The 58,961-nt window shown below is 49.4% G+C and overlaps 1 protein-coding gene and 1 non-coding gene across 2 annotated transcripts; both read right to left on the bottom strand.

The window, feature by feature from the left end:
* Nucleotides 1-5,071: 5,071 nt before the first annotated feature.
* KIF3B (kinesin family member 3B) lies at nucleotides 5,072-46,770 on the bottom strand. The gene is made up of 9 exons (XM_055138538.1): nucleotides 46,635-46,770; nucleotides 20,614-22,082; nucleotides 17,141-17,242; nucleotides 16,795-16,917; nucleotides 16,594-16,712; nucleotides 12,048-12,161; nucleotides 11,090-11,195; nucleotides 9,600-9,778; nucleotides 5,072-8,359 (listed from the first exon to the last, which is right to left on the bottom strand). The coding sequence occupies exons 2-9, from the start codon at nucleotides 22,015-22,017 to the stop codon at nucleotides 8,266-8,268; spliced, it is 2,241 nt and encodes a 746-aa protein (XP_054994513.1). The 5' UTR covers nucleotides 22,018-22,082; nucleotides 46,635-46,770; the 3' UTR covers nucleotides 5,072-8,265.
* Nucleotides 46,771-56,749: 9,979 nt separating this feature from the next.
* On the bottom strand, nucleotides 56,750-56,912 carry LOC129405358 (U1 spliceosomal RNA). The gene has a single exon (XR_008630516.1). It is a non-coding gene; the product is annotated as a U1 spliceosomal RNA (small nuclear RNA).
* Nucleotides 56,913-58,961: the final 2,049 nt, after the last annotated feature.

The following is a 58,961-nucleotide window of genomic DNA, read 5'->3' as shown; positions in this document are numbered from 1 at the left end:
CCGCGTGCAAGGTCGCATGCAAGGCCCTACCCGCTGTGCTATTGCTCCAGCCCAGAGGGGATTTCTTTCCGGCACATCCCAGTGATGCTCAGAGGTTACTCCTGGGGTCACACTCAGAAATTCTCCTGGGGGTGCTCAGGGGACTCTGAGTTCAATCCCTGTCACCCACGCATCGCCAAGCCCAGTATCAAATTGTTGGGCTTGCACCACCTGGAGTGGCCGCAGGGCCCTAGCACAGCTGCGTGTGACCCCTATTAAAAAACAACAGCATAAAACACACACACACACACACAACACAAGGAAACATGCATGACAAGGGCCTAGGTATGCTGAGAGTGGCGTGCGGATTGCAGACGGTCCCAATCCCTGGGAGTCACGTCACTGCGTGCTTCTCCCTCCCCTGACCTCCACCCGAAGGAACTTCCACTCCTCTAGGCTCTCGGGGCAGAGCAAGACGTCTGGTGCCCTTGAGGCTCCCAGAACGGTGGGAGCCTCTCTGTCCCCAGAACGGTGAGCGGCCTCTCCCTCTGCTCACTCCCCGACCCCAGAAGTGAGTCCCCTGCTCAGCTGCCCTAACGGCAGGCCCAGCCGCTTAACCACAAGACTGCAGAGAGAACAGAAGCAGCCGGAGCAGCTGCCCCGGAAAGTAACAGTCATGTTCTCGACAATAGCCACTGGCAACCCCCGGCTGCAGATGTGACCACCACATGATCCTTGGAGACCAGATTCTCAGCATAAGCACCGTCCAATGTCACCTCTAGAACCGGTGCCTGCCAAAACTCACGTGCCCCCCAGACTGAAAGGATCAGTGTGAAGTACAAAATGCAGGTCCCAAGATCAGCAGTGTTTTTTTGTGTGTTCACAAGACTTTTGACAGTGAAATGTCTGGGCGTTCCCCGCTACCCACTCACCAACTCTCCAGACCCTGGCGAGGTGTCTTACAACTCTGTTTTGACATGAAGCAGAATTAATGCCAGTCAGAGGCCTCAGGCCTGCAAGATCAGCCCCCACTTTGCAATGCCAGTTGGTCAGTCCCAAGTCCCACTCTGTGTGTGTGTGTGTGTGTGTGTGTGTGTGTGTGTGTGTGCTCTTGCGCGCGCGTGCACACGCCTGTGTTTTAGATTTGGGGCCACCCTCCTGGCAGAACTCAGGGCTTACTACTGGCTCTGGGATCACTTCTGCCAATTGCTTGGGGCACACCGGACGGTGCTGAGACTAGAACTGAGTCTTCTGCACACAAAGCAGGTGCTTAGCGCTATAAACATCCCTCCAGCCCAGCCCCTTGTACTCTGACCCACCAGCTAGGAACAGAGGGTGTTTGGAGCCCTCTTGTGAGGTTTGAGTTCTGCCAGAAAACTGGCTCACGGACCTCAGGAAAGCACATCGCTTTCTATTGCTGTTGACGATAAAGGATCTAACTCAGGGACAGCCAAATGGAAATGATGCAAGGGGCGAGGCTTAGGGGAGGGCCATGGAGCCACTGTGCCCCTCTCCGCATGGATTATCCCATGCCATCAGCCCTTCAAAGATGACATTCCCAGCCATCAGCGGCTAGCTCACTCTCCAGTCTCCCTCCCCTGCCTGACATTCACTCAGCCACAAGAACTCTTTTCTTGAGTCCCTTCAGCACCGACCCAGGCAGAGTACGAAGGGGGCTTCTTAGGATACGACAAAACATCCCTGCCACCTGTTACGGGGAGTCTCTGAGGGCTGAAGAAGCTCCTCAGGGGGAAAGCCCAAACACATGTGACCCGTCGTAGATCACACAAGGTTCACGTACGCTTTTTTCCCCTTCTTTCTAGCAATCCAGAAAAGTAGAGCTTGGTGAGTTCTTCTGCCCTGATGATGTAGCTCCTGGTCTACTTGGAATTCAGTCACTTTCAAGAATTCACTCATGACTCTTCAAATGACTTTATTCATTTATTTTGGTGGGGAGCCACACTCAGCAGTGCTCAGGGCTTACTCCTGGCTCTGTGCTCAGGGTGGTGCTCGAGGGACCCTATGTGGAGCCTTGAGGCAGGGATCAGACCCAAGTAGACTGAGTACAAGGCAAGCAGCCTTTCTCCCGAGCCATCTCTTTAGCCCGCTCAGGTCACATTCTCGCTTTCTGACGGGTGGGTTTTGAACTTTTCTAACCAATTTAAGCTTTGCCAAGCTCTGTGATTTCAAACACTTTTTCCTGTTTGTTTGTTTTGGAGACACATCCAGGGGTGCTCAGGCGGTAATATGTAGTGCAGGGGATTGATCTGGGGTTGGCAAGATGCAAGACAAGTGCCTTAACATCTGCACTCTCTCTCCAAACCCTGGTATTTAAACTTTGGGGGGGGGGGGTTAGGTGGCAGATATAGATATACATAGATTGAGGATGTTATGAAGAAGCACAATTAAGAAATCCTTTGTCTTATGTGCATGAGAAACCATTACTAATGGTATTATTAACAGTATTAGTATTATTAATAGTATTATAGGGACAGAACAATAGTACAGAGTGCACAGAGCTTGCCTTGTATGCGGTCCACTGGAGTTGGATCCCTGGCGCCCCATATGGTCCCATGAGCCCTGTCAGGAGTAAGCCCTGAGCACCTCTGAGGGAGTATTACAAACCACAGTATCTCAATAACTAAATTAAAAAAAATCTTATGCAGGCTACACAGAGAATTAGTATGTACGAGACCCCAATTTAGATACTCGACTCAGTCCCCCCAGACTACCACCACGGTGGTCCTGGGGGACTCCCTCACCCCAGGACTAAAGGAGACCATCAGACCTGGGCACGCCTCTTGGGGGTGGTCCCCGTAGGGAACCCCTGCGCCTGCACGGCTAGAGGCATTGTTCCAAGGCTGGGCTACAGTAGTTCTCCAGGCTTCCCTCTAGTGAGGGTGGGAGGGGACTGCAGACAGCCTGTGAAGCTGCCTCAGCTCAGCCAGCCGGTCCCCTCGCCCTGTGCTCTTCTCTCTCCCTCCCCTCTGGCCAGCTGCACCTTGTCCTCTAGTTTTCACTGCAGAGGCCACTTCCCGAGAGGTCCCTCCCCTACCTGCCCGCCTCATCTGACATGAGGTTCCTCATGGCACCTCTTGGCATTTCTCAAGTTTTGCAGTTACTTACAAGTATGCCCTGAATTCACGCTTACCCTCCCTCCCTCCCCATGCGAGGGCAAGCCCCAGGCAGGCAGGGATGGCGGCCGATACCAGTGCCACAAAGGCGGCGGGCACAGAGTTGTCCAGGGTGAGCCGCTTTCTTCAGAGGCCCAGGGTAGGTTGCAAGCGTCTTGGGATACAAACTGTTTCCATGTCATCTAAACACAGGCTCTCTCACAGGGAGACCGCCTTTCATCTGCTCTAGTCCACAAACCTGGGTTCTTGTTGCTTTAAATAATAATCCTCACTTGTAAGGTATGTGTGTGTGTGTGTGTGTGTGTGTGTGTGTGTGTGTGTTGGGCCACATCTGGTGGTGCTCGGGGCTTACCTCTGGCTCTGTGCTCAGGAGTCACTCCTGGGGGAGCTCGGGGGACCATTTGCAATGCCAAGAACTGAACTGGGGTTGGTGTGCAAGTGTTTTAAGCCCTGTGCTATTTTTGCAGCCCTTTCAGTCAGCATTGGGGGTGGTGGTATGGGACAGACAGGGTTTATTTCTTGCTCTGGACTCAGGGATCACTTTTGGTGGTGTTCAGGGGACCATACGCGGCGCCGGGGATTGAACAGGAGTCAAGTCAAGCAAGGCAAATGCCTTACTTCTCTGGCACCTTCTCACTCTGTTTTACACACAAGAGCCCAAGGTTCAGGTAAGTAAGTTAAATGAGCCAAAGTCACACAGCTAGTAAGCAAAGGTGCAACCAGAATAAAATCCAGCTCAGAGCCAAGGTTTTGCTGGATTTTACACAGTCCACATTTCCCAATACCAAGGATCCCCATATCCACAGCAGTCTGTGCCCAGGAAGCCATCACAGTGTGTGGCCTGTGTTTTGTAACTTTGAGCCACACCCAGCAGTATTCAAGGGCTACTTATTTCTGGCTCAATGTTAGGGGGGACCACGTGGTGCCAGGGATTAAACATCCTGCATGCAAAAGGATGTATTCCAGCCTGATAAGCCATTTCTCTGATCCTATGTGTTAAATTTTTTTTTTTTTTTTGCTTTTTTGGTCACACCCAGCGGTGCACAGGGGTTACTCCTAGCTTTGCACTCAGGAATTACTCCTGGCAGTGCTCGTGGGGGCCATATGGGATGCTGGGAATCAAACCCAGGTCAACCGCATGCAAGGCAAATGCCCTACCCGCTGTGCTATCGCTCCAGGCCCTTGTGTTAAAATTTTTAAATACAAGTTAAACAAATACAAGTTTGTTTGTTTGGGAGCCACATCCAGCGGTGCTCAGGGCTCTGTGCTCAGAGATCACTCCTGGCATGCTTAGGGAACCATATGTGGTGCCAGGGATCAAACCCGGGTTTGTGCAAGGCCAACACACTATCCACTGTATTACTGCGCCAACCCCGCAAGTCAACTTTCATGCCTGTGGCACCAGCTTGGCTCAGGTCCCTCTGTGGGAAATGTGGGAAACATTTCTTTGCTGCTTTCTCTGGGTCCCTGAGCCACTGGGCAATCACGAGAAATTGCAGCCTGTCCATCGATTCAATCACACTATCACACCTGACCTTCCTGCTGTATCTTTTTTTTTTTTTACATTTTGGGTCACACCCAGTGATGCTCAGGGGTTACTTTTGGCTCTGCACTCAGGAATCACTCCTGGAAGTGCTCAGGGGATCATATGGGATGCCAGGGATCGAACCATGGTTGGCTGCATGCAAGACAAATACTCTTTCTGCTATCCCATAGCGCCAGCCCTTTGCTGCTGTATCTTTAAACCTGCAACCATCCCCGCCTGACTTTATACAGAGAGCGCCAATGACAGAGATAATATAGAGGTTAAGGTGCTTGTCTTCCACGTGGGTGATCCGGGTTCAATCCCTGGCACTGCCTTAAGTGATCAACTGAGTGTGACCCAAAAACACAAACGAATTTGAGAGTGCCAGCTGCAGACATGCCATCTTTCAAAGCTTCCAAAGAATGAGAACGCCTTTTCGCAGGTACCATAAATCTGATTGACTTTTATTACACATCTTAGTTTAGAATCACTTTTACATTCCTAGACAAAGAGATGATACAAATAAATATCAACTGTAAAACTCAGAGCCCCAAGTATTGGCAGATTCTTTGTCTCAAGGTAGCCAAAGAGAAGGTCAAGATCAGCAACAACTCTAAGGAGCCATCAAGCCCACCCTCGTGCCTGCCCGGGGATCCCTTCTTCCATAAATAACCTTAAGAGCATTTCATTCAAGACACAAGGTGGGGAGAAAAGGTGGCAGATTTCTGAACAGTCCAAGACAAAAACCTTGCGCGATGGACAATAGCCAGGCCCACTCGTCTTGCCCAGTTCCCTCAGAGCATTTTGATTATGGCTTTGAGAGTAGATAGTAGCCCCGTCTTCACTCACTCCCGGTGTTGGGATGGCCCGAGGTAACGCTCCCGGGGAGCCTGGTCCTTCTGGGAGGCGGAGCTGATGTCTCCCGTGTCCACAGGGAATGGACGCTTCTCAGGAACTTGGCAACGATTCTACATTCAGAGAGGGACGACTTCCAGGAGTCACACGGGACTCTGGGGCATCTGGGCCACGGAGGTGAGCGGAGCCAGTCAAGCAGCATGCGGGCATTCAAGTGGGGACAGGCCGGGATGGGTCCGAGTCTGCAGAAAGTGCTTCCGGCCTAGGGTGCGTGCCTTGGGCTCTGAACCTGCGGCCAACTCGTGAGACCGGACATGCGCCCACTGGCGGAGGCCTCGGTCACACCCCTCCTCCTGGACTGCCAGCTTAGATGTTAGACTTGCTTCCAGACGTCACAAGCTGTCGCTGGCCCAAAGGTTCTCAGGTGGCTTGGGAGATTCTAGCATCGCTCTAGACACAAACGCCCGGTTCCCTCGTGGGCTCTGTACATCCTCCACACGCTCAGAGCCCACGGCAGCAGCTTGCCGGTGGCAGCAGCACCGTCTACTATCTTCACCAAGCATCGATCGGATCCGTTTTTAAAGAGAAGGAAAGCACCAGAGACTGGGGGGAGTCGGGGAGAGACAGCTCTCCCCACCCCCGGATTCCTTGTCACGGTTCTCAGATCACCACACAGTCCCACTGGGTTGTGTTTTCAAAATCCTTCCTGACAACCTGGCTTCCTTCTTTTGCCTCCTTAGGAAAGTTCTCTGGTGACTTACCCACTCTTGGTGAGAACTGCCCCCCCCACACATCAGTGTCGACCGCTCCCAGCGCACAGAGCGGCTGGATGATTACTGTCAGCCTGCAGAACTCAGACTCGCTTCGGAGTACGAGAGAGAGAGAGACAGAGAGAGAGGGGGGAGGGAGGAAGGGAGGGAGAGAGGGAGGGAGAGAGAAAGAGAGAGAGGTGTGACAGGTTGAGAGCTGTCTGAGGCTGCCTCTCCCCCATCGTCTGGTCCCTATGCAAATAGGTCAGTTCTCTGCAAAAACCCTGGGAGAGACGGGATGAGCTTCGTGATGCTCTGAGAGTCACTGCAAGGGGCCCCAGGCTGAGAGGACGACGACAAAGCATCCAGATGACAGAGCTCGGGAACAGATTGCTAAGACATCGCACTTGTGACCGCCACCTTCCCACGGGTTCTGAGCCCCACACGTGTGCCCTGGGAAAGGAGCAGCGGAGCTGCTGTAACTGTAACTCAAGGCCGACCCAGCTACTGCCTCCTGGGGCACCGTGCCAGCAAGGTGCATGAGGGGAGGCAGACCTGGGGAGGCATCTTGTCCCCTCAAGCTTGGCTCCGGGACCCAGACGGCACACACGGGAGCATTTCCTGCCTGGATTAGTCATTCAATGGGCCCTTCACACAGACCAAGTGACAACTGCATGTGAGTGTCACCATAAAAGTGGGCAAGTTCTTGGTCTCTCTTTCACAGACACACAAGGACACACTCAGGGAACACAGGTACCCTGTGGTGACACGTCCAGAGAGGGAGGACTGAGGAGCTTCTTGTGGGGGGAGTAACGTTGTCCACCTAATGAGCAACACGGTACGAAGCTCCGATTTCAGTAATACAAAGAACTAAAACTTACAACCAAACTAGTAAATGTAAACGGGAATTCCTAACTCCCTGCTGGGCCTGTCCAGTCACAGGCTGCTCCCTGGGGCGGGTGCGCAGGTCGGGGTGGGGTGACTTTCCTGTGAGGGCAGGCAGGGTGCCTCTGCTCCCACCTGGCTGCCCTCCCGTCCCACTGCCCCGCGCCTCTCGTCCCTGGCTGCCCCTGCCTCCCAGCACCCTCACACTCGGCCAGTACGAAACAAGCGCCACCTTCCCCGGGGCACCTGGACCTCTGTGGCCCTGACTCCTGTCCCCTCAGAGAAGGCAGAGCCCCCCAACAGGGGACACTCTGTGGCAGAGGATGGGCGAGGCAGGGATGCTCGGGTGAGTGTGGGACAGGATGGTGGCAAATGAAGTCTCGAGGACTTGGTGCGTGGACATGGCACCAGCTTAGAGACTTGCGTCCTTAACAAGAGGGTGGCCATGGTTGAGGACTGAAAGAAGCTAGTTCCCGGAACGTTCCAAGGAGGTGAAGGGAATGTTATTCTATTGCTTCTGACACTGCCTCCTTGGGGAGCAACGCGGGCGTCTTCTTTGGAGAGACTGCCTCGCAGAGCTCCCAGAGGCAGAGCCGCTGCTCCCTGAGGCACCCAGGTGACTGATCGTGCCCTCTGCGGCCTGGGATCTGAGCAAGGACTCTCCCTTCGACCTCCAAGAGCAGACACCCATTCAAATGCTAGGACGTTTGCCTTCCACCTCAATGTCATTTTATTTGAGGCTCTGAAGACTTGGTTCTGCTAAAGTGACTCCTGATTCTGCCCTTTCGTTCAACAAGGAGGGAGCCTAGTGTCCAGAGAAGGAGAGGGGGTGGGGGGGTGTGAGGATGAGGGCAGCAAGGTCAGGGGCGTTCTCTTGCTTTCCGAGCGGGCTGTCGCGGCTAGCACTCCCGTGCACATCTGAGACGCTAAGTAAAGAGCATTTCCCCGAGGAGCCAGTGCCAGGTGCCAGGTGAGGGCCAGCACCCTTCAGCCAGATTCAGTGGGTCAGTCTGCGGAGGCCGCACCACCTCTCCAGGGGAACGGTGCTGAGTTGGGGCTCGGTCCTCTCGGCAGGTCTTCGCTCCTCGACTCTCTCGAAGGCAAATGCTGTTTACACCTGGGAGAGGAGGAGCCGGCTTTACTTTGGAACCAGCCCCCGAGATTGTGGATAAAGCTGAGATGCAGGGGTTCCTGAGGAAGAGGATGTTCCCGACTTCCTTCCACTCTTAGGCCTGCAGAAGTCAAGCAGAGGTTCCGGTTACACGTCCATCTCTGGCGCTGACGCTTTCCCACTAAGTGTGCCTGGCATTTCTTTTTATTGGAGGGGGTGGTGAGTGGGGAGGCTACACCCAGCAGTGCTCAGGCTGACTCCTGGCTCTGCACTCAGGAATTACTCCTGGCAGTGCACAGGGGACCATATGGGATGCGGGGATTGAACCTAGGTTGGCTGCATGCAAGGCAAGCTTTACCTACTGTACTATCTCTCCAGCCCTGTCCCTGACATTTCAATCTGGCCTTTTACTAGTTGTCTAAAAGTCAGTCATTTTTTTCACCTGGAAAACTAAACTGGCCCAGCCGGACCCTCTGCAAAGCCTGCTATGACCTGCCAACTTTAAGGCCTCAGCTTTGGGGATGAGCTTCTGACTTGTAGGAAGTTTCTACATAAAAGAACTAAAATAACCTTTTGATCATCTTCCCCAAATTGGTAACAAGTATTACGTATGCAGGCAAAATTTCTCTCATCTTTGTTGTTGTTTGGTTTTACTTTCGGTTTTTGGGACACTCCCCCAGAGTGTCTGAGTGCTACTCTCAGCACGGTGCTCAGGAGCCCAGGCCTTGCTGGAGCTTTGAGCTTAATCCCTGGCTCCGGAAAGACAGTACTTCTAATTCAGTCCCAAATAAACTCCCGGCCACTTCCCCCAATTCTCTAAGCCTTTCTTTTCTCATCTATAAAACGAGACTTGGGTAATACTAGTTTTACAAGTATCTGCAAGAAATCATATAGAAAAAAAAAATTTGGGGGCTGGAGCAATAGCACAGCGGGTAGGGCATTTGCCTTGCACGTGGCCGACCCAGGTTTGAATCCCAGCATCCCATATGGTCCCCTGAGCACCGCCGGGGTGGTTCCTGAGTGCACAGCCAGGAGTAACCCCTGTGCATTGCCAGGTGTGACCCAAAAAAAAAAAAAAAACCAAAAAAAAATTTTTTTTAAGTACTTAGAACTGAGCTATTACCCGCTGAGCACCAAAGAAGTGTTCCCTAGCCTGCTCCTCGAGGGAAAATGGGTCAGTATGTTTTCAGGCCTAATGCCTGGACCACTGACATTTGTGGAGTGGAAGAACAGACCTAGAAGCAATATGGCAGTATTCTCTGGTGTGCTCCATGATGAACAAGTTCCCGTGTTGCCCTTTACCTTGGTTTGACTTCGCTCAAACATGCTATGTCAAACACAGGTCATCAGAGTCCACGCACCTGGCCTTCGGCTTCTTATTTGTGGTGCTTTCAAAGGACGAGGCGTCCACCTGTATCTCATCTTCATCTTGTAGGGCTGCATCCAAAGCCGCCTGGACCTTGGGGGCAATGGCAGGGCCCTCATAATCTCTGGTGGTCCGGCTGGGCATGTCCAACTCTAGCAACACAATGTTTTCGGCCTGCAAAAGTACACCCATAAGCAGTCCGGCTGGCTCCGGTCAGGAGAGGGCACCTGCAGTCCCGACCTCCTTAAGAACAGAAGGGCCACGTGCATGGTCTGTGACTCAGTGCCTGGAGCCAGTGCCGGGGCACTCGACCAGACTTTTGTTGTCCCAGTCCCTGCCTTTTATCACTTCTGTCCTGGCAGTATCACAGATGATTTTTGTTTTCGTCTCTAAGTCATGCTCCTTTTGGAAAAACAATGAACAGAGAGGCCTTAATGGGGTCGGGGGTGGGGGGTGATGGGAGGGAACCTGGGGACACTGGTGCTGGGAAATGCACACTAGTGGAGGGATGGGTGCTGGAATAACATATGACTAAAATCCAATCATGAACAGCTTGGTAAGGGTCTAGCTCACAGTGATTCAATAAAGTTAAAAAGTACCCTTTTATGAATACCCTGCCACAGAGGCAGGGTGGGGTCGGGTGGAGATTGGATTGGGGGGTGGGAGGGATACTGGGTTTATTGGTGGTGGAGAATGGGCACTGGTGGAGGGATGGGTTTTCGAACATTGTATCAGGGAAAAACAAGCTCGAAAATGTGTAAATCTGTATCTGTACCCTAATGGTGACTCACTAATTAAAGAATTAAAAAAAAAAGTACCCTTTTATTTTATTGCAGTGTGGGGTTCTTCTAAGCAACATTCAGGGGGCTCTGGGACTTGTCAGTTAGGTCAAACAGATCAATGCTTGGGCTACCCCGGCGATGCCCAGGGCCTCCAGAGCTACCGACATGGCGGAGGGTGGCTCTGCAGTGCTGAGACTGAATCGGGGTGTTCAGAATCTATGCTATGTCTCCACTTCTAAAGTATTTTTCATGAATATCAGAGAATTAGCTCAAATAGGCTGCATGTGGGAGGCCCATGTTTGATCCCTAGTACCACACTGTTCCCAGAGCACTGCCTGGAGCTTCCCCCGACCACCATGCCAGGAGTGGCACCTGCACACCACTAAGTGTGGCGCAAAGGCAGAAAAAAGAAAAACACATTTTAATGAAAATCTTCTATTATGAGCATAATACAGGAGCTAGGTGATAGCACAGTGGACAGGGCACTTGCCTGCATGCTGCCAACTGACCACAGGTATTACGTCTCCGGCCCCCTGAACTCTGAGAGGAGCGGCTGGGAGAGATCTCAAGGTGCTGAGTCTGGCTCATGCCGGAATCCCAGGCTCACGCAACCCCAGCACTGCACTGGGGGTGACGCCAACACAAAACAACAACATAAAATGAAAACGTAAAGAGGCGATAACTGCAAGACTCAGCATCTCACCCTGTAGCGGGCTTCCGGGCGGATCATCATGGACATCCTGGCGTGCTGGCTCAGGGGCCGCTTGTATCCCACGGCCGAGACCGGCCGCTTCATCATCTGCTGGTTCCTGGAAGGAGATCGCACGGTTAAGGCTCTGGCCAGCGTGGGCTGGGGCAGCGGCCCCTGAGGCACAGGCTGAGCCTGCCTGCGACAGAAGCTACTGGGGACTCAGAGTGAGGGTGACACGTCAGTGGGGCAGCAGCTGCTCAGCTGCTTCTCACTCACCTGTGAACCTGTGAAGCTTCCAGGGTGGGCCCGTCTGAGTCTCCCACCTGTCCCTAGGCTGCAGGCAAGGGGCCTGTTGCTGCACTCCGCAGCCTGCAGCCTCGGGGGACGGCTCCCACTCCCCAGCAGGACTGAAGTTTCCCACCCCAGAGTGAAAATCCTGTTGAGGCGGGGTCAGCCTGACACCCATGAGATCTCCCATTCTGCTCGGCACGTGTCATTTCCCAGCTGGGGAAGCTGACACACAGGAAGCTGGGAGAGGTCTCCAGTCCACCAAGGCTAAACTCTGCCCCTCCTAGGACCACACTCATCACCAAACATTTACTCTTACTCGTGGGCCTAGGGCCAAGTGAGAAATGCAGTTGCTTTTATTTATTTATTTATTATTTATTTATTTATTTTGCTTTTTTGGGTCACACCCGGTGGTGCACAGGGGTTACTCCTGGCTCTGCACTCAGAAATTACCACCTGGCAGTGCTCAGGGGACCATATGGGATGCTGAGAATCGAACCCGGGTCGGCCGCATGCAAGGCAAACGCCCTACCCGCTGTGCTATTTCTCCAGCCCCAAAGCAGTTGATTTTAAGTTTATACGAAACAGGGCTCTCGCACTTCCCGTCCGGCCTCGTGCGGCTAAGCAACGTCCCTTGCCTTCTCCCCACCTTAGGATCTAACTGAAGTTAACAGTGACTTACTCCAGTCTGGTGATAGGATGTAATTTCCAATGATCTTCCTCTTCATCAAAAAAGGATCGATTCATAATCTTACTTTTTTCTTCAAGAGGAATAAAGTTCTCTATAATAAGATGCCTATAAGAGCACACAGACACGGGTGAGTATGGATGGAGTTTCTAGTTTCACACGTACACAGTGACCCCATTAAGAGTCAAGTCTCAGGGCTGGTGAGACAGCACAGCTGATAGGGCACTGGCCCTGCATGCCGCTGACCCGGCTTCCATTCCCAGCACCACCTATGGTCCCCTGACCGCAGAGCCCAGAGTAAGCCCTGAGCACCACTGTGGGTGGACCAAAAACCAAACAAAAAAGAGTCAAGTCTCTCCACAAATAAATGACAGATTTAAGTGCTATGGGGCCGCCATAAGCAGAGAATCACAAATGACATCTGGTCCCTGCCTGAGATGATACAGCAATCCTTGGTTTGACAGGGGCGGGCGGGGGTCAGTCCTAAGAATGTGGAGCAGTGACGGGTGAGGAGGGCGGCAGCTGACATGCGCTGACCAAAGTATCTACTGGAGGCCTCAGTGCGGCTACTCTGGCCTGTCACTTCCAGAAGCAGAGTCCTGATGACACCAGGACTGCTGCAGAACCTGGACACTCACAGTCGACCGAGTGGGGACCGTCTCCTGCCACCTCACTGCTTCCAACTGTCCAAACCTCTGACCCAGACAACACCCAAGGGGACGGGGCACAGCAAACACCACAGGGGCAGTGACGGAGAATACGAGTAAGAGACATGGCAGAAAATGGCTTCCCTGGGCGGGTGGGGGGAGAAAAAAACGTAAGGGGATGAAATTTTCTCTTTATCTGATCTTTAAGAAATCTATTTATTTCTCACAACTTAACACATGTCACATATACATTTCTCATTAGAAAGGTCCTATTTACACATTAGAAGATGTAAGATACATAAATTACATACAATTTCAATATCCAGAGATTATTATTGGTAATTATTTAGTTTCATTTTTTTTCTAAGTATACAAATCTCTAAAGAGAACTGACACATAGATTTAATTTTAAGAACTCCTTTTCAAAGGTAAAACTTGGCCACTAGGACATCCGGTAGGGCGTTTGCCTTGCACGTGGCTGACCAGGATTTGATCCCAGTATTCCATATGGTCCCCATAGCACTGCCAGGAGTAATTCCTGCATGCAGAGCCAAGATTAAACCCCGAGCATTGCCGAGTGTGGCCCTCCCAGGCCCCCCCGCCCCCCGCCACTGCCTCACCAAATAAAAAGTGTTAAATAGGGCCAGGGAAACTATATGTGGGGCAGGGGATGGAAATGGGACCAGCCACATGGAAGGGAAATACCTTGCTCCCTATACGATCTCTTCGGCCCAGGGATGCTGATTTTCGATAATTTGAAAAGGAAATGCAAGACGTTTTTGTCTGTTTGTTTTGGGGCCACAACTGGCAGTGCTCAAGGCTGACTCCTGGTTCTGCACTCAAGGATCACTTCCAGCAGGCGCAGGGATCTCGCAGGGTACTGGGGGTTGAGCTGGGGTCAGCCACCTGCACTGCAAGTGCTCTGTCAGCTATACCATCTCGCCAGCCCCACAATGAAAGGCTTTTATTTATTTATTTTGCTTTTTGGGTCACACCTGGCACTGCACAAGGGTTATTCCTGGCTCTGTACCCAGGAATTACTCCTGGCAGTGCTCAGGGTGACCATATGGGATGCTGGGAATCGAACCCGGGCCGGCCACGTGCAAGGCAAACGCCCTACCCTCTGTGCTATCACTCCAGCCCCCACAATGAAAGGCTTTTTGACAAATGGTGCTGGGACAACTGGACAACTACCTGCAAAAGAAAGCATTAGGACACTATCTCATACCACACAGCCTGAACTCAGAATGAATCACAGACCTAAGTATAAGACCTGAAACTGTAAGACCTTAGCTGTAAGATAAAGTACAAAGATCTAAAAACAGGACCTGAGAGATAGTACAGGGGGTAGGCGCTTGCCTTGCACGCAGCCTACCTGAGTTTAATCCCCAGCACAATTAGGACTGATCCCCAAGCACAGAGGCAGGAGTCAGGCCAACACCGCACGGTGTGGTCCTCTCAAAATAAAAGGAAAAAGAAAACTAAAAACATGTCTATAATAAAACTTATGTACAAGTTGTTCAAAGCAACATTTTCATAACAGCTGAGAAATAGAAATAACTCAGATGCCCATCGATGGATGAAAAGATAAATGTGTTACATCATTTAAGGAATAATATTTGGCCATAAAAAGGAATGATGTGTTGATGCCATCACAATGTGCATGACCCTTGAAAACACTAAGTGAAAGAGGACAATCAGAAAAGTCTACATTACTCAATTTATAAATCTATGTGCACCATGCAGAGCAGAGAAATTTTAGATACAACAGCCTAAGTTTAAGCAATAAAAGAAAAGAGACATTGGGCTACATCAAAATTAAAATTCTTTGGGGCCAGAGCAATAGCACAGCAGGGAGGGCACCTGCCGTGCATGCAGATAACCTGAGTTTAATCCCCAGCATCCCATATGGTCCCCTGGGCACTGCCAGGAGTGATTCCTGAGTGCAGAGCCAGGAGTAACCCCTGAGCATCACTGGGTGTGAACCCCAAAAATAAAAAAAAGTTAAATCTTTTGTGCTGTCAACAAAAGATCATCAAGAAAATGAAAGCCAACCTGCATAGTGAAAAAATATTTGCAAGGTACATATTTGATAGAGGGCTTGTTTCCAGAATATATGAAAACTTTTCAGAATTCAAAAATAAAATAAGTCCCCAATTAACCCAATTTATTTTATTTTATTGCTTTTTGGGTCACACCCGGCAATGCTCAGGAGTTACTCCTGGCTCTGCACTCAGGAATTACCCCTGGCAATGCTCAGGGGATCATATGGGATGCTAGGAATCGAACCTGGGTCAGCCGCATGCAAGGCAAACGCACTACCCACCATGCTATGGCTCCAGCCCCAAATAACCCAATTTTATAATGGACAAAGGACTACTTCCCAAAGATGGCACACAGTAAATAGCAGCACATAAAAGATCTCAACATGATTAGACATTAGAGAAATACGAATCAAGACCACCATACTACTTTTACCTATTAGGACTCTATAGCATAAGTGTCGACAAGGAAATAAAGAAATTGATAGAGATGTAAAATGATGCACCATTTTGAAAACAATTTGACAGTTCCTCAGCAAGTTAAACACAGTTACCCAATGACCTGGCCACGCCACTCCTAGGTATATAGCCTAGAGATATAAACACGTGTTCACACAAAAACTTGTCTGTTAGGGGCTGGAGTGATAGTAGAGACACTTGCCTTACATGTGGGTTACATGGGTTCAATCCCCAGCAACCCATATGGTCCTCTGAGGAACCAGGAATGATTCCTGAGTGCAGAGCCAGTGGGACCCCCTGAGCACTGCAGAGTATAGCCCTTAAACCAAAACAAAATAATAATAAAAAAAAGACAACAGAAACACATGTGTTTTTTATGAAAGTATCATTCATTCTACTCTGGAGCTGGTGATGCAGCACAGCAGGCAGGGATCCTGCTAGCGGCTGAGCCGGGTTTGATCCCTAGTTCTCCATACTGTTCCCCAAGCCCTGCCAGGAGTGCTCCCTGCGCACAGAAGTAAGCCCTAAGTACCACAGGGTGTGGCCTCAAAATTAAAAAAATATATTCATAACAGCCAGAGTGGACACAGCCCAAATGTCCATCAACTGACAAATGGATAAGTCAATTAACTGCATACATAAAATACCATAATATTTGATCAGTGAAAACAATGACGAAGTCAAGGAGATGACTCAAAACCCTGGTCTGAAGCCAGACAGCACAGGCGTTAAGATATTTGCCCGGTAAACAGCCTTCCCAGGCTCAGTTGCCAGTACCACGTAAGTCCTGAGTCCTGCCAGGAGTGATCCCTGAGCGCAGAGTCAGGAGTCAGCCCTGAGCATCACTAGGTGTGGCTCCAAAACAAAAAGCCCTAGGATTTGATCCCTAGCACCACACAGTTCTCTGAGCACTGCTGGGTATGGAAAAAAAAAAAAAAGAAAATTTTTTGTAAAAGATAGATGACAAAAAGTTATTTATCACTGAATCTGGTTGATGGGTAGCTGAGTGTTCATTATACCTTTCAGAAAATTCTAAAAGATAGAAAATTCTAAAACTTAGAAAAGTTAATAAAAGGTTCCCTCTTTCATCAAGAGATTAAAGACGAGGCCAGAACTTTAAAAGCTTTCAGGGGCTGGAGGGATGAGTACAGCAGTGAGAGCGTGAACCACTAGGCATGGCCCCAAACCACACACACACACACACACACACACACACACACATATGCACACACGCTTAATAAAACAGCATGGCGGGAGACTGAGGAGCCTCTGGGGACGTCATCCAGCAGGCTGATGGGGCCCAGAGAAAGAGATTTTCTGAGGCGACAGGCTAGGAAAGAAGAGCCGGGCCTGCACTCCTGCTGTGCTCCTTAACCGGGTGCCTGCACTTACTTGAGTTTCAACTCCCGAGTGAGCTCATTCTGCGTCTGCTCAAGCTCCTGCCGCTCCTTAATGTGCTCTTCTTGGAGGTCGTGGATCTCCGCCTTCACGGCCTGAAGCTTGGAGAAGAGCTGGAGGCCCGCGGAGAGGCGGGTGAGCAGGGCTCCGTCCCCCAGGTCCCACACGCCTCTGCCCAGCCCTCTCCCTGTGTACCTTTTTGAGCTTTTTGGTCTTGATGTCCACCTCTTGCTGCAATGAGCTGTATGTCTCTTTAAGCTCTAAGGTCTCCTCATCTCGGCTTTCCATTTGTTGCTGGATTTCTCTTTCTCGACGTTTCTGAAATTTAAAAACAACGGGAAGAAAAAAAAAATGCACCTTTTGGCCTAGAGCTCTCCTGTCTGCAGGAGAGCAAGGGGCTGGGTGCTCCAGACCAGTGTCCTTGCCAGGACGAGGTGACGCTTGTTCCACCCCCTTGTTAGAATCTAACACATCAGATTTGCTTTGTTAATGAATGCACCTTACTCCACCCTATTCTCCCCGCAAAGGCATGCCAACTTACCTGCTCCGCAATCTCTTGTCGTTTCTGTTCCAGGATTTTCTGCTGCTCGTTTGTGTGATCTACTATATTTTTTCCTCCAACAAGCAGCTTACTTTCCATAGCCTGAGTGAGAAAGAGGCAGAATCCACTTGGTGAATGGTCTCTGAGAACCCATCTCCTCAAAAGGAGGCCTCACAAAGGCGCCAGACCGGACAGGAAGCTGTTTCAAAGGCCCTGGCCGGGACCGTGCTGGAGAGAAAGTGACGGGGGACCCACAGATCCTGCTGAGGTAAGAGGCAGAGGTGTGGGAACTGGCGGGGCCCTGAGGGAGAGGGAGCACAGTCTGACGTTGGAGAAAAGGTGGCTACGGGCATCTCTGCAGAAATGTCCAGGAGACTGTGGATGTCGGAAGACTGCCCCAGGTTTGGCTATTCAGAGACTGAGAGACTGCACTATTTCGACAGTAGCAAAAGTTATGGGAGCGCCTTGACCTGAAAAACACAGAATCTCAACAGTCCGCAACCTTCGCTTCTGAACCTCAGGAACGTTCAAAGCAGCCCTGCACTGTTCTTTGCTGTGCACTTGGAGGCTGCTTCCTCGGGACTGGAGTACTGACCTTTCACACACGCCCCACGTGCCCTTTCTCGCTCTCAAACGGTTTGCTTTACTGTTTGACAGCAGCCAGGAGCTGGCAAAGGGAAGTCCTGTCAACCTGCTGCCCACAAATGGCCTGAGAGTCCACGACTTGAGGCAATGCGGAGTCTCGCCTTACGGTGGCCCCTGACTGTTTAGAGGCTACGTACTCCTGGGCTCGGAGAACGAAAGTGATTCCAAACCCCAGTAGACAAATAAAACGGGGGAACTGGGAACGTGCAAGTGTGGGAGGGGGTAGGAAGTGGCATCTGTCACCACGGAACCCCACAGTGAGGCCCTCCCCAGAAGGCACCAGCCCCTAACTGTGCTGTATGAGGCGACTCCATTCCACATCTGGTCTTCAAAGTCCCGGGCTTGCGAGGCTTACGGTTGCTGCCTCAGAAGCACGCCAGGACCTGGGTCTGAAGGGGGACGATAGAGCTGAAAAACAAATACGGCCTCATAGTGGGAAAAGCAGAAGGTGAGAAAGAGATCACTGGTCATTTTTATTTTTATTTTATTTTATTTTACTTTCTGGGTCACACCCGGCAATGCTCAGGGGGTTTACTCCTGGCTCTGCACTCAGGAATCACTCCTGGCAGTGCTCAGGGGACCATGTGGGATGCTGGGGATTGAACCCGGGTCGGCCGCATGCAAGACAAATGCTCTACCCACTGTGCTATCGCTCCAGCCCCATCACTGGTCATTTTTAAATTCAGAAACCTGGGTACAATTTAGAGCAGAGATTCAAGTCTGCATAATTCCAATGAGAAGGAATTCTGGCTTGTGGCCAAGCAGTGTCACCCTCTTGTGCCCTGTCCATGGCTGGCTAGGCACTCTCCCGGGAGCCCTGTGTCAGGGCAGGAAGGGGCACTGATGGAACAGTACATCCTGCCACCAGGAACAAGACAGTGCCTCGCTCTAGGACACGCCTCAGCCACTGGCCTCACTCGGGTTGGCAGCTGGATTCCCAGTGAGCGCCTAGGGCTGGAGCAATAGCACAGAGGGTAGGGCGTTTGCCTTGCACGAAGCCAACAGGGTTCGATTCCCAGCATCCCATATGGTCCCCTGAGCACCGCCAGGGGTGATTCCTGAGTGCAGAGCCAGGAGCGACCCCTGTGCATCGCTGGGTGTGACCCAAAAAGCAAAAAAGAAAAGAAAAGAAAACCAGTGAGCGCCTAGTGTGATGAGACTGCTCTGCAGGGCGAGAGAGACAGTACAGCGGAACTTCCCTTGTACAAGGCCAACTGTGCTCTACCCGCCATAACACACATAGCCCCCCAAGCCCCACCAGGAGTGCTCCCTAAGCACAGCGCTGGAGTAAGCCCTGAGCACTGCCGAGTGTGGCCCCAAACAAAAAGATCAACCCAAAACTGTCCTGGCAATTGTAGAATCAGGTACTGCAAGTTAAAGCCATAGGAGAGCACTTTATAGCTACCAGCTGGGCGAAAGCTAGTCTGATGATCCCAAGTGTTGGGAAGACTGAGGTGCAACCAGGACTCATATGCTACGGGTCTAGAAGCTTTAAGTTATAGCTGTTTATAAAACAACTTATTATTACTAACAATGACTATTACTATTGTTTGGGGTCACACCTACCTGTGTTTAGCGGCTATTTCTGGCACAGGGGCTGGACACTTAGAAAAAGCTCACGGCACCATGTGGAGCTTGGGAGCTAACCCGTGTCTCTGGCTACAGAGCTCGCGCTCTAGGCCTTCCAGCTCTCCCTGGCTCCAACGGCTTGTCATTTAGTAAAGCCAATGCACGAACCCTAGGGTCCAGCTGTGCCAGACCAGAAAATCTTTCTTTATCTTTGGCTTTGGGGCCACACCCAGCAGTATGCAGAGGCGATTCCAGCTGGGCTCAGGAGTGACACCTGGAGGTGCTTGGGGGATCATATGTGGTACAGGGGATCAACTAGGGTCAGCTGCTTCAAGACGAGTGCCTTCCCTCCTGTACTGTTTCTTCAACCCTCACACCAGAAATTCTTGTACATACGTGTTCTCCTGAGGCCAAGTGCAAAAACATTCACTCACAGCAAGAAAAGGAGACAATACCCATTTGTCAGATAAATGAGATGCCGCAGAGTTCTCAGCACAGTGAAAATGAGTTGCAGCGACAAGCATCCATACGGGTCGATTTTATGAACACAACATTGTGCAAACAGCAGCAGATTATTAACAGTGGGAATCATTTACATAAAAGATAGAAGTATATGAAGGCAGAATCGTCTTTTACTCAGAGGTACACACATACATGGCAAAATGCTAAAATCAAGCAAGACAATGAGAAGCATCTGATTCGAGACAAGGGCTAGCCTGGCACAGACGGCTGCCTCCTGGCCTTGAGGGGCTAGCTTTCCTGCTGTCCTTTAGACCTTGTGCTCTGTCATCATCATGTTTTTTTAAACTTAGAAGCCAGTGATTAATTATTAAATCAGACAAAGGTTTTTTCCATTCTTTTTTTTGGGTTCCTGGGCCACTCTCAACTTTGCCCAGGGATCACTCCTGGCAGGGATCAGGGCATCATTATGTGATTCCAGGGACAGAATGTTCTGAATTGGCTGCATGCAAGCAGGTATGCTATCCATTGGACTATCTCTCTGGCCCCACTTTCATTCAATGAATGTATTATTGCACCCTGAGGATCATGGAGCTGTTGGGAGAGCAAATTTCAAAGAAAAATCATCGCTCTATGTCTCTATCTCCCTCCCTCCCTTCTCTCTCTCTCTCTCTCTCTCTCTCTCTCTCTCTCTCTCTCTCTCTCTGTCTCCCTGTCTCTGTCTCTCTCTTTCTGTCTCTCTCCAAATCACAAAGCACAAAAAAGAAAAAGAAAAAGGGCCAAGGAAGAGATGCCGGTACCTTGATCTTGGCGCCGAGCATCTCAGCAGCATCCTTCTCCCGCCGCAGGTCCTCCATCTTCTTCTCCTTCTCCTTCAGCAACCGCATCTTCTCTTCTGCAGCCAACTTGTGGTCCTCCACAATGGCCCGCTTCTCAATCTCCAGTTTTTCTTGCTGTTCCCTCCAGTAATCATCCTTATCATCCCCATCCTCCTCACCCTCTTCACCCTCTTCCTCCTCCTCCTCCCCACCCCCACCACTGCCACTGCCATCCCTTCGCTTCTCTCGTTTCTTCCTCCTGCCAATGGACCGTTTTTCCAGCTGGGCCTTGAGCCGAGCAATCTCTTCCTGGAATTCCCGCAGGAGGGCATCCTTCGGGTCCTCATTGACCCGGGGCTTGTTCTTAATGTTCTTGGCACGGTTGGCGTATCTCAAAGTGGTCAGAGTCTCCTCGACGTTGTAAGAGGCAGGCCCCACATTGGCCACCATCACAGTTTTGGCATTGCCCCCGAGAGAATCCTGGAGGAGCCGGGTGAGCTTTGAGTCCCGGTAGGGAATGTGAGTGCTTTTGCCATCCACCAGGGCCGAGATGACATTGCCCAGAGCTGAAAGGGACAGGTTGATTTTGGTGGCTTCCTTTAATCTCTCCCCTTGCGCGCCCGTCTTGGCTTGCCGTTCACTGCCAGCGAGATCTACGAGGTTCAACTTCCCTACGCGGATATGATTTTCCCCGTCGAGGCCGACCTCACTGCACTCGATGGTGATAACAAAAATGGCGTGAGACCGTGAGCTGTGCTCATTCATGTTGGTGGCGCCAACGGAGCGATTCTGGTTCCCCACATTCATCACGTGCTCGATTTCCTTCACACTCTTGGTGACAAAGGAAGACAAGTCTTTGACATAGACTCCAGTGTCGGGCCTCTCTTTGAGCTCGAGCCGTTTGGTCTGGTCCTTGGAGAGCAGGTCGCGGATCTCCTCCTGGTAGATCTCTAAGTAGGAAGCCCGAACCAGGTACTGCTGATTCTGGGAGCGTGAGATATGGGTGAAGATGTGGTCAAACGAATTGGGGATGACTCCTCTTTTCTCAGGGTCACCCCGGACTCCTTCCATTGTGTAGGTCTTCCCCGTCCCAGTTTGTCCGTAGGCGAAAATCGTCCCATTGAAACCCTGCAAGACAGAGTCCACGAGTGGCCGAAATGTCTCGTCGTAGAGTTCAAACTGCTTGGCATTCCAATCATAGACTGCGTCAAAGGTGAAGGTCTTGGGCATTTCATGAGCCACCCCTCGGGGGTTCTTCACAGACACCTGTCCCAGCTTCACGTCCACATCCACCACCTTGTCATAGGAAGCAGCTTTTTCTTTGCCGTTCATGGGCCGACAGCGAACCACCACCCTGACTGACTCTGAGCTCTTTAGTTTTGACATGATGAACCCCCAACTGGATCAGTCTGCGGGGTCCTGAGTCCAAACTGCGCCTGGACGCTACGGTCCTGGGAAGAAAGCAGAAGTGAGTGAGAACAGGCAGCTGTCTTGGGGGTTACTGAGTGGCTGCTGACACAATCAAGTCAAAGGCTAGGGCACATGCTCAGCAGGGGAGCCCTGCCCCCCCAGACACCACTGGGACCAGACCCCAAGCACTGCCCATGAGTAGCCCTAGACCAATCATCCCGCAAAATAAAACCACCAGTGAAAACTGGCGTGTACAAAATATATCCGGGGCCAGGGATGGAATAGATATTAAGGTGCTTGCCTTGCACATAGCTGACCCTGGTTCAGACCCCAGCACCAAAATAGCTCCCTGAGCACCACCAGGAGGAATCCCTGGCACAAATGCAGGAGCAGCCCCTGAGTACCTGGTGTGGTCTAACCACCCCCTCCACACACAAAGACAAAATATTAAAATGTTTAACGGAATAATATGGTTTATTTTGGTTTTGGGGCCACACCCAGCAGTTATTGGGGCTTACTTCTGCCTCTGCACTCAGGGATCACTCCTGGTGGGACTGGGGGACTGTACGTGTGCCAGGGATCAAACCTAAGTCAGGTGCATGTAAGGCAAGGATCCTCCCCACCATACTATTGCTCCAGCCCAGTATTCAATTTCAATCTTTCTGAGCTGTTCGTGCATATTACACACACATGCTTACCTCTCCCTTCTCACAGACCAACTATGCTATATTCAGCCCTCAGTATACGCAGCAAATATGTTATGTACTCGGTATATACAGTATATACTCAGTACATGCAGCATTTACAGTGTATACTCAGTATATGCAGCATTAATCCTGTATGTGACTTTTCTAAGCAATCTTGGAGTTTATTCCCTAAGGCAATGTAAATCTGCCCTGCTCCTTCTGCTTTTGTTATTGGTGTGGGGGCCACTTCTAGTGGCATTTGGGGGCTATGAGAGTCACCTGGTGTTCATTCAGGGAGAGGGACCAAACCCAGGGCCCCCTGAGCCACATGCCTATCTCCAGAACTGCAGAATCACTTGACAGCAGCCAAGCATCCAATACACGGGCGCACCATCATTTACAGGGCCGAGTGACTAGCACTTAGGTCGTCTCTGTGAAACCCTTGGACCACATCCTTTCACAGGCGAGCAGGTAGAGTGGTTAAGAATAAATTCCTAGAACTGAAATTGCTAGGCCACAGGACATACACGCAATTCTGATACTGAGAGCAATGTGACGGGCCGACAACGGACGGATGGGACGGAGAAAGCAGGGCCCGGGCTTGAGGCCTGTCCTGCAGATATTTGCTTAGAGCTGACCAGAGGGTCAGTGTGGTCCCGCACCAAACTGTTCCCAACTGTTTCTTTGCCAGGCACATCAAAATGCAAAAAGTTATGTTTCATACTTCTAATCATTACATGTAAAAATATCTACATAAAAAAAAAAACAGAAGACCTCTTATTCTCTCTGAACCCTTTTTCTATAAATTCTACAAAAGGGAAATAATTCTTCTTCCTCTTGACCCACTGTGAGACAGAGGCACTTCCGAATCTGGAGGGACTCGGGGAACTGACATAAAGCTGGATTAAAATGATCAATCCGGGGGCCTGAGCGAGTCAAAGGACTCAAGCACACATTTTGCGTGCAGCACTTCAAGGAATGGCCCCTGAGCAATAAGCTTGAGGACTACCAGGTGTGGCCCAAAGAAAGAAAATAAAATTTAAAACAATAAACCATATGAAATCCATTCAAGACCACTGGAAATTACAGTGAGTAAGGACTCGCTGTAAGTGAGTAAAGAAATTACAGTGAGGGCTGGAGAGAGGGTACAGCAGATAGGGTGCTTGCCTTGCACGTGGCTGATCCAGATTCAATTTCCAACACCCCCGAGCTTAGCCAGGAGTGATTCCTAAGTGCAGAGGCAGGAATAAGCCCTGAGTATTGCCAAGTGTGACCCCAAACAAACAAAAACATCACTAGGCTAACAATTTTTTATTCAGTGTATAGCAATTCTACCAAAAGTAAATTACAGTGAGCTCCAAATACCAAATTAATATTCAATTAGAATAAATCTCAAGCCGTTCAAAGAAAACTATGTGAAAGACAGTCCTTCCATTCATTCGTCACCTTCTAGATGGTATTACAATCTTGTCAGATGGGAAGAACCAGATGCTGGTATGAGCAATCTATATTTGTCTCTGTTTTCCATTTCCAGGGCAGTGGCCCCCAAGTCATGCTTAGTGGTGAAGCCATTGCTAGGTTCTTCCTCCATTTCACTAGAGGCCTGCAAAACTGGTCCAGATGCAGCGCTCACACTCCAGCCCCTGACCCTCCGAGCACTGCAGTGCGAGACAGTGACACAAGTCCTTATCGAGGCTCAGGAGTAAGAGAAACGTGGACAGTGCAAAGAATTGAGTTTTCTGCATTTACACACTCTCCCCAATCCCCAAGGAAACAAAGCTGCCTGCTTTTCCCATCACACAATGTAGCACCAGGCCTGTTTATATACATGTACACACACACACACACACACACACACACACACACACCCTGTAGAAAGCTGACCTGGATGTCTGACTGCTTGTTATAGCCCATATATTTTCTGAGCTCTCCAAACAGATTAAAAAAAAAAAAGAATATGATAATGACCTACAATAATCCCCCAAATCTTTTAAAAAGGAATTCCCAAAGCATGCGTCCCCTTAATTAAATCTCCTCGACTGTGAGCACAGAATACCATTTCTTCCCTGAACTCACCAAGTTCAAGTTGAACTAGTTATATATTATTGATGCATTATATCAGGAAGATGGACTAATTTAATTTCCTGCCACCAGGGCTTACAGTCTTATTCTCGGTCCTCCTCAAAGAAAAGGGTTTTCTTGGAAGGTTGCCCTGATACTTTATTTTATTACCTTCCTTATTCTTCTGGCCAGACTAATTACAGTGATAAATCTTTAGAGGAATTCACAGCACTACCAGGAAGGAAGGAACCACAAGTCAGCAACTCACCACCTTCATCCCAAATACCTTTTCTGCTAGAACTCGTCATTCTGATGCTAAGACCCCTGCTGAAATGGCCACTAGACTTCAAAACCCAGGATCTGCCCCTGCCTCAGCTCCTCTGTCGCCTGAGAAATCAGATGCACAGTTTTCATGGCAGCCCAGCCTCCAAAGAGCTCATGTTTTGACTCAGGCAAGTTGTCATGGAGCCTTTCTTCAAATTCTAGAATTAGCTGCGGAATGAATTTGCAATAATTACTGGCCCATCCAGTTCTAAGTTAGAATTACAGACTGGTCACATGCCACCTACGGCACTTTATATGCCTCCCATTATTGAAAACAAAACTCAGCGATTTTGTTTTACACACGCACGAAGAAACATGAACAAGGATGCTTTCTGGAATGTTCCTAAAATAGCCCAACAAACGTGGAAAAAAACCTACACGTCCATATAGATGGGGATTAAAAAATAAAATAAGGGGGTCGGAGAGATTCTTTAGCAGACAGGATGCTGCCTCGCAGTCAGCCCAGCTTCGATCCCTGGCTTCCGATAGGGTCCTCGAGCCCCTCTAGGAGTGATCCCTGAGTGTGGAGCTCGGAGTGAGCCCTGAGCACTAATGGGTGTGGCCCCCAAAACAAAATAAAAATAGGCCTATTCAAATTACAGATAGTAAGAAACTTGCCAGTTAACAGAAGTAAGAGTGGAGGGCAACTTACTACAGTACTACAGCCCACGGGCAACATCTGGCCTGCAGTTTGTTTGTGTAAATATAGTTTTACTGAGACACAGCCATGACCCTTTGTTTACATATTATCTTTGGTTATTGTTAGCTATGAAGTAGCAGAACTGAATAGTTGTAGTAATCTTTATTCAGCTTTTGTTTGGGGACCACATCCACCAGTGCTCAGGAAAACTTGAGGGGACCTCATGAGGTGACAATCATTGAGCTGGGGCCGGCCATGTGCAATTCCAAAGCCTTATCCCTTGAACACTGGATGCGCCAGTCCTAATCCCTGTCTTCTACAGGAAAAGTTGCCAGGGCTGGAGAGACGGTGCAGTGGATAAGGCTGCCTTAAATGCTGTCAACCCGGGCTCCATCCCAGCACCCCCAGAAATTATCCCTGACAGAAATGCCAGGAAGAAACTCTGAGCACTGGCAGTGGCCCCAACTCCTCCCCCACTTCAGAAAAAGGTTGCCAGCCCTTAGTTCCGCATATACAAATTTACACAAATAAACAGACTGAATGAAAAAAGCAAACTGTAGCATGACAATTATGACAATAAATAGAAAACAATATGGTATATACAGCTTTGAATTTAAGTCTGAATAAACTGGGACTGAATATACATCTGTGATACTGACGATCATCCAAAGCAGGCAGGGGAGTGCAGCAAATGAGACTAAATATGAGAATGCTATTTCAATTTTTCCTGTTCGTTCTGGGTGACAACTGGTTGTTTTTAGGGGACAATATGCAGTGCTGGGGATCAAACCTGGGAAGGCCACCTGCATGGCAACTGCCCTAACCCCTGGACTATCTCTCTGGCCCCAGGATATTTCATTTTTATTTAAAATATAATTTCTTGGGGCTGGAGTGATAGAACAGCAGGTAGGGCATTTGCCTCACACGCAGCCGACCCGGGTTCAATTCCCAGCATCCTATATGGTCCCCCAGCACTGCCAGGGGTAATTCCATAGTGTATAGCCAGGAGTAATCCCTGTGCATTGCCGGGTGTGACCCAAAAAGCAATATATATATATATATATATATATATATATATATATATATATACACACACATACATATATATAATTTCTTGTATAATTTATTTTGAAATATAATTTCTCCTTAAAACAAAAAGCTTGAAGCAAATAAGAAATTTTGACAACAACATCAATTCTGACTGTTTCTTACATCAGTTTCTGAAGGTTACATTTCCTAAGGGGCTGGGGAGACTGGTCAAGTGCGAGAGCACACACCCAGCATGTGCAAAGGCCCTGGGTTTGACCCCTGCCAGGCCAAGTGGAGCCCCGGTGGCCTCTGAGCACCACTGGGTATGGCCTCTACAAAATATAAAATGGGGTGGGGGACGGTGGTGGAGAGACAGTACAGGGGGCAGGGCCCCTGGAGGGGGCATAGCTGGCACTGTGCTGCTCAGGAGTCACTCCCAATAGTGCAGGGGTGTACGTGAATCTGGGGGTCTAGCCTGGAGTTTCTGCATGCAAAGCAGGTGCTGCAGCACTCGGAGCCATCTCCCTAGCCATAACTATGTTTTCATTGTTCATTTTTCTTAACTTGGGGGCCATACCCAGAAGTTCTCAGGACATACTCCCAGCCCAGTGCTTGTGGACTTTCCTGGCAGTGCTGGGCGGTTACACGTGTTGCCAGGGATGAACCTGGGACTCCTGCATACAAAGCATGCTTACCATGTGCAAAGTTTCTACATTTGATCCCCGGCACTGCCATGTGGCACCCTCTCCCTTGAGCCATCTCCCCACCCTCTAACATGCTCTTTTTAATTTTGGCGTTTGGGGCCACTGCAGGCTGCGCTCCGGGCTTACTTCTGGCTCTGTACTCAGAGATTGCTCCTGGAAGACTCAGGGGACCAGGGACTGAACCCAGATCAGTGTGTAGAAGGCAAGTGCCCTACCCCCTGTATACTCTGGCCCCTGTGGTCCTCTCTGGGCAGGTGAACCATGTGACTGCCCTATTCTTTCAATACTTATTTTTTTCCTCCTTGGTTTTTGGGTCACACCAAGCAGTGCTCTGAGTTTAGTCCTGGCTCTGTGCTCAGGAATCATTTCTGGTGGTGCTCAGAAAACCACATGGGATGCCAGGGACTGAACCCAGGTTGGTCACATGCAAGGCAAGTGCCCTACCCACTGTACTATTTCTCTGGCCCCTCTTTCAACATTTCTGCACTTTCCAAACTTCCTTAGGCAAGCATGTAGTATCTTCAAGTTGGGGGAAAATGAAAATTTGGCAGTTCACTGAGCAGAGTCTCCCAAGGAGCAGCAATGTGCAGGCACACCGAGTGCATCCTGATGCCTCTTTCCTCAACGTGTCCCAGTGCAATGTCCTCGAAGAGCAGACAAGGCAACCACCTGCCAGTTGCCTGGCTGACAGTTCAAGGACTCAGCATGTCTGAAAGACAGCCCAAGTTACAGATCACCTGAGCCATCCATCAGAAAAGCTCCGCCACACTTGGGCAAGATAATCCCAGCAGCTGCCTCTGAACCACACCAACCACGTCCCTGTGCCGGGCGCTCTCAGGGGAAGCACCTGTCTCCATCAGCACCCACGATACTCTTCCACAACCATTTCTAACTGTTCTGGAATACCAGGTTTCCTCATCGATGATTCCAGAACAACGCAGAGAGAAGTCCCACTCGGTGTCTCTGGTTCCTATAGCCAGCTGTTGCAACGGGAGCAACACAAATTTCAAAACAAGATTATTTCGTTGCCAGTTGAAAAATACCATGAGCAGGAGCAATAGTACCAGAGGATAGGGCACCTGCCTTGCATATGGATGACCTGGGTCTGTCACTGGCACTAAACACAGCCCCCAAAGCCCTGAGTGTTGCTGGGTGTGGCCCCCGCCCCAAAAGAAAGGAAAAATAATGTCACTGTGAAAAAGAATAAAAACAAACAAAAAAAATGAAATAAAAAAATAAAACCACTTCCCTGTAGAACTTTTAAAAGGAAACGACATTTGTGTTGAGGGGAATAAGTGATATAAAATGCATAGAGTGTGTCTGGGGCCGAGCAGGAGAGCCAGGTGACAAGTTGTTGCCTGTGGGGAAAAGAGCTCGGGAGGCTGAGTGCCAAGAGAGGAGGGAGACTGCTCTGAATAGCCTTTTATAGCACCTGAGCACTGACTCACAGGCTTACCTCCCCCAGACAATTAGACGAGGGGCTGGAGAGACAATACAGTGGGCAGGGAGCTTGTCCTGCCCAGGGCTGACCCAGGTTCAATCCCTGACACCCCATCCAGTCCCACATAAAGCCAGCTTAAACCCTGAGAAGAGCCGGCTGTGGCCCCAAAGCAAACAACAAAAAGTAAAACCAAAGTGAAAAAGATGGAAAAATTTTGTGAAATTCAGCAAAGGGGTCAAAATCCGTGAATTTCCTCCTTTCTAAACATCCGTTTCTACTGACCCCCATGACTAAACAATAACCACAATGGTTGGGTGGGGACCTAGGAGCAGGACTTCTCGGCTCAACCTTACAGTGAAATTCCATCTAGAAGCACCCATGAAAGCTTTGGTAAAGAAATACTGAATTTCCTAATGTCAGCCAGTATGTTACATAGCCTCAGTCCTGAGAGGCACTCAGAGCAAAGATGCCAACCCGCAGGTTAATGAACACACACTGCTGTCAGCACAGGCACTATTTCTAAACATAAGGTCACCTGGGCTTTGGTAAACTGTCTGAAAGCTTTCAAACTACTGGGCTGGGAGGCACTGCAGTGGTTAGGGTGTGTGCTCCTGGCTGGGCGCCATGCATGGCACCACGTGGCCCTAGGGCCCCTGAGCACTGCCATAGTATTCCCAACTGGCACGACTTATTTGAGGGCAGCTGATCAATACCAGACTCGAGCCGTAAGAATGCTCTCTGGAAACGGCAATTCTATTTCCCGGAATACTTTGAGGACATCCCCGATTAACACAGGTGCGAGACGCACGGGCGTGTCTAGCACAGCACCGTCGCTCCCTCTTCTCGACCTAAGGCGAGATGATGACACATCTCTCCAGGGGAAAGTAACCATGCAGTCAAGGAAGAATAAACACAGCAGAGGCCGGAGGGATGGTACAGCAGGTAGGGCGCTCGCTCATGGCCAAACTGGGTTCCATCATGGTCTCCCTGGGCCTCACCAGAATGATCCCTGCACGCAACTAGGTGTGATCAAAAACACAAACAAAACAAAAAACAACAACAAGAAGGACAACAAACCAAGAATACTCCAAATTAAATAAATGCAATAAATCTCTAAGGCACGCGGGTTAACATTCATGACCCTCTGTGGAGTTGAGAACAGGCAGGCTACCCAAACAGTGGAAATCAGGCGCACCTGTGTACCTGCATGTGTACAGAGGAGACTGAGGGCAGGCAAGAGAGGAGGGAGGCAGCTGAAAGTCTGTTTTTTTTTTCTTTTTGGGTCACACCCAGCAATGCACAGGGGTCACTCCTGGCTCATGCACTCAGGAATCACCCCTGGCGGTGCTCAGGGAACCATATGGGATGCTGGGATTTGAACCCGGGTTGGCCTCGTGCAAGGCAAACGCCCTACCCGCTGTGCTATTGCTCCAGCCCCAGGCGGCTGAAAGTCTGGGTTGAAAAGCTTTAGCATTCAACATGCCAGGGTGTGGATTCCTACGCCGCCCTAAAAATCTTGGAAAGGTTTACAAAATATAGTTTTTCCCCCCCATAAAACAGGGTCAATAATAGCTACTTTGAAGAATAGTTTGAGGATTAAATAAGTAGTGTTAAATACTTAGTCTGAGTTTAATAAACACGCAGGAAATGCATACAATATTGATCCTGGTAGAGCGATTGCAAGTGAATTTGTTGTCAGTTTTCCTGCCTTTTGGAAGGGTGCATGTACTGTTTCTTATAACCAGGGATGCAGGGGAGACAATAAAGCTTGTTGTTTCTTTGAGAATAAACAGTGCAGCCCCTTGACTAGGTCAATGTGTTGCAGGAATACAGTTTACCTATGTGGAAAGAGACCTAGAAATGTAACAGACAAAAAAGAATAAAAAATTAAATAAATTCTAACTGGCACCATGCCCTCCCAATCATTTGGAGACCAAAAAGAAAGCAAAGAAAGCAGTTGTTTGAGGAGGAAAAGAGAAAAATAAACCCTTTCTTTGCATCCAGTTATGAAACATTCCTAAAAGACATTTATTAAAAAGGTATTCAAGTCTGATCCAAGTCACTTACTTAGAACTGATGAGGACCTGGTGTTTTGCTGTTTTCAACAGCCACAATGTAAAGGATAGCAAGAGCTTTAATGTGCATTTCTCACCTAGTCTTCAAAACCTCCTTGTGAAAAATAGGTACTAGGCCAATTTTAAACATAAGAAAGGCAGACTCAGAGAAGCTAATTTCCCACGGTCACACAGCAAGTAAGTGGAACAGCTTGGATTTAAAAATCAGCTTGTTGTATGTAAAAACCCACATGTAAGGGCTGGGATGTAACTCAGAGGCATAGCACATGCCTTTCAAGTCTGAGGCCCTGAGTTTGATCTGCAACACTATAAAAAAAACAAAAAATATCCATATTTTAATTTTATTTTTATTTTAGTCTTAGGGCCACACCTGGTACTTCTCAGGACTTAGTTCTGTCCCTGAGCTCTGGGATCATTCCTGGTAATCAGGAAAACATTTGTGGAACCAGGGACTGAATGTGGGTCAGGCTGGGTACAAAACAAATCCCTTAACCCCCACTACCTTCCTGACCCTCCTCAAATATTTAAACGTACATATTGGTAAAGCTAAACGTTATACTATACATTATATTGGCTTACAAGCCAGTATAAATTCAATTAAAAAACCCACATTTTCATTGTGGGTTTTTTTTTTTTAGTTAACTATTTTTTTAAACTAAAAAAAAAACCCCACAAGTCTATTCCAATATACACGTACATTTAAAAATACCCAAGCTGGAGGCAGGAGCGACAGTATAGCAGGTAGGGCACCACCTTGCCACGGAGCCTAGCCAGAGCCGATCCCTGGCATCACACAGAGTTCCTGAGCCCCAGCGGGACTGTTCCCTGAGCCCTGCCCTGAGATCCCTGAGTCCAGAGCCAGCCAGGAGTAAGCCCTCAGCACTGCTGGCAGTGACCCCAAAGCAGAAGAAAACCAAAGTTAATGAATGAATGAATAGGAAGCAAGCTGGAGAGTACAGGACCTTGCACACAGCCAGTGCCAGTTCAATCTCTGGCACCAAATGCGGTTCTCCAACACGGCCCAGAGAACCCTGAGCACAGAGCCAGGAACAGCTCCTGAGCACCACTGGGTGTGATCCCCAAACCCGAATAAAATAAAATAAGATGAAGTATCACCCCGATGTCCCGATCACCCTAGAACGCACCCGCTGAGCGTGCTCCTGGGGGACTTTCTGACTGTATTTTAATTTTGGAATTTGGGCCATACATGGCTATGCTCAGGGCTTACTCCTGGTTCTGTGCTCCACGATCACTCCTGGTGATGCTCAGGGACCATATGGGGTGCTGGGAACCAAACGTGGGTGGCCCCAGTAAAAGGCAAACACCCAACTATAACTATCTCTTGACTCCAGAAAAATCTTATTAAAAGGGAGGATGGCTTGGAATAGTAAAACTAAGGGACATACCAGGTTTGAAGCCCTGCTGACCTCTCCATGGCAGCCGCTTCCTTTCCCCCACTAAGCCTATTTCTTTATCTGTACAATGGGAATGCCACTAATCCTTGCTCCTTGGGGCGGGGCGGTACGATAAGAATGAGCACACAGTGCCAGGCCCACAGGAGGTGCTTCTGCTCTGACCCAATTTACAGGAGAAAAAAAACAAGAGGCAGACAGGGAAGTAATGAGGCACACTAAGATAAGAAAATGGCAAAGCAAGCAGAAACCAGGTCTACCTGCTCCAAAGTTCAAGACTTTTTCCACACCAACCGGTCTGATGTGGGTCAGCCAACTGTGTCTATAACGTCTGTCTTATCCATGTTCCTCCTCTGCTATTAAAGGCTTTTCTTTAAATCTTTAACACAAATTAGTTGGGTCTTTTTTTTTTTTTTAAAGTATCTGGGTCACACCTGGCAATGCTCAGGGATTACCAGATTCTACACTCAGGGATTCCTGGTTCTACACTCAGGGATTCCTGGTTCTACACTCAGGGATTCCTGGTTCTACACTCAGGAATCACTCCTAGGGCCTTATGGGATGCTGGGGGTCAAACCTAGATCAGCCATGTGCAAGCAAAGTACCCTACCCCCTGTACTATCTTAACAGTGCCTATAAATGAATTTTTTTTAAAAAGTAATAGCGCCATAGAAATGGCCCAAAGGACTAGAGCTTATGCTTTCATTGTGGGCAACCAGGTTCAATCCCTGATACTATATGGTTCCCAGTTCAGTCCTTGGCACTGCACAGGAGAAATGGTTTACTCTAGAGGTAGCCTATGTAGGCAGTGCTTCCTACATGGTTCGTCAGGAATCGTGATGAGATTCTGATTCTGGGGTTCTGAATGGGGTTAGAGTGTGCAGAGTCTGGAGGACTTAAACATTTGAAGCAATTTATTCTCGACCATGGTACTCTAAGATCTCTTGAACAAAGACTTAGGTTTCCTCCGAGTAGGAGAGTATTTGTATGGTTCCTGTCTCTTAACAGTTGCTAAACTCACTTCTTTTTTTTTTTTTTCTTTTTGGGTCACACCCAGCGATGCACAGGGGTAACTCCTGGCTCTGCACTCAGGAATCACTCCTGGCGGTGCTCAGGGGACCATATGGGATGCTGGGATTAGAACCCGGGTCGGCCTCGTGCAAGGCAAACGCCCTACCCGCTGTGCTATTGCTCCAGCCCCGCTAAACTCATTTCTAACCAGCATCTTGGACCTTGGGCCTTAGGTAAGCTAGAGCAGCCAACTAGAAGTTAGTAGCATTGTTGGGTGTCCTTACATTTATTTTCTATTGTCAAGAGCACATTGATTTTCCATGCATGGTAGTGATATGTAGTTTTGTTTTTAGAGGGCCACATCCAGTGGTGCTTAGTGACTACTCCTGACTCAGTGCTCTGTGGTTGCAATGAACAGTGGGTCATGTGGTGCTGGAGATACAACCAGATAGGCAGCATGCAAGGCCAGCACCCCACTGCTGTACTCTCTGGCCCAGCTTCTTTTGGCGGGGGGAGGGGCACATCCAGCTCTGTTCAGGGATTACACCTGGCTCTGCACTCCAGAATTTCTCCTGGCAGTGCTCCGGGGACCATGTGGGATGACAAGGATTGAACCTGGGTCTGCCACAAACAAGGCAATCACCTTACCTGCTGTACTATCTCTCCAGTCCCCTAGCCCCAATTTTAAAACATACTTTAAAAAGAATTCCAAAACCATCACGGTTAACTGCCTGATCCCCCCAAGATACTGCTCTCACAGCTCGAAGTGTGCCAGGCTGGAGGGGTAGTTCAGTAAGTAGAGCACTTGCCTTGCATGTGGCTGATCTGGGTTTGATCCCTGAGGCCCCACATGGCCCCCTGAGATGACCAGGACTGATTCCTGAGCTCAGAGCCAGAATGAAGCTCTCTGCACGACCAGCTATAGCCCAAAACCAAAAACAAAGTGTGTCAAAACACCCCCGCCACACACACACACACACACACACACACACACACACACACACACACATAATTCTGGTTATTGCCACCAACAAATAGTCCTACTTAGGGAGTCCTAGATCGAAACCAAAAACAGATTAAGAGGGGCTGGAGAGATAGTACAGTAGGCAGGAGCCTTGTAGCCAGCTGTCCTGGGTTTGAATCTCAGCACCTCATATGGACCCCTGAGGCCTGTCACCAGGAGTGATCCCTGAGCACAGAGCCAGGAATAAGCCCTGAGCACTGCTGGGTTGGCCCAAAATCCAAAACGCAAAAAGAAGGGGGAAGAAGGGGGCTGGGGGTCAAATGGAAGAGACAGAGCAGACTGGAAAAACTATTCAAAAATAATTTAGGGCCAGGGATATAGTTCAGCAGGAGAAGCACTTGCCTTGCACTTGTGAGGACCTGGACTCAGTCTCTGGCATCATGAGAGAAAACATTTTTAGGGGCTTAGGGAGAGGACCCAAAGGGCTGCGGTACATGCTCTGCATGTCGGAGCACCGAGGTTCAATCCTTGGCACCACACGGCTGAGCACAGCTGGGAAGGACCCTGGCGCACAGAGCTGGGGACAAACAGCAGCACTGCTGGGCCCGGCCCCCCAGAATAGGTATAAAATCAGAAATTTATATTTGTAAGGCTGGAGAGATAGCACAGGGACTAAGGTCTTACCCAAACCAAAACTTTTTTTTAAAAAAAAGGAGGGGAAAAAGTTTAATTTCTGAAACCTAAAAGTCATGACCATCAAGCTGTTCTCTGTGTTTTGGCTTCTGGGCCACAGTCACTGATGCTCAGGGCTTACTCCTAGCAGGGGTCCAAGGACCAGATGGGGTGCTGGGGATTGAACCAGGGTTGGCTGCATACAAGGGGAACCCATACCCCCTCTATCTCTCACTACTTTGTTTTCCTTTTGGTTCTTGCACCACACCCTGCAATACTCAGTGCAACCTCCTGGTTCTGCACTCAAAGTACACTCCTGGCGGTGCTCAGGGCACCATACAGGGTTCCAGGGATCAAAACTTCATAGACCATGTGCAACGCTAGCTCCTACCCGCAGTACCATCTCTCTGGACCCTTCTGTAGCATTACCTGTAATAATAAAACACTGAAACTAGTCTAAATGTGGGGGACAAAGAGATAGTATAGCAGGTGCAGTGCTTGCCTTGCATGCACTTGACCTGGGTACAATCTCCAGCATCCCCAAGCACTGCCAGGAGTGATTCCTGAGTGCAGAGCCAGGAATAAGCCCTGAGCATCGCCAGGTGTGACCCAAAGAGCAAAATAACGACAAACAAAACAAAAATTCCTATATATTTCTTAAGCTAGAATCTGACTTGTTATTGCAGATTTTGGGCGATTGAGTCACACTCAATGCTATTACCAGCATTGCTCTGGGGACCACGGTACCAGGGATGGAACTGGGGTCAGCCATGTGAAAGGTTACCCTGTAATATCTCTCTGTCCCTTGTTATTGTGTATTTGTAAAAAACAAACCCAAAAAATCTCCTTTCACTGGGCTGGAGTGATAGCACAGCGGGTAGGGTGTCTGCCTTGCACGTGGCCGACCCGGGTTCGATTCCCAGCATCCCAAGGTCACCTGAGCACTGCCAGGGGTAATTCCTGAGTGTATGAGCAAGGAGTAACCCCTGTGTATCGCCGGGTGTGACCCAAAGAGAAAAAAAATCATCTCCTTTCACAAAGAATCATCTTTCTGTGGTTATCTTAAGTAAGTTGAGCTTAAAATTTACCTGGATCAGATCTTTTATGACTTACAGCGAGATTTTTTTCGGGGAGGGGAGGCTTTAGTTACTGAAATGTGTGTGGTATAATGATTTCTCCAAACCACTAAACCATTGGTGGCAGTGCTATGAGCTATTTAATTTATGCCATACTCAGAAGCTCAAAAGACCTTCCTGAACCCACTAAAAGTGATGTGAAGGACCCCAGAATAAGTAACAGTATTTGAGTCAAAACTCAAACTCCCAACGATTTACTAAATTTCTCTTCCCCTACTTCTGTTTATTTGCTAAGCTCAGATATGACCAAAAAAAAAAAAAAAACCTGCAATGCTGCAAGATTTTGCCAAAAAAAAAAAACTTTAAAAATAAAAACCACACCCGTCATGATGATCACTGGTGCTCTCTAATGCAAAGCACGATTTAAATAGCTCAGCATGCTAAAGATAGAGCTGCCTGTGTGCGCGCTAAGAGCTCAATGTCTGCAATCAGTGTGACAAAGTGAGGAGACACAATGTGTCACCATGATTAACAGAGCCTGAAAACATGAAGGTCCCGGGCTGCCGTGCAGATGTGAGATGCTGATGAGCTGATTGTAAGGATCTTCCACTGCCAAGAAACTGACTCTAAAAGCCTCACCCCAGAAAGTCTGGGAAAAAGCCCAGAATGAAGTCACCAGAAAAAAAGAAGAGAGAAAGAGTATTATCCAATTCAAAGTTCAGTCACTTTCAGTCCGGCTGGCTGGAAGCGCCTGAGGAAGAAGGCCCCACACCCTTAGTTTGCACTGAAGAGAGGGAGGCCCAGAGAGGCTTCCTTACTAGCCCCAGGTCACACCACAAGCTGCTAATTGCTATTAGAATCTGCATCTCTACCCAGCAGTTACAGACCTGACTTAGACCCCCCAGAGGGAGGGGTAACCTAGTTTATCATCTCAATAGGGCACTGCCAGCTAGCCAGAACTGAGTAAATAGATAAGGGTTTCCTGGCCAATTCTTCAAACTGCTTTGAAGTCTCTTCTCACTGTAGTTGCTGTTAGTTTTTTACCACACTCAGCTGTGCTCTGGGCTTACTCCTGGCTCAACGCTCAGGAATGACCCCTGGAGGAGGGTAGGAGGCTGACACAGACCCACACGTGTGCCGGGGACCTAAAGTGGGGGTGGGGGGTGCAGGGCAAGTACCTAACCACTGCCCTACCTCTCGACTCTGATGTCCCTTTTTTTTTTTTTTTTTTTTTTGCTTTTTGAGTCAAACCTGGCGATGCATAGGGGTTACTCCTGGCTCTGCACTCAGGAATCACTCCTGGTGGTACTCAGGGGACCCTATGGGATGCTGGGATTAGAACCCGGGTCGGCCTCGTGCAAGGCAAACACCCTACCCGCTGTGCTATCGCTACAGCCCCTGATGTCTCTTTTTAAACAGCACTTAGAATCTGCAATCAACCGATCAACCAGAGGTGGTATAGGGGTTAGGGAGCTTGCCCTGCATGCTATCAACCCTTGTTTAATTCCCCACACCTCATGGTTCCTTCCCAAGCATTGCAGGAGTCACCAAAATATAAAATTAAAATTAAAAAAATTACCCCGGTGTAGAAGAGAAAGGTTTTTGACATCAGGGGTGTATACTGACCATCTGAAAAATAGAGACGCAGGTGAGGAGAGAGCGTCTGGTGACTGGCCGGGCATTCAATGGTCTGGGCGAGCTATCTGCCTTCTCAGTGCCCCTCTGCCTTCTCAGTGCCCCTCTTTCCTCTCTGACAGTGGGACTAAGACCTCTACACAAGGCTGCTGTGTGGACGGAAGGAGACAATATAAGGTGCTTAGGCCAATGCTTGGCTCAGTATGTGTCACTGCATTCTCATGATCATTAACAACCCTGAGGTTTTTTTTTTTTTAAGTTATTACTAACCGAGAGCATCTCAAGCTTTAATTAACACAGGAAGCCTCTAGGATCTTCGATGCAAAACGCAAACGGGTTTATGAGCTCTCAGCTGAGATTCTGCATTTCTAACAAGCACACACCAGGGAACACACTTTGACAAGCAAGGATCTACCTAATCCTGCCCTTAGCAAGTGCTTAATACTATCAATCAGAAACTCCCAAACTTATTTGGCCTATGGTCCCCTGCCAGAAAAAAAAGCATCACTCAGTGAAAACATGAGCTCTAAGCTGCAACCACGGAATTTTGTAATGTGCCTTTGGAAGGGGGTGGGGGGATGGAGTATGGTACACTGGTCGGGAAGCTGACGTTGGTGGTGGGATTGGTATTGCAATATTACATGCCTAAAACTCAACTATCAGGAACTTTGTAAATCATGGTTTCTTACTTAAAGAAAACTTTTTTAAAAAAGCGTAAACATTGAACTCTACAAGAAGAAAACATCCAACCCCATCAAAAAATGGGGCGAAGAAATGAACAGAAACTTTACCAAGGAAGAGATACGAATGGCCAAAAGGCACATGAAAAAGTGCTCTACATCACTAATCGTCAGAGAGATGCAGATCAAAACAACCACGAGATACCACCTCACACCACAGAGACTAGCACACATCCAAAAGAACAAAAGCAACCGCTGTTGGAGAGGATGTGGGGAGAAAGGGACCCTTCTACACTGCTGGTGGGAATGCCGGCTAGTTCAGCCCTTTTGGAAAACAGTATGGACGATTCTCAAAAAACTAGAGGTTGAGCTCCCATTTGACCCAGCAATACCACTACTGGGAATATATCCCAGAAAAGCCAAAAAGTATAGTCGAAGTGACATATGCACTTATATGTTCACTGCAGCACTGTTTACAATAGCCAGAATCTGGAAAAAACCCGAGTGCCCTAGAACAGATGACTGGTTGAAGAAACTCTGGTACATCTATACAATGGAATACTATGCAGCTGTTAGAAAAAATGAGGTCATGACGTTTGCATATTAGTGGATCAGCATGGAAAGTATCATGCTAAGTGAAATGAGTCAGAAAGAGAGAGACAGACATAGAAAGATTGCACTCATCTGTGGAATATAGAATAATAGACTATAAGACTAACGCTCAAGAATAGTAGAAATAAGTACCAGGAGGTTGTCTCCATGGCTTGGAAGCTGGTCTCTCATTCTGGGTAATTCAGGGAAGGGACCACCAAGTAAAATGTGGTCGGAGGTCATGAGGGGGAAGGGTGATGCGGGCCAAATACAGACTAGAGACTGAACACAATGGCCACTCAACACCTTTATTGCAAACCACAACACTTAATCAGAGAGAGAGAACAAAAGGGAATACCCTGCCATAGTGGCAGTGTGGGGTGGGGGAAGACGAGACTGGGGAGGGTGGGAGGGATGTTGGGTTTACTGGTGGTGGAGAATGGGCACTGGTGAAGGGATGGGTTATCGAACTTTGTATGGGGGAAACATGAGCACAAAAATGTATAAATCTGTAACTGTACCCTCACGATGACTCTCTAATTAAAAATAAACTAATAAAAAAAGCGTAAACATTGGGGCCGGAGTGATAGCACAGCGGGTAGGGCATTTGCCTTGCACGCGGCCAACCCGGGTTCGATCCCCGGCATCCCATATGGTCCCCCAAGCACTGCCAGGAGTAATTCCTGAGTGCAAAGCCAGGAGTAACCCCTGAGCATCGCTGAGTGTGACCCAAAAAGCAAAAAAAAAAAAAAAAAAGCGTAAACATTGATACCATTGTAACCATTCAGTGCAACTATATTAAAATAAAATTCAGGAAAACAAAAAGGAAAGAGAAAGTATCAGTAACCTGGAATCTACCTCTTTAAGCAAAAAGAAAGCCCTCCCCCCCCCCCCCCCCCCCCGCCACCCCAACTGCACCTGGGTCTACTACTGCCCCTCTGGATGGTGCCTGGGAGTGTCCTGGGAGCAGGGAAAAGGATCATCCAGTTTGGAAAACACTGCTTCAAACAAAAGTGGGTGATCTCTTAGCCTTCAAACTTTCATCTGTACAGTGGGGATGGGACAGGAGTGATGGTACAGTGGATAGCTCCAGGAGTAAGCCTTGAGCATCACCCGAGTGTGCCTCCCCCATGAAAAAAAGGAAGAAAGGAAGAAAGGAAGGAAGGAAGGAAGAAAGAAAGAAAGAAAGAAAGAAAGAAAGAAAGAAAGAAAGAAAGAAAGAAAGAAAGAAAGAAAGAAGGAAGGAAGAAAAGAAAGGAGGAAGGGATGGAGGGAGGAAGGAAGGAAGGAAGGAAGGAAGGAAGGAAGGAAGGAAGGAAGGAAGGAAGGAAGGAAGGAAGAAAAGAAAGAAAGGAAGGAAGACACTTGCTCCACATGCTTCCAAGTGACTAACATTAGTAAACAAGAGTGCACGGCGTTCCCGACTGCAAAGCGATGGGAGCGGCACTGTGGGATCATCAGACTTACTAGTCAGAATGCTGCGACTCCCCACCTCCCCACGTGAGAGTAAATGTGCAAGTGCAGTCACCAGCACGTGTGGAAGGAGGCCTGAATTCCCTTGCACAGATAGATCTCTCATTCAAGGATCCTCCAGGAATTCTGGCAGAACACACAGCTTTTCGAGGGATTCCCAAATCCAAAGCCTTGCAACTTGAGCCGTGTCACTCTGCGGCCAGGGAAGAGCAGCTCGCTGGCTGGCAGAGCACCGCGACCTGGGGCCCGAGAGGGATTTCTCCAGGGATCCCGTGCTCTCTCCCTGAGCTGGCCAGCGTCCTTCCCAGCCTCACCAGCCAAGATCCTGAGCCAGGACGGCCATACCAGCAGCAGGAGGCCGTGGGGCACGGTCCTGGCAGAGCCCGTGCCTGCTGCTCCTGCTCCGCAAGCTGGCAGTGGGGCCAGCTGGCGACAGGCAGGGTTCCGGATGTCCGGTGGAGGCTGAGGGGAGCTGCACGAGGCTGCGTGCCCACCGTGTGTTCTGGGGGTTCCTCCCACAGATGGGATTCAGCATGATGCTCACAAACAGGGTCTCTCCACCCAGGGGTTCAGAGTAAGCACGGCTGCCTCTTACCACTGTGGGGGCCCTGCCAGGCCACCCCTATCCCTACGTTATTCCTGACCCCTTTCGTTCCTGCCCCGCCCTCCCAGGTCCTGCTGGTTCCACCTCTGAAACATCCTCTCCGACCGTCTCCATTGCTGCCACCTCAGAAGGCCACCAGCCTTCAAAGGGACCCTCCCCTTGTCTCCTACTTCCAAACGGGATGCCAGTCTGTCTGTCTGTCTGTCTGTCTGTCTGGGGACCATGGGTAAGGGTACCAGAACACATCAGGCTCTGTGTAGTGGGGGAGGAGGGTGTCCGCTCCATTCAGCCCAGGGATATTATTCTTATGTCCTTAAAAATCATTAATTATATGGAGGGATGGGGCTGGAGCGACAGCACAGTGGGTAGGGTGTTTGCCTTGAACGTGGCCAACCCGGGTTTGATTCCCAGCATCCCATATGGTCCCCTGAGCACCGCCAGGAGTAATCCCTGAGTGCAGAGCCAGGAGTAACTCCTGAGCATCGCCTAGTGTGATAAAAAAAAAAAATTATATGGAGGGAGGCCAAAGTGGTCTTCATGTTTGTTTCTGAGCCACATCCAGTGGAGCCCCGGGTCACATGCCTGGCGGTGCTCAGGATCTATGTGGAGCAGTGGATTAAACCTGAGGGTCCCACATGCAAACATGCGCTCCAGCTCGTTGAGCTATGTCCCTAGTCTCCCTAAGTGATTTTCTTGTTGCAGTTGTTTTGGAGCCACAGCCACTGATGCTCAGGAACTAACAACTCCTGGTTATATGCTCAGAGATTATTCCAGGTAGTGCTCAAGAGACCACATGTGGTATGGGGGACTGAACTGGCACTGGCTGCATGAAGGCAAGTGCCTTGACTCCTGTACGACTCTCCAGCCCTCAAAGTTACTACTTTTTTATTTTTGGGGGGTGGTCACACCCAACTGTGCTCAGACCTTTCTTGTGGCTCTGAGCTTAAGGGATCACTCCTGGCAATGCTTGGGGAAACCATATGGGGTGACAGGATTGAACACAGGTTGCTCATGTGGAAGGCAAGCACCCTACCCCCTTCTGGCCCCACAAAGTTTTGGGTTTTTTGTTTTGGGGTCATACCTGGTGAGGCTCAGCGGTTAGTCCTGGCTTTACATTCAGGCATTACTCCTGGTGGTGCTCAGGGGATGATATGGGATGCTGGGAATCAAATTTGGTTCAGATGGCTCCAGCCCCAGTCCCTACCCCCCGCCCCCACAACTTTTTAAATTGAGTCACCAATGAGATGCACAGTTACAAAGTTGTTCATGATCAGGTTTGTCATACAATGTTCCAACACACTTCCTCCCCTCCACCAGTGTACATTTCCCACCACCAACCAGTCCTACTTTTTAACAAATAAAAACTAGTTATCACACCCCTTCTTCAAGTCTTCAACAATTCTTTTTTTTCTTTTTGGGTCACACCTGGCAATGCACAGGGGTTATTCCTGGCTCATGCACTCAGGAATTACTCCTGGCGGTGCTCAGGGGACCATATGGGATGCTGGGAATTGAACCCGGGTTGGCCGAATGCAAGACAAATGCCCTACCCGCTGTGCTATTGCTCCAGCCCCAAGTCTCCAACAATTGTACACTGCACTCAGAATAGTCTCAACTCCTTACTCTGGCCCACAAGCCCTATCAGATCTATGTCCTCATTCCGGCCCATCAGCCCACTTCTCCATTCTCATTGACCGCCACCGCCCCCAATTACTTCGAGTTATTCCCGTCTCAGAACCTTTATCCTAGCTGTTCCTTCTGTTTTCCACACTTTGGGGGTGGGGTACAGGGGTAGGTGTGGTATGGGCCACATCTAGCAGTGCTCACGAGCTATTCTTGGCCGTGCTCAGGGGACCGTATGTGGCACTGGGGATTGAACCAGCATCAGCTGCCTGCAAGGCAAGTGCCTTAAGTGCTATACTGTCTCCCCAGCCCCATGGCACCTTTTCCAATGCTTTAAACCTTCTCAGAGTTCCTGGCAGCACATCTCAGGGAAAATGCTGCCACCTTACAGAGCCTTCTCTAAGCACCCATAAAGTAGGAGTCCCCATTCCCTTGATGTTACTTTTTACTGTCCTCGCAGTACTTGTTTCTGTCCAGTTTACCTTTTTCTGTTGCTGTCCTCAGAACAGGGTTTCCTAAAATGGGCGATATACTGCCCCCTGGGGAGCACAAGAATGATTTAGGGGGCAGGAGTTAGCCTCAAATGTAATTGGTCGGGGGTTACTTTCCATTTATTCAAAAAAAGGAGATCTTCAGAATCACTAGTGATACTTTTTCTGGAAAGGGGGGAGCAGGCGATGCAAGGGTGAGAGCCCTGCACTAGAATATGAGGTGACTGAGGGAAGGCCTTCAGCTACCTCCTCACCGTCACAGCCCCAGGCCAGAACAACCTGGTGGGCCTTAGGCACTCGGCAAATGTTGGGTGAGGGAGACTGAGGCAGCTCTGAGGCTCCTGTGCTGAAGGTGATGGCTGAAGAGACACAAGTGAAACAGGCCACTCAGAGCACACAGCTTCCTTCCCTCTGCTCCCTTGACTGTAAAATGGGGGTCGGAGCCTGGACATCTGTTCCTTGCAGAGGTCTTGACAATACCAATGGCTGAAGGCCCCTTTCAACATGTGTGTAAACCCCTAGACAACATCTGTAGAACACAGGACAGTGACCAGTGCTGTACAGGCTCTTTCTCACTAATCCATACATCTGATAAGCTACACAACCAGCAGAAGTGTGGGGACAATGGGGCTGGACCGACATACCTGAAGTGGGCAGGACACTTGCCTTGCATGTGGCCCAGGTCCAATCCCCAGCACTCCAAATGGACCCCAAGTCTGCCAGGAGTGCAGAGAGAGGAGTGAGCCCTGCACACTGCTGGGTACGAGATCTGGAAGAGATCTGGGTCAGTAGCTGGATTCTACGATGAAACCAACACCAGGTATTTATTTAAAGAAGTCCTTTCAAATGCCAGTAATACATTAATTAAACTCTCATTTTTTTTCTGGGCCCCACCCAGAGATGCTCAGGGTTACTCCTGGCTCTGCACTCAGGAATTAATCCTGGCGGTGCTCAGGGGACCATAGAGAATGCTGGGGATTGAACCAGGGCCAACTGTATGCAAAGCCAGCACCTTATTCACTATCCTCTCTCTCCCACCTCCAAAACCTCTTAAGTTCTTGAAAGATAGGGGAGATAGGACTGATCTCTGCACTTTCCCAGTGCTCATCATCCCAGTGTGATTTTATCAACAGTGACTGAACTGGCATCCTACCATCAGTCTTCTTAAACTTTAAAATAATGAGTGGGGACTCCCCACTGTTCATGGGGCCAGGGGGCTACTCCTGGAACTAGATGCCAGGCCATCTGGGGCAGACAGTCAAGAAGACCCAAGGATACAATGGTGTTGGGGACCACTAGGGTGACCTGAGCACACCCAGTGGAGCTTGGGAGGCCTCCAAGGCTACCCCAGAAGTTCTCAGAGGCCCCCAGAGCTAACCCAGTGGTGCTGCAGGGGCCATGTGGGTGCTGGGGAGTGAATCAGGTCTCACATACCTGACCCATGTGTCACTTCCCCGAGTGCAACTTTCACTGTGCTCTGAAATTCTAGATTCCTCAGGCAATCCTGTTACTAGGTTGACAGTTACATGCTACACTGACAGCTCCTGTATCAGGCACGCAGGGCCCTTTGAGGTTGGCAGACGTGGTGTCATCAACATACACTTTATTCACTAACCATAATACAACCTGATGCTCCATTGAATGCAAATACTTTCACCAAACACGCTGGACATCTTACACATTCTAGGTTCAAATGCTCTCACAGGGTAGGTATTATTATTATCCCCATTTCAGAGCTGACAAAACCAGGGCCTGAAGTGGTGAAGTCAACTGCTCTATGCCATGCAGCCTGGAGGTAGGACCTGGATTTGAACCCTGGGAGCCAGACTCCATACACTCTGGCACTAAAAGGACCTTCTGACAACAGTCCACTCCTCTCATTTTAACTGTAAAATTGCTATTACCTTTCCCTTAGTAGTTGTGGAACATGCATTTGGAGGTGGCGCTCCCATACCTGAAATCCTGTCTTTTGGAGCCGTGGGGGTTCCCAGGGAATTCTCAGCTAACTAGGCTACACTTCAATGTCCAAGAAGCATCACACCCTCATGTGCTACTCAGGCCCTGCAGTCTGGGATTAAATGAGACAATGTCCTTGATTTTTTAAAGGGGGTCCACTTCTGGGGGTGCTTAGGGGACCATCCAGTGCCAGGGATCACAGTTGGGGCTCCTCTGAGCTAACACACCAGCCCTTTGAAACATCTCCCCACACCTGGGATAATATACTTGAAAAGGGCTTTTTTTCTTTCTTTTTTTCTGTTTTGGTGTCTGAGCCACACCCAGTGGTGCTCAGTGCTCAGGGGCTCTTCCTGGCTCAGTGGACCATAAGTGGAGTCAGGGACTAAACCAGCCTAGTGGCCACCCCAGCTGCATGCAAGGCAAGTAGCCTCACGTCCTTGTGGTGACACCTCCTCACCTCTCCCTCTCTCTTTCTCTTTCTCATTCCATTCTCTGGCACTTGAAAAGTGCTCCTTAATCAGATACCTGTAAGTAGCTATTACCATGTCAGCACTTCCCCGGAGACATAAAGACACCCTTATTTTTACGGAGCAGCCCGCAAGGCCCACATGAGAATTAGCATCCTAACCTCAGCTATCTCTGAGGTCTGGGGCTTAGCGGTTCCCCCACCCGGCTCCTTTCGGAGGGCCACACCTCGCGCTGCAGAACGGAGTCAGAAGGGCGGCACGTGGGGGGCTGTCAACAGCAGGACCTACACCCTCTGAGGGGGGCTGCAGGTATCCCCACCGGACCTGTCTCTCAAGGTCAGCACATCCTTGGAAGGCACCCTGCCCTAAGCACCCACAAGCCCGCGAGGAGCTTGCTGAGGCTAGATGCCAAGCCAGCTGGCATGCCCTGGCATCCCTGGAGCCCTGCCGTGGCTCCTGAACCATTTCACCGATAAAGAAGGCTGAGAGGCCGTGGCTCATCCCGGGCCACGGTTGCTAAGAGGACCTGCAGACTCCAACTCAGTCGCTCAGGCTTCAAATCAAGTGCTCTCTTGGCCCTCCCGTGCGGGGCTGCACTAAGCATTTCCCTCTCCCGCGGCTGGGCAGCCTGGACCACAGGGACACGCCTCATCCCCAGCACGCCGCGCCGCAACGGTTGGCGCTCGCTGGCGGAGAGCGGGTCAACGGGAGGCGGACAGCGGCAGGGCTTGCCCAAGGTCACACACGGGGCGCCCAGGGCAGCCGCGAGGGGCGGACACCCGGGCTCCCCGCGCCCCGCTCCCGAGCCGGGGCCCGGACAATGGCCCGGCGCGCCCACCTGGACCCCCGCGGCTCGCGGCCGCGCCTGGGGGTCGGGCCGCGCCTCCGGCCGGGAGCGCAGGGCGAGGCCGCTCGGACGCGCGGCCGGACGATGCCCGGGCGGCAGCGCGGAGGATGCTCGGCGCCTCCCCGACTCACCTGCGGCCGGGGCCGGCGGCGGGCGGCGGCGGCGGCGGCGGCGGGGGCGGCGGCGAGTCCCGGGCTGAGCCATTCCCCGCTGCCCCGGATGGGGAGAGACTGCGGCCGCTCACTTCCTTAGCAACCCGGCTCGCCGACCCACTTCCTTAGCAACCAGCGTCAATTTCAACAACTTTATTGAGACGCGAGTGGGGAACAGAGCAAACCTGTTAGGCGCCGAACGGAGGGCTCCCCCGCCTCCCACCACACACACACACACACACACACACACACACACACACACACACACACACACACACACACTCACACACACACACACATACATACACACACACACACACACACACACACACACACACACACACACCAGGACCGGCCAGATGCTGAAACTTGCTAAGTGCCCCCCGCCCCGACACACACAAGCGCAGACACACTGGAACTTGCAAAGTGTCCAACACACACACACACACACACACACACACACACACACACACACACACACACACACACACACCCGGGCCGGGCCGGGCCGGCCAGATGCTGGAACTTGCTAAGTGCCCAACGCTTCCCTGTCCTTTCCACCAATCTAAGAGGCATCAGGCTGCAAGGACGAGATCGCTCGAATCTCGTGCCTCAGTTTCCCCTTCTGTAAAAAGGAACACACTGCCAGGTGTCACTTTGTGGTTTCAGCTGCTGTTTTACTTCCCTTAACGGGGTTTAAAAGTCCATTCTTCCGACTTGCCTTTCAGACTGTTACTGAGATAGCTTCACCTAGGATTCACCTGACCACTTTGTCTAGTAACTGGGAAATTGCTCTTGTCTCTTCTCTCATCTCCCCACCCCATTGCCCACCGCACCTCCCTCTGCACACATGCGACAGTCACCATGTCCTGGAGTATGCCTCTTACATATTTCTCCTGCCCACCCACCTTTCTCCTTCTGAGTTCCCAGATCGGACCAGGTCTGATGACCCTCCTCTCTGTCCAGCCTGCAACATCTGGTCTCTGCTACCTGTTTGTCCAGAAAAGTGCCAATGCATTTTTTTTTCCTTTTTGGATCACACCCAGCAATGCTCAGGGGTTACTCCTGGCTCTGCACTCAGGAATTACTCCTAGCGGTGCTAGGGGGACCATATGGAATGCTGGGAATCAAACCCGGGTTGGCCGAGTGCAAGGCAAATGCCCTACCCACTCTGCTATCACTCCAGCCCCGCCAGTGCATTTTCTTAAGGTGAAAAGAGTGATCATTTTCAAACATAAAACAAGTCACATTGCGGCAGAGTGATAGTATATCAGGTAGGTTTGTACACTGCCAATCCTGGTTAGAGTCCAGGCATCTCATATTGGCCCTCTGAGCACCACCAGGAGTAATTTTTGAGTGCAGAGCCAGGAGTAGCCTCTGAGCACTGTTGAGTATAGTGAAACAAGACAAAACAAGTAAAAAAATTATCATATCAATCACCTCCCTAGTTTAACAACCTTTTTTGGAGTTGGGGGGAGAAGACAGATGTTTCTTGGGGCTTACTCCTGGCTCTGTCCTCAGGGGTCACCCACAGACCACACAGTCACTCACCTGTCATGGCGTCTTGCTTAGTGGCCATCAGGTTTTTTTACTGAGACCATTCTATTGTAATGGTCAGGGGCAGGGACAGGAGAGAGTATGGGATCCTGAGTCCCCTGGGACAGGGGAGGGTACTGGACACCTAGGGCTTGGGGCTGGTGGGGAGTGAGAAATGGGATCTGAGGGTACCCGCCCTGCAGTCTCCCCACAACCAGAGAAAGGGAAGAAGAACCAAGGACGGCTCCAGGATAACCTCACCAAGGGAAAATCACTTCTAACCAACTTCTCCATGGGGTGCTGACACATGGCAGACAGCCTGGATCTTCCCAAGGGGTGAAATCACCAAATCTTGGGGCCAGAGCAATAGCACAGCAGGTAGGGCGTTTGCCTTGCATGCGGCCAATCCAGGTTCAGTTCCCAGCATCCCATATGGTTCCCTGAGCACTGCCAGGAGTAATTTCTGAGGGCAGGGCCAGGAGTAACCCCTGTGCAGTGCCGGGTGTGACCCAAAAAGCAAAAAAAGAAAGAAAGAAAGAAAGAAAGAAAGAAAGAAAGAAAGAAAGAAAGAAAGAAAGAAAGAAAGAAAGAAAGAAAGAAAGAAAGAAAGAAAGAAAGAAAGAAAGAAAGAAAAGATGGGGCTGGAGTGATAGCACAGCGGGTAGGGCGTTTGCCTTGCACGGGGCTGATACAGGTTCGATTCCCAGCATCCCATATGGTCCTCTGAGCACTGCCAGGGGTGATTCCTGAGTGCAGAGCCAGGAATAACCTCTATGGATCGCCGGGTGTGACCTGAAAAGCAAAAAAAAAAAAAAATCACCAAATCTTTTTCTCTGGAAAAATCTATTTCTCAGGAGTTCTAGGCTGTGCTGTCCTAAGGATCTTTGCACAGTGAAATGACTGTGGATCAGCGCAGACACCCTGCGAATGTGACTAGCGCTACCAAGGAGTGCATGAATGTCTGTCTAAAGGGCCAAATGGGGCGGAGAGCTCTGGTATGAGACAGTGCAGCTCTGGCTGATGAAAACTAATGAAGCTGGACTGTGAGGTCCAAGCAGTCCCAGAGTTGCTCCCAGGGCACGCCTCGCCAGAGAGCCAAGCACTCGGCTTCCTCACTGTCAGCAAAACCGGGCTTTCTGTGCTATTGCTCAGGTCTGCCTTCAGTTGAGAATTGGCAGGAGAGGCATGGGATAGTGCTGGGCACTTGCTAGGAGCCCTCCAAGTGGGGGGTGGTTCCCTGACAGGGTGAGAGCTGCAGTGTTCTCTTGGGGAACAAGTGCTGCAAATGCAAGGATTTCTGTTAAAAAAGAGAGCTTGTTTTTTTTTGAAATGTCATACCATTTGGGGGAGATGGCGGAAAAGGGGTCTGTAAAAATGTTGGAAATGGAGTGAATGACTAGGAAGCAAAGAGCAGCATCTCAGAGAGCCCCTTTCATGAAGGAACAAGATGCTGTGTTTGGACCAATGCCAAGGCCCCCAAGATCCACTTCATGGTTCTCACTTGGCAGGAGGCCCAGGTTTGGTGCAGATGAAGCTCTGGCAACTGAAGGAGGCTCTCAGGGCTGGGAAGCAGGCTAATGCTTTCTAAACTCACATCTTGAAGCTTTTCTGAAGAACGCCAGCTAGAAGTTGGCGGCTGATTGCTTCCTCCTCAGGCACTTAACTGGTACGTGACCTTGGGCAAGTGGTTCACCTCTCTGCACCTCATTTCCTTCTTGCCTCCACCCCTGCAAGATTGCTTTGAGAGTTTACCCAGAAAATGGGTGTTTCCCCAGTGGTCAGGCTCCAACACAGTAAGAAACCCTGAAAATAGTTAAAGAACACCAAGAGATCATAGAAGTCTGGTGATAGAATCAAGCCAGAATCTCAGTCTCATACTGGGACCCTCTGTGCCTGGCACAGTGGCTGCCACAACCCCCCACAAGGGAAGGTATTTGAAGACTCCTATGATCTCATCACTTTTCAAATGAGCAGATTTTTGAAAACATAAGACTGGCAGTTGGCAAGGATGAAAGAGGCACACTTCATCCTATCACGGATGGGACAAACTTGGCACAAATTGTAAGAAAAATTAACACGATGACTAAGAATCATTTGAGTCCGCCCAATCTGCTTCTAGGAATCAGTTCTGAGAAAAATAATGAGCGGTGATCTAAAGATCTAGATATAGTACATTCACCTCAGTCTTATGACAATACTTACCTCCTTGAAATAATGTATTCCATATTCAAGCAATGGCTAGGTAAACTGAGACATGTCAGTAAGAGAGAATGTCACACTTCCATTGGAGATCATGTTTTCAAAGAGCATCAAGCAGGGTAGGGAGATAGTACAGCAGTTACTCTTGCCTTGCCTGCTACCAACCCAGGTTCAATTCCCAGCACCATACAGCATTGCCCCAAGCACTGCCAGGACTCATCCCTAAGCAGGATCAGTAAGACTAAGCCCTGAGTACTGCCAGATTCCACCCTAAAGCAATGAAAGAAATGAGCTGTCAAATCATGAAAAGACATGGAAGAAATTTATGTACATATTACTAAGCGGAAAGAAACTGATCTGAAAAGACGACCATAATGCTTGATTGAGACTCACATTCCCAGAAACAACAAGAAAAAAAAGCCTAGCTATGTGGCAATCTGGGAAAGGCAAAGCTAGGAAGACAGTAAAAAGATCAACTCTGGCCAAGTATGAAGTAAGGGCCAGAGAGATAGTACAGCAGATAGGACATCAGCCTTGTATGCAGCCAACTCAGGTTTGATCGCTGTCATTCTGTATGGTCCCCTGAGCACTGCCAGGAGTGGATCCTGAGTGCAGAGCAAGGAGTAACTAACCCCTGAGCACTGCCAGGTGTGGCGCCCAAACAAAACAAAACAAAACAAGACAAAATAACTTCCAGGTATTAGGGAGGAAAGGATGGAGAGTCAAGCAGAGTACTTTAGGAAAGTGAAAGTACTCTGTGATACCACAGTGATGAAACTTGTCATTACCCATGTATTCAAAATCATAGAATGTGCAATGGAACCCTATGGTAAACTGCAGTCTTTGAGTGATAAGGATGCATCAATCTAGGTTCATTAGTTATATCAAATATCCCACTCTGGTGGTGGGTATTGATAACAGGACAAGCTATGCATGAAGGGAGGGGCCGTGGGAATATGGAAAGCCACCTATACTTTCCATCTACTGTGACCCTAAAGTTGCTCTTAAATTAAAATCTTAAAAAAAAAAAACTAAGCAAGTAGTTATCGTGAACTCAAGGAAACTATCATTCACAACCACCACCTTGAGCCAGAGAGAGAATACAGCAGGTGAAATGCTTGCCTTGCATGCGGTTAACCCAGCTTTGAGCCCCAGCATCCGTTGTGGTCTCCCGAACAGCACCAAGAGTAATTTCTGAGGGTAGAGCCAGGAGTAAGCCCTGAGCATTGCTGGGTGTAAAAAACCCAATCACAATCCTGGTCCTAATAATTCTGGTACCTGGGGAGATCAGCACTTGGAAAGTACGGAAGGTCCAACAAAACATATTCATTTTTCTTCCCATCCCCTAAGCAAAACTGCTCTGGCCCTCAGCGGGGAGGGCATTTTCTTTGCACTCAGCTGACACGGGTTCGATTCCCAGCATCCCATATGGTCGCCCGAGCACCGACAGGAGTAATTCCTAAGTGCAGAGCCAGGAGTAACCCCTGAGTATTGCTGGGTGTGGCCCCAAAAGAGCAAAAAAAAAAAAAGCAGGGGTCAGACCTGCTTCTGACCCCCTGCGCAGCACCAGACTCAGGTTCTGTCCAAACCTGGGATCTGACATGAGGGGGTGAAATATAGAGGACAAGGCATTGCTTAAGGAAGGAGACCCCTGCAGATAGCTGAGATGTGGGGTGTGCACTGGACTAGGGCTCTGGAAGCGTGGGGCGTCTTGAATGAGCCAGTCGTGTGTAGCCTTGGATAAACTGATTTCCTTGCTGGTTGATTTGCATCTCCCTGATGATTAGTGATGTAGAGCATTTTTTTATGTGCTCTTTGGTCATTTGGATTTCTTCTTTAAGAAAGTTACTATTTATTTCGGATGGGTGTTTGAGCATTGTATAACTGAGACTTTAACCTGAAAGCTTTGTAAGTTTCCACATGGTGAATCAATAAAAGAATTTAAAAAAAAAAAAGAAAGTTACTATTCATTTCTTCTCCCAATTTTTGGATGGGATAGGATTTTTTTTTCTTGCAAAGTTCTACTAGGGCCTTATGTACCTTTATCAGATGGATGTTGGGTAAGTAATTTCACACCACATCAAAAAGAACAAGAATAACCAGTGCTGGCACAGAAGTGGGGAGGAAAGGAGTCTCATTCATTGTTGGTGGGAATGCCAATTGATTCAGCCTTTTTGGAAAACAATATGGGCATTCCTCAAAAAACTAGAAATTGAGCTTCATAAGACCAAGCAATACCACTCTGGGAATATATCCTAAGGGCCTAAAAACACAATGCAGAAACACCATCTGCACTTCTGTGCTCATTATAGCATTATTCACAATAGCCAGAATCTGGAAACAACCCAAGAACAGATGACTGCATAAAGAAACTATGGTACATCTACACAATGGAATACTACAACAGCTGCCAGGAAAAATGAAGGTATGGAATTTGCTTATACGTGGATGGACATGGAGAGTATCGTGTTGAGTGAAATAAGTTCAGAGGGACAGACATAGAATGGCTGCACCCATTGGTGGGATATAAAAAAAAATGTAGTAAGAGATCAATACCCAAGGACAGTAGAAATAAGGGTCAGGAAGACGGGTCCGTGATTGGAAGCTTGTCACAAGTCGGAGGTACAGAGGGAATGGGCAGTTAAGATAGAGAAGGAACCAGTATGACAATTATAGTTGGAAATGATCACTTTGGACAAGAACTCAGTGCTGAAAGGAGGTAAAGGTATATACAAGATAACCTTCAGTACCTGTATTGCAAACCTTAATGCCCAAAAGGAGGGGTGGGGGAACTGGGGGCATTGGTGATGGGAAATGTGCACTGGTGAAGTGACAGGTGTTGGAACATTGAATGACTGAAGACAACTATGCACAACTTTGTAACTCTGTATCTCACAGTGATTCCATTTTTAAAAAATACTTAAAAAATAAATAAACTGATTTCCCTCTCTGAACCTCTGCTTCCTCACCCAAAAATTGGCCGTGATTTCTGTCGGATAGCCTACAGAAGTCCTGTGGGAGAGGGGGTGGGTGCCAGAGTGAATGGGAGAAGTGCATGGATTATTCTAAAGGGTGCTTAGAGCTCCTTTGCAGAGCTGGGGGGAGGTGGGGAGAGGGTGGGTGGGGGTGGGGGGTGGGGGAGGAGAACCACCTGGAGGCAAACAGTTCTGCATCTGGATCTCAGCTCTGCTGCTCACAGCTATGGGACCTTGGGTGAGACGCTTTGTTTCCAGTTTCTCAGTCAGCGAGCCTTGGGCCTGAGACGCACTGTGTCGGGTCATGGGCCGGTCTGACCTGGTTCTGAGACCCAACTCTTTTCTTTGTCTTTTTTTGTGGCACCTGACAGTGCTTAGGGGTAATTCCTGGTTCTGTGCTCAGGAATCACTCCTGGTGGTGTTTGGAGGACCATATAGGATGCCGTGGATTGAACCCAGATTGGCCGCGTGCCAGGCAAGTGCCCTACCCACTCTAGGATCGCTCCGGCCACCTGACTCCGCTTCTTTATCAGCTGGATCCTTTCCACTCTTCCCAAAGTTTATCAAAAGTATTTTGGGGGGGCTGGAGCGATAGCACAGCGGGTAGGGCGTTTGCCTTGCACGCAGCCAACCCGGGTTCGATTCCCAGCATCCCATATGGTCCCCTGAGCATCACCAGGAGTAATTCCTGAGTGCAGAGCCTGGAGTAACCCCTGTGCATCGCTGGGTGTGACCCAAAGAGAAAAAAAAAAAGTATTTTTGGAGGATTTGGTGTGGGTATGGGGCCATGCTGGCTGTGCTTGGGGCTTACTCCTGGGGCAACCACAGGCAAGGCGAGCAGCTTGCCCACTGGACTGTCTCTCTGGCCTGAATCAACAGCACTAAAGGCACACTTGACCTCCAGAAAGTGGAACCGGGGGAAAGAAATCGAGCACCGGGCACAGAGGGCGACAGATAATCCGCAGGCGAAGTGGGTGGCCCAGGTACGAAGACTGTGGGGGCAGTCGTGGAGAGCTGAGAGTGAGTGCCCCAGAGACCGTTTCTGGAGCACTGACAGGGAGAGCAAACAGGCCGGAGTGGCCTTGCTCCCCTTTTTCCCACAGACAGGCTGCCCAGCCCGCGTCAGAACAGCCTCTTCCCCCACCTCTCTTGAGACTTCTGCAAACACGGGGTGTGTCTTGAGAGCAGCAAGACGGGAAAATCTTCTATTCTCTTCCTCCCAAGGTCTCCCAGACTAGCAGAGGAGAACAAAGCCAGACCTAACTGGAGATGGGGCCTGCAGCCCAGCCGTGGGCACTGGGAATTTTCTCAGGAGACCTGGCTGGTTCACAGCCCCCTGAGGGCTCTGCCTGCCTCAGGCCAGAGGCTCCACCCACCCCATCCCTTCTCTCCTCACCAGACTTTGATCCAGGTGTTCCTCTGCCTGGAGTGTCCTCTACCCCCAACCCCCAGCCCCTCTCTCTGGGCGCCTGGACGTATACCTCTGTCTGGATCCATTCATCACCCCGCGCCAGAGTGGGGTCCCGCAGACTTCTCTCAGCTGAGTTTGACCTGGGCCGTGGCCGTGGCAGAGGGAAGCGCTGTGTGTGCTGGCATCCCGGGGGAAAGCGTGACCGTCTAACACGGAGGACACAACCCTGGGTGGCGAGAAGGCCTGAGGAGCTAGAGAGCATGCTGTGCACGCAGGAGGTCCGGCTTCCACCCTGCACCCTAAGGTTCTCAGGACCCATGTCCAGGCACTGAGCCAGGAGGAGGCCCTGAGCACCATCAAGTCTGACCCCCAAACAAGCAACCCAAATAAAGACAAAACAGAAACACACACACACACACACACACACACACACACACACACACACTCACAAGCCAGGAATGTGACTCAAATGGTAGCTCATTTGCAAGGTTCTGGATTCCAAGCATTGCTGGGAGGAGGATTCTCTTCTGACCATCCTCCCACGCCCATAAAAACCCCCCAAACTTCAGAATACTTCAACTTCCCTTAAAAGAGAAATACAAAGCTCAGACCACAGAATGCTCTTAGACTCTCATATTAATACCTTTGCAGAATTTATTTTATTTTAATTTAATTTAATTTTTTTTTTGCTTTTTGGGTCACACCCGGCGATGCACAGGGGTTACTCCTGGCTTTGCACTCAGGAATTACTCCTGACGGTGCTCAGGGGACCATATGGGATGCTGGGAATCGAACCTGGGTTGGCCGCATGCAAGGCAAACGCCCTACCCGCTATGCTATCACTCCAGCCCCCAAAGAATTTATTGATAAGTATTTGTTTATTGTTTATTACACTACATTTATTGGGTGCTTCCAGTACGCTGGGCATTTTGGTAAATACTTTACACCCCACATCTCTGATCACATATCTACCTTGTTCAGAAGTATGAACTAGGGACTGGAGAGATAGTCCATCCGGGAGGGTGCTTGCCTTGCATGTGGTCAACCTGGGTTTAATCCCCGACATCCACATAGTCCCCTGAGCACCGCCAGGAGTGATTCCTGAGTGCAGAGCCAGGAGTAAGCCTGAGTACCTTCAAGTATGGCCCCCAAAACAAAAATTTTAAAAAACCCAAAACGTAGGAACATTGTTCCCATTTTATAGCTGGGAACTGAGACACCAAACAATTGCTCAGTGGTGAGTGGCAGAACCAGAAGCAAAATCTGAGCTAACTCAGCTTCTAAGAACATGACTCTGGCCTCTTCCCGGCTCCCACCCTGGTGGGCCCCGGGCCGCATTCACCGCCAGTTGTGCTTTATTTGGCCTACTCAAGATGCTATAAGCCAGAATGAACTGCCAACATCTACAAACCAGGAGATTTCCCATTCCAACTAGGAGTTCCAACTTTTCTTAAAATATCCAAAGACTTGGCCACACTGGTCTGGATTTCCCTGTGGCAATAATTGGGTGAAGGGAACAGTAGTCACCCCATGAAGTGGGGAACGGTCCAGTTCACATCCACTCTCTAGTCAACCCCTCCCCCAACATCTACCACGTTTGTTTGCACGGCCCGCCTGGCCCTTAGAAGCTCTGGGGGTGCTGGGTCCAGACTTTCTACCAGCTGGAACTTCCTGTCCTCGTACTAAGCGCCCTTTCTCTGGGGTTGTGCGTGCAGGAACTCGCTGGTTACCAGGATGGACAGGGATTTCAAGAGCCAGTTGGGGAAGCAGCTCAGATAACACATCTAATCCCTTCCAGCCATGCAATATTTACTTAAGACTTTACAGTATATATTGTTAAGGACTCACTTCCTTTCTGGTCTCAACTTACTGTTTCAACATTTCCTTTCCTTTCACCTTAGTCTCCCGATCTATTTACATATTTTAAATCACAGGACTATGCTGTGTGATTCCTCCTCTGCCTCCCTCCCCTTGCAAGGAGAGTGCAAACGCAGTCCCCGTTACCACAAATTATGCAGTCTGAGTTTCTCACATTTGGGGAAATCGCAGGGGTCAGCACCTCCGGAGTGCAATGGGTAAGTCTCACCCTGGGAAAACCACCTTCGTGATTGTGGTACCTCCCTGCCAGGGAAGTATGCTGTAAGATTCTTATAAGCTGCCTCAAGTTCCTTTTGGAACAAGGCATGGGGAAGTCATCTCTCCACCCATATTTATACAAGGGGCTTAGTTACAGGTACTGAAATGAAACAGAAAAGAATTAACAACCTCCAGGGGCTGGAGCGATAGTACAGCGGGTAGGGCGTTTGCCTTGCACGGGGCCGACCTAGGTTCAATTCCCAGCATCCCATATGGTCCCCTGAACACCGCCAGGTACTCCTGAGTGTGGAACCAGGAGTAACCCCTGAGCATTGCTGGGTTTATAAAAGAACTATAACCTCCAAATGCCAAATTATCTCAGTTTCCCTAAAATAATCTGGCATAAGTAAGTAAAGGACCTAAGAATCTGGGAGCAGACTGAGAGACTCCCAACCCACTGTCTTAGAAAAAAACAAACTCAAAGTTTCATTTCCCAGTATTATTTTATTTATTTGAGGCGGGGGGGGGGGCACACCTGGAGGTGCTAAGGGTTTTACTCATGGCTCTGTTCTTCAGGATCACTCCTGGCAGTGCTCAGGGGACCATATGTGGTGCTGGAGAGTCAATCCCGGGCTGGCCACATGCCAGTCAAGTGTCTTACCTCTGTACAGTCTCTCTGGGTCTCATTATAAAAAAAACAAAATAGAATTTTGGGGGCCAGATATACAAAGCGGGTAGGGTGTTTGCCTTACATGCGGCTGACCTGGATTCGATTCCTTCATCCCTCTCAGGAGTATACCGCCCGCACGGCAGAGCACGGCAAGCTACCTATGGCATATTCGATATGCCAAAAACAGTAACAAGTCTCACAATGGAGACATTACTGGTGCCCGCTCAAGCAAATCGATGAACAACAGGGACAACAGTGCTACAGTGCTACAGGACACTTGTCTTGCACACAGCCAGTTCAGCTTCCATTCTTGTCACCACATACAGTCCCCCAAGCACCACCAGCAATGATTCCTGAGCACAGAACCAGGAGTACATCCTGAGCACCATGGGTTATGCCCCGGAAACAAAACAAAACAAAACAATGTTGTTTCAGTGATCACTTTATTTTTTATTTATTTATTTTTTAATTTTTCAGTGATCACTTTAAATTTACAAAAGAATTTGAATGGGTAACCAACTCCCTGATTTGTTTTCCAGATGGCCCGCAGGGCCCCACCCCTCTTGTCTTTAAAGTCTGGTATAGTCCTCTGCCACTGAGTGGCTTCTGTGACCTAGGAAATAAAGGAGAAAGGTCATCAACATCATGGCACATCATGGCACTTCTGAGTCAGTTTTTTACATTAATTTGTGTGTGTGGGAAGGTAGTTTTGGGGTCGCACCTGCTGATACTCAGGGGTTAGTCCTGGCTCTGCATTCAGAAATTACTCCTGGCAGTGCTCAGGGTCCCTTGTGGAAAGCTGGGGATCAAACCTAGGTCAGGCGTGTGTAAGACAAGTACCTTACGTGCTGTCCTATCGTTCCAGCCCCTGAATCAGATTTTTATTAAATTAAAGAGAAATTTTAATGAATTACTGTAAGTAACTGTAACTATTATTAAATGAATACAGTTACAGACTTACAGACTTGCATGATTACGTTTTGGTAATACAATGTTCGAGTACCCATCCCTCCACCTGTGCCCGTTCTCCATCCCCAATGTTTCCAGTATCCCTCCCGCCACCCCTACCCCTTCTCCCCCCATCCCCCGCCTCTGTGGCAGACACATTCCCTCTTACTCTTTCTCTCCTTTTCAGTATTATGGTTTGCAATACAGGTACTAAGTGGCCATCATGTTTGGTCCATAGTCTACTTTCAGCACACATCTACCATCCCGAGCAAGCCCTCCAACCATCATTTACTTAGTGGTCTCTTCTCCCTCCCACCTGCCTTTTCCCTCAGCACAGGAGATCAACTTCCAAGCTGGGGAGCGATCCTCCTGGCCCTTATCTCTACTATCCTTAGGTGTTAGTCTCCTGTTGTTATTTTATATTCCACATATGAGTGCAGTCATTCTATGTCTGTCCCTCTCTTTCTGACTCACTTCACTTAGCATGATAC

Source organism: Sorex araneus, chromosome 5, assembly GCF_027595985.1.
Source record: "Sorex araneus isolate mSorAra2 chromosome 5, mSorAra2.pri, whole genome shotgun sequence".
Lineage (NCBI taxonomy): Eukaryota > Metazoa > Chordata > Mammalia > Eulipotyphla > Soricidae > Sorex > Sorex araneus.
Note: the sequence above shows the minus strand (reverse complement) of the source record. Positions and strands in the feature narration are given on the sequence as shown.

Coding starts and splice junctions, on each gene's coding strand:
- KIF3B (XM_055138538.1), bottom strand. CDS start 22,017: ATGTCAAAACTAAAGAGCTCAGAGTCAGTCAGGGTGGTGGTTCGCTGT. Junction 12,162..16,593: donor ACTCGGGAGTTGAAACTCAA/GTAAGTGCAGGC, acceptor GTGCTCTTATAG/GCATCTTATTATAGAGAACT. Junction 8,360..9,599: donor AATAAGAAGCCGAAGGCCAG/GTGCGTGGACTC, acceptor TGACTTCTGCAG/GCCTAAGAGTGGAAGGAAGT.